This window comes from Lolium rigidum, chromosome 4, assembly GCF_022539505.1.
Source record: "Lolium rigidum isolate FL_2022 chromosome 4, APGP_CSIRO_Lrig_0.1, whole genome shotgun sequence".
Lineage (NCBI taxonomy): Eukaryota > Viridiplantae > Streptophyta > Magnoliopsida > Poales > Poaceae > Lolium > Lolium rigidum.
In genome coordinates, this window is record NC_061511.1 from 161,273,408 (window position 1) to 161,335,399 (window position 61,992).

Genomic DNA, 61,992 nt, shown 5'->3' on the forward strand with positions numbered 1-61,992 from the left:
ACCTTCGTACATTCCCATAAAACTTATGAGTTTATGTAGTCTCATTAGATTATATTCTATCATCTTGCAATAAGGTCTTAGATATCACATATATCTTGAAAACAAAATTTCCAGCTCCTTACTTTTCAAACGGATTTGAACTTCAAGTTTCACGGAGACAAGATGACTTTAGGTACTAATTGAAACCATTGCTCTTTGAATCAACAATGTGAGGTTTACTAAAAGTTTTCAATAGGACTTAATCATTTCTTGATTCTTTAATAATACGGTACCAGTCCGTAAAGTTACTTGTCAGACTTAACAATATTTATATCTCAATTACAAGACTAGCGCACGGGAGAAAACGGATGCCGATTCTACAAATTTAATTCAAAATACTATTCACACTATGTTCATGATAATTAGTTCATGTTTTAATCTAGTTACTAATGAACTCCCACTTAATACAACATCCCTCATAGTTGTTAAGTGGTACACGATCCATATCCACTACACCAAAACCGATCATCACGTGAGATGATGTAGCTTCAACGGTGAACATCAACATGTTGATCATATCATCCATATGACTCGTGTTCAACCTTTCGGTTTCTTGTGTTCCGAGGCCATGTCTGTACATGCTAGGCTCGTCAAGCAAACCCAAGTATTCCGCATGTGCAACATGGCTTACACCCGTTGTATGATCCGATCATCACGAGATGCTTCAAAACGACGAACTGTAGCAACGGTGCATATGAGGGGAGAACACTTTATTATCTTGATATTAATGTGAGGAGTCATCTTATAATGCTACCGTAGCGATCTAAGCAAAATAAGATGCATAAAGGATTAACATCACATGCAATTCATATGTGATATGATATGGTCCTTTAGTCTTTGCGCCTTTGATCTTCATCTCCAAAGCACGGACATAATCTTCATCATCAACGGGCATGATCTCCATCATCGTCGGCGTAGCGTCAAGGTCCATGGCGCCGTCTTCATGGTTGTTCACCACATGTAGCAACTATTACAACTACTTTTAAATAATACTATTACATGAAATATAAAGACAACCATAAGACTCCTGCCAGTTGCCACAATACAATATTGATCATCTCATACATATTCATCATCACATCATGGCCATATCACATCACCAAACCCTGCAAAAACAAGTTAGACGCCTCTAATTTGGTTTGCATATTTTACGTGGTTTAGGGTTTTCGAGCAAGATCCAATCTACCTACGAACATGAACCACAAGGGTGATACTAGTGTTGTCAATAGAAAGAGTAAATTGAATCTTCACTATGGTGGGAGAGACAGGCACCCGCAAAGCCACTTATGCAATACAAGTTGCATGTCGAGCGTGGAGCAAATCTCATGAACGTGGTCATGTAAAGTTAGCCCGAGCCGCTTCATCCCGCCATGCCGCAAGATGCAAAGTACACGAACTAAAGACAACAAAGAATCAACGCCCACAAAACCATTGTGTTCTAGTCGTGCAACCAATCTATGCATAGACACGGCTCTGATACCACTGATGGGATTCGTAGCATAGAAAACAAAAAATTTCCTACCGCAAGAACGAATAACAAGCCAAGATCTAAACTAGATGATGGTAGCAACAAGAAGATCATGAGACTAACCCTCGAAGATTTCCAAAGCCTAAGAGATTAGATCCCGTTGTTGCTGTAGTCGATCACTTGCCGCTTTCAAAACAACGTAGAAGATCTTGACGGTGCCACAGTCGGGCAGCACCTCCGTACTCGGTCACATGTTTGGTGTTGATGACGACGTCCTTCTCCCCGTTCCAGCGGGCAGCGGAAGTAGTAGATCCTCCTCGGAATCCCGCCAGCACGACGGCGTGGTGGCGGTGGTGGTGGAGAACTCCGGCAGGGCTTCGCCGTAAGCACTACGGGAGAGAGGTGTGAGGAGGGGCGGCTAGGGTTTGGGAGAGGGGAGCTGGGGTGCCGGCCTCAAGGGGCTTGGGTGGTGCGGCCAAGGTGTTAGCAGCCCCCTCCCTCTCCTCCTCATTATATAGGTGGAACACCCAAGGGTTTGCCCAAAGATCTGAATAAGACCCCAATTCAAAAACTGTCATATGGACGAAACCTAGAGGGACAAGGACTCTCCCCTTCCCCCTTGCTTGGCCGGCCAAGGAGGTGGAGTCCACCATGGACTCCACCCTCCCACTTGGTTGGCTGGTTAGGGTTGGTGGAGTCCAACCGGGACTCCACCTTCCATGGTGATTTCTTCCGGAAAGTTCTAGAACATTCTAGCACCTTCCATAAATGCACCGGATCATTTCCAAACTTGGAAAGTGACTTCCTATATATGAATCTTATTCTCCGGACCATTCCGGACCTCCTCGTGATGTCCTGGATCCCATCCGAGACTCCGAACAAAACTTCAAACTCCATTCCATATTCCATATCTACTTAAACGACATCAAACCTTAAGTGTGTCACCCTACGGTTCGTGAACTATGCAGACATGGTTGAGACCTCTCTCCGACCAATAACCAATAGTGGGATCTGGAGATCCATAATGTCTCCCACATATTCAACGATGACTTAGTGATCGATTGAACCAATTACATATGATACCGATTCCCTTTGTCACGCGATATTTTACTTGTCCGAGGTTTGATCATCGGTATCTCTATACCTTGTTCAACCTCGTCTCCGACAAGTACTCTTTACTCGTACCGTGGTATGTCATCTCTTATGAACCATTCATATGCTTGCAAGTTAATCAGACGACATTCCACCGAGAGGGCCCAGAGTATATCTATCCGTCATCGGGGTGGACAATATCCCACTCTTGATCCATATGCCTCAACTCATACTTTCCGAATACTTAATCCCACCTTTATAACCACCCATTTACGCAGTGGCATTTGATGTAATCAAAGTACCCTTCCGGTATAAGTGATTTACATGATCTCATGGTCGAAGGACTAGGTAACTATGTATCGAAAGCTTATAGCAAATTGAACTTAATGACTTGATCTTATGCTACGCTTAATTGGGTGTGTGTCCATTATATCATTCATCTACTGACATAATCTTGTTATTAATAATATCCAATGTTCATGATCACGAAACCATGATCATCTATTAATCAACAAGCTAGTTATACAAGAGGCTTACTAGGGACTCCTTGTTGTTTACATAACACACATGTATCAATGTTTCGGTTAATACAATTATAGCATGGTATGCAAACATTTATCATAAACACAAAGATATATTATAATAACCATTTTATTATTGCCTCTTGGGCATATCTCCAACAGGCGCGTGGCAGAGGAGAGGGTGGAGCGTGGCGGGAGGGAGTTTCCAGTGGCGGTGTCGTTTTATATCGCACGTGGAAGCGCACGCGCCAAATCTCCCGCGCGGTGCCGTTTATCCCGCGCGCGACAAACTTTTTAGCACGCACTATTTTCCCGCTTCAGCTGTAGCGCGCTTCACGAGGGGTTCTCGGCAATGCCCACCATGAGGGGCTTAGGGTTGACGGAATCCTGCAGGTTAGCACGAGATATCGTATATCAAACGTGCAAAGAGCGAGATTTACCCAGGTTCAGGGTCCTCGATGAGGTAAAATCCTTACTCCTGCTGTCTGATCTTGATTATGGGTGAAATCGATTACAATGGGGCAGCCGATAGTCTGTGTGGTGGTGATCTCGCCGGGAGGCAGGGTTTCTAGGGTTTGGTGTATGCGTGGTTATATGCGATTGTGAGGTTAGGATCCGGTAGGCCCTCTCCTGGCCTTTATATAGGAGTCGGAGTCCCGAGAATCCCTCACGGATTCGACTACGTTACAACAAGATCTAATCTATCCTTCCTTATTCGACATCTCCTTTCCGTGTCCATCAAGAATCCGTCTCCTGCTAGCTTTCCACTGCTGCAACCGACGTATTAGTCTATCTTGGACTGCGGTGATTCTCATGGGCCCCTTGTTGGGCCCGAGAAAGTAGACCAATGTCGGATACCCGAAGGGTAATGTCCACATCGGCGCTTTTTCACTACGCGCGCGTTAAATTAGCGGTTTTTACCGGCGTCGGTTAGTGCGTCTATTGGAGATGCTCTTAGCATGTTGCTCTTCTCTCCAGTCTGATTGTCATCTAAGTGCCGAATTGACATTACATATTGTTGCATGTTATTAATTATGTTACTTTCACTACTATATGATGTCACTATGTTGCATCATATTGCTCCATGGTGGTTGATCGTGCCACGGTTAGCGGATGTCACATTGTGGATCCCACCATATGAGCGTTGTTGCTCTCTTCCGCCCGAGGTGGTGAGATGCATGCGTAGTGCCGAAGGTCCAGTCTCACAAAACTATCACTTTATTGATTCAAATAATTCAAATATCAGGTATGATCATGTGAAAGAAAGAACATACACACATGCCAAATCGCCCGTATACAAGAAACAAGTAAAAGTAGGGAATAGAAGAAGCAAACGAAATCTCTGGATCGATAGATAGCACGTAGCAGTGTATGCACTGCTGCTTGTAGCTGATTTGCTAGTGGATGCACTGGAAGTCTTCCGGGCATATCTTTCCGCAGTTGTTGAGGATGAGACTAAGGTCGATGGGGAGATTGAGGTGGATTCCGAGAATGTTGGCCTTGATGGTGGTGCAGAGGCAGACGGCGGCGTCCAGGTCGACGAGCCCGTCGAGGAGCGAGCAGCAGGGCTCGGTGGGGGGCACGCCGATCTTGGCCTTCACCAGGCCCAGCACGTTGGCGCACACGTGCAGCTTGAGCGCCACTAGTGGAGAAGAGGCCTTTGGTCCCAAGCAAATGTCCCAGTGCTGAACCAAACCGGGTCCAATGGTGGCATTGGTCCCGGTTCGTTTCTACCCAGGACGACCCCACACGCTGGAGCTTGTCCGGTAGTGGCCTTTGGACCCGGTTTGTAATACAAACCGGGACTAAAGGGTCCACGGAAGGGCGCGGCAGGTGGTGTCAGGCGTGGGAAACCTTTAGTCCCGGTTTGTAATACAAACCGGGTCCAAAGGCCCCCCCCTCTGGACCCGGTTTGTGTTACAAACCGGGACAATGTCCCCAATCTGGCTATATTACCTTGCCCTGCCCAAGTGTGAGCCACACTTGGCCATTTTTTCACTTTCTTCACAAGAGGGGTGTATTGCTCTCCTCTCTTCTTCACATGCACAAGAGGTGTTTGATGAAATGCTTAAGAGGATTTGCCACTTGACTTTTTTCTTCTTCATCGAGGTTAACAACTTTATCATTTTCATCTGTAATTGATAAAATGCATGTGTATATATACATCGTGATGTTCTGTAATGATTTTGATCAGCTAAATTATATCATGCAGATGAATCGGCAATGGATGTACATTGAATGACGGTTTGACGAGTTCACTTCGGGCCTGGATAATTTTATGGCCGTGGCGGAGGCAAACAAACATGGTGGCTTCATGTATTGTCCATGTGTGAACTGCAAGAATACCGTAAATTACGCTCACTCGAGTCTCATTCACAGCCACCTTCTGCGATCCGGTTTCATGCCCGAGTTACTATTGTTGGACCAAGCACGGAGAAAGAGGGGTTATGATGGAAGACAATGAAGAAGAGGAAGAGGATGATGACGGTTATCCCAATTTCCCTGAATACGATGATACTGCAGAAGGCAATGAAGACAATGAAGTAGAAGATCAAGAGGCACCAGATGAGCCTGCTGATGATGATCTTGGTCGGGTCATTGCTGATGCAAGGAGAGAATGTGAAACTGAAAAGGAAAGGTTGGCCTTCGACAAGATGATAGAAGATCACAACAAATTATTATACCCAACTTGCGAAGATGGCCATAAAAAGCTAGGCAGCACGCTGGAATTGTTGCAATGGAAGGCGAGAGAACGGTGTCAACGACTCGGGATTTGGAAAGTTGCTTGACAATAATTAAGAGGAAGCTTCCAAGGGGTAACGAATTGCCCGCCGGTACGTACGAAGCGAAGAAGATTGTCCGCCCTCTAGGATTAGATGTGCAAAAGATACATGCATGCATTAATGACTGCATCCTCTACCGCGGTGAGTACGAGAATTTGGATGCATGCCCGGTGTGCACTGCATTGCGGTATAAGATCAGACGAGATGACCCTGGTGATGTTGAGGGCGAGCGCCCCAAGAAGAGGGTTCCTACCAAGGTTATGTGGTATGCTCCTATAATACCACGGCTGAAACGCTTGTTCAGGAATAAAGAGCACGCTAGGTTGTTGCGATGGCACAAAGAAGACCGTAAGAAAGACGTGATGTTGAGGCACCTGGCTGATGGATCCCAATGGAGAAAAATCGATAGAGAGTTCCCAAACTTTGCACAGGATGCAAGGAACTTAAGGTTTGGTCTAAGTACATATGGCATGAATCCTTTTGGAGAGCAGAGCTGCAGCCATAGCACCTGGCCTGTGACTCTTTGTATATATAACCTTCCTCCTTGGTTGTGCATGAAGCGGAAGTTTATTATGATGCCAGTGCTCATACAAGGCCCGAAGCAACCCGGGAACGACATTGATGTGTACCGAAGCCATTAGTCGAAGAACTTCTACAGCTGTGGTCCCTAGCAGGTGTACGTGTGTGGGACGAGCACAAGCGGGAGGAATTTGACCTAAGAGCGATGCTTTTCGTAACCATCAATGACTGGCCTGCTCTTGGTAACATTTCGGGACGAGTCAAACAAGGGATACAATGCATGCACACACTTGTTTACATGAGCTCGAAGGTGATTATTTGGAAAAAGGTCGGAAGGTCGTGTACACGGGGCATCGTCGATTTCTTAGGATTACCCATCCCGTAAGAAAGAAAGGCAAGCATTACGACGGTGAGGCTGATCACCGGAGGAAGCCTCCCCATCGTGATGGTGTTGATATATTTGGTATGGTCAAGGATCTAGATGTAATATTTGGAAAGGGTCCTGGCGGACGGTACTGTTCCGAATGACGCTGCCGGACACGCGCCCATGTGGAAGAAGAAATCTATTTTTTGGGAGCTAGAATATTGGAAAGTCTTAGAAGTCCGCTCTTCAATCGATGTGATGCACGTGACGAAGAATCTTTGCGTGAACCTCGCTAGGCTTTACGGGCGTGTACGGGAAGACAAAAGATACACCGGAAGCACGGGAGGACCGGCAACGTTGGAAAGACCCCAAAAATCTGCATGAGAGAGTTAAAGGACGTCATTTATCCAGCTACGCTCTTACAAAAGCGAGAGAAGGAAATATTTTTTGAATGTCTTAGCGAGTATCAAGGTCCCGTCGGCTTCTCCTCCAATATAAAGGGAATAATAAATATGGAGAAGAAAACATTCCAGAACACTGAAGTCTCATGACTCGTCACGTGATAATGACACGGTTGCTTCCGATTGCATTGAGGGGGCTTCTACCGGAAAATGTTCGACTGCCCATTGTGAAGCTATGTGCATTCCTCAATGCACTTTCTCAGAAGGTAATAAACCCAGAAATTCTACCGAGGTTGCAGAATGATGTGGTCCAATGTCTTGTTAGTTTTGAGCTGGTGTTCCCACCATCCTTCTTCAATATTATGACACATCTCCTCGTTCACCTGGTCGATGAGATTTCCATTCTCGGTCCTGTGTTTCTACACAATATGTTCCCCTTCGAGAGGTTCATGGGAGTCTTGAAGAAATATGTTCATAACCGTGCTAGGCCAGAAGGAAGCATCTCCAAGGGCTATGGAACGGAGGAGGTCATTGAATTCTGTGTTGACTTTATTCCTGACCTTAAGCCGATTGGTGTTCCTGAATCGCGGCATGAAGGGAGACTAAGTGGAAAAGGCACGCTAGGAAGGAAATCAATGATATGTAGGGACGGGATTTCTTTGACTCAAGCACACTACACGGTTCTACAAAGTTCCACCATGGTGGCTCCGTATATCGGTGAGCACAAGAACTTTCTACGCTCCCAGAACCCGGGGCAGTCGAACGATTGGATTAGACGTGAACACATGTCGACTTTCGGCGGTTGGTTGCAAAAACATCTCCTGAATAACGAAGATATTGAAGATCAGTTGTACTTGCTGGCCCAGACACCATCTTCGATTGTAGTGACTTTCCAAGGGTACGAGATAAATGGGAATACATTTTACACGATCGCCCAAGATAAAAAGAGCACCAACCAAAACAGTGGTGTCCGCTTTGATGCAATAATGAATGAAGGCCCAAATGACACATATTATGGTTACATAGAGGATATCCGGGAACTTGAGTATGGACCTTCTTTTAAGGTCCCTTTGTTTAGGTGCAAATGGATCAACAAAACAGGAGGCGGGGTTCGGGTAGACAAGTTGTATGGAATGACAACGAGTGGATCTCAACAATCTTGGGTATAGAGACGAACCATTCGTCCTAGCCAAGGATGTGGCCCAGGTTTTCTATGTGAAGGATATGTCTAGCAAACCAAGAAAAAGGAAACATAAGGAAACAAATACATCAAACGATGAGCCAAAGCGCCACATAGTTCTTTTCGGAAAAAGAAACATCGTGGGAGTGGAGGACAAGACAGACATGTCCAGAAGATTATAATAAGTTTGATGAAATTCCACCCTTCAGAGTGAACATTGATCCAAGCATCAAGTTAAATGATGAAGATGCTCCATGGTTAAGGCCGAAGAAGATTAAATGATGAAGATGCTCCATGGCGCAAATGAGTATCTCAACATGGAAATCAATTTCCCATTTATTTTTGTGTAATCATTTAACTGTATGTAAGATATGAAAAGTGGAGATGTGGTTGGCTTTTTGTACCATATATATAGAGGACATGTAGTCGTTCACGGGTTTGCAGGGGAAAAATTCCAGGCGCGAGTTTCCGAAGATGCCGTAGGGCATGTGCACCAACAACATCTTCGAGAAACTGCGCCACGGGAGATTTCCCAACCCTTTCCCCAACACTATCAGAGGAGATGTAGTCGTTCAGGGGCTTGCAGGAAAAAATTCCGAGGAGCAACTTCCGAAGATGCCGTAGGGCGTGTGCACCAACGACATCTTCGAGAAGTTGCGCCACGGGAGATTTCCCAACCCTTTCCCCAACAGCTGTTAGAGGAGATGTAGTCGTTCACGGGCTTGCGGGGAAAAAATTCCGAGCGCGGCTTCCGAAGATGCCGTAGGGCGTGTGCACCAACAACATCTTCGAGAAGCTGCGCCACGGGAGATTTTCCAATCCATGGGCATGAATCTCTGCTTGGCTTGTTGATGCGCTTGGCAAGCCGTATCGATGCTCCTTTTATAGGCACAGCACCGCTTCTACTCGACGAGGCGTCGTGCGCTACATGCTTTATCTCATCGAGCGGTGCGTCCACCCATGCGTTCTTATCCTGCCGACATCTTTAGTCCCGGTTGTACCCACCAGCCGGGACTAAAGGTTACCACACGTCCTTATCCCACCGACAGTTTTGTTAGATGACAAAAAAAGGATCTTTCGTCCCGGTTGTACCCACCAGCCGGGACTAAAGGTTACCCACACGTCTTTATCCCACCGACAGTTTTGTTAGATGACAAAAAAAAGGATCTTTCGTCCCGGTTGTACCCACCAGCCGGGACTAAAGGTTACCCACACGTCCTTATCCCACCGACACTTTTGTTAGATATGACAAAAAAATGATCTTTACTCCCGGTTGTACCCACCAGCCGGGACTAATGTTTCCCGCGTGCCCTTGCATTCCCGCCTATTTTTCTTCCCGCGCTTTCCACTGCGTTCCCGCCTATTTTTCTTCCCGCGCTTTCCACTGCTTCCCGCCTCTGTCCTCCCGCCATTTTTTCACTATATATATATGTAGGCTTGGCCTCCATTTACATATCACATCTAGACTCATATCTGCAAACCTCATCACTCTGTCCCATGGCTTCCATCGTATCTCTAACCATCCGGGAGGCGGAGGCGCTTTGCGCGTCGAACTACCCCTGCCCGCCGGGCTACCGTGTCCCAACCGGCTGGTTGCTGAGCGTCGGAGGCGTACCAGTCCCTCCTGTCCCTCTAGGTGTGGCGCGCGAGATGGCCCTCACGAACCACTACTACTTCGAGCTCACGCTAGAGCAGCGGAGGAATCCCCAGTGGCATCCCGACTACTTCCCGACTTGGGAAAGCTTCTTCATCAATCGGCGTGAGAGGGCGCTTGCCAGGCACGAGGAGGGCGGCCCGCCTCCTTCGGACTTCAACGAGGCCGGCCGTCGGCTGTGGTGGTGCGGCCGGACTCTCCAGGGCGTCATGGCCTACCGTGGCCCCCGCCTGCGCTACCCTCAGTCCCAGCCCACGCGTGCTCTCCCGTCGAGGTTTGACTACCGCGACCCCGATGCCAGCGACGATGATGACGGCGACTACGACGACTACAGTGGCGAGTACTATAGGGCTAGGCACGAGTACTATATATATGTTACAATAATATATGTTAGAAATAATATATGTTAGAAATAATATATGTTAGAAATAATATATGCTAATTACAACTCTATGTTAGTTACAATAATATATGTTAGAAATAATAATGCTAATTACAACTCTATGTTAGTTAGAACTCTATTTTTTTAGAAATAGTTGTTAATATGTCGGCGCCGTTGAGATGTTCTAGCTAGTAGTGATCGATGTATAGTTGGTAGTGCGGGCGCCCCTGCCGGTGCTGAGTCCGTGGCGGTGCCCCTACCGGCGCCCGTGGCTGTGCCGAGTCCGTGTCGGTGCCGGTACTGCCGGCGCCCCTGCCGACGCCCCCAAAACAGGGTCATTCAATTCCCGCTACCGCTCCCGCTGTCGTTCCTGACCCCCGATCCGGATCGATCGATCCGGGGTTGTGGAACGCGGCGTTAGTACAAAAGTAGTGAAGTTTTTTATTTAGCACAATATCATGTTTTTTATTTATATTAGTACATATATGATTTGTTTTCGTAGCTACGATGCGCGACAGCCGCCGCGCCGTGGTCGACTCTTCTAGAGGAGATGGAGCAGATGGGGAGGTCCGGGACTGGGCTCCGCCGGGGTGGCACTTGGGAGGTCTTAGCTTCCGGGTCGCGCACCTTGGTGCGGAATCCGGGTCCCGTTGTCGACCCGGATATTCTTTGGTGGAGGTCTTATGGGCCACGGTCGTTTCGGAGGGAGCCGGCCCCGCCGGAGGAGGTAGCTCAGCGCATTGAAGCGGAGGACCAGCACGTTCGCCGTTACATGTACGCGTTAGACAACATGTATAGGACCGGATGGAGCGTTATGCGGGGATCTCATGTTAGCTATGCTCCCGTTGTTGTTCCGTGGCTTTGGGGGCACACCCGGCGCGGCTCGGGACCCGGTCGGCGCCCTCTAGGACCCGGTGCTGCGCGGTTGAGTGGTTGTAGTAGTGATTGATATGTATTAGGGTTAAATAACATGAACCCGATCTATGTATGCATGTAATCGCACTATACTGCTTTCAGCACTATATTATCGATCCTTAGTTAAGAACTACATATGTAACTCCATTTTCAGTTTTACGCATTATCCATTTGATCATATGATGGTTCCTATATATGTATAGCTTGCAGGTCGTTGTAGAAAGCATGGACGAGAGATGAATTTGAAGAAAATTTCATGGAGGAACCTCATAGCAAACGGTACTCTGGATGATCGCGACGACGACGTTATTCCGGATGATGGCGGTGACGATGTCACCGCAACTTATTTGAATGACTCCGGTGAGGGAGCGGAGAATATTGAGGAAGAAGATCCTAGTGGCGCCGGTGAGGAACAAGATCATCATAATGGCTCCCGAACTGTAGTTATCACCGAGGTATATAAACTAATTAAGCCGCTGTTGATCGACTAGATGCATTAACTAATTAAATTGTACTGACTATGAATTATTTCTTTTTTAGCCCTCCGGATCGAGCACTTCTTATGTAAAGTCGAGGAAGCGAGGCCCGGCCAAAAAGTTGGATGACGGTGTTAGGCACGACATCACCCACATCGAAAAGGATGGTAAACCGATTGCTCCGGAGAAAGGTGCAAAGGAATTTATAGCTCAATGCGGAGTGCTTGTTAGGGACCACGTCCCGATCACCGTTCGAGAATGGCACAAGCCGAAGGGACTAGTGTTGTCTGCAGAGGAAGAAGGTCAAGGTCTTTATATCGATGATGTAGCCAAAAATAGCATTATGGACAAGCTCATGTCACATTTCAACATAGTACCCGAAGAGGGGGGTGACGCTGAAAAGGCCAAGATGGAGCAGGCCCTGCGCGAGTTTGGCAAGAAGAAGATGGCCGAACTATTCAAGAGCCACAAGAAAATATTGCGCCGCCTTATCAAGATAAAGAAGACTCTGGACAATGAGAAGGTAAAAACTCACTGGGAAGAATTCGTGAAGTACGACACGGAGTCGGAAGAATTTAAGAGAAGGTCGGAAATAAATAAGGAAAATGCTGCGTTGAAGCTATATCACCAAATTACGGGTCCAGGTGGATACGGGGCTAACCGTCCTAAGTGGCAAGCAGGCTGAGGCGGAGCCCGACCGATAAAGGGATCGAGATTAGGGACACACGGTTGGATCGAACGGTGCAAGGAGTGGTTCTACGGGATTGGGGGAACGTTGGATCCGGAAACGGGGAAGTGCATCTATAAGAAAGCTCATCCGAAGGTTCCCATTGATGCCCTGGAAAGAGCACATAGGGACGTGGAGGCGGGGTTGTTCCAGCCCGAAAGAGAGAACGATGAGCTGACACGCGCCCTTGGGAACAAAGAACACGGCGGACGAACACGAGGCACGAAGGCTCCGTTCCGTGGAAGTATGGCTTTCTGCGGAAAGGAAGAGATTTCTCGATAAAAGCCATGAGAGGAGGAAGGCAAGGGAAACGAGACCGCACGGCTAACTTAGAGAAGGGTATGAGCACCATGAAAGCCCAATTAACCATGGTAACCCAAGTACTTACATCTCGAGATGGCTCGGGGGCGGGCTGTAGATCCTGCATTGCTCAATGCCATCGCCCCGCTGCAATCTCAACCACCAGGAAAAGCAGCGTGGCTTCCTCTCAGCAGGTGGATAATGATGATGATGATGACCAGGTGGTCGAGCCTCCTCGTGGATGATCTCACTGAGAGCCGTCCTTGTGAGCTGCATGTTAAAGTTTTCAACCTATCCTTCAAGGCGGCGGTCGGCATTCTCTTACCTACAAGGTCTTACCATTGCCGTCCGGTCCAAGACGACTTTCTTGTTGTGATGGTGGATGAAGTGATGAGAGATTATGAGGGGTTGGTGCTTGAGCACCTGCGAGGTGAAGATGGGGAAATCAAAGAGCGGGAGAAGCCCGTAGAACCACCGTGCAATGGCGGAAGGAGAACATTGTGTTTCCGGGTGAGAAGCCAACAAGCATGCCACCTCCGCCTCCTCCGCCACATGCGAGTCTCCTCCGCGTGATGATTCTCACTGTGCGCGATGATGATTCCCCTATCCATGACCAGTCTGCTCCGCGTGAAAATACTCCGCCGCCTCCTCCTCCTCGTCGGGAGACTCGTCGCCTCCTCCTCCTCGTCGGGAGACTCCGCCGCCTCCACTTAAGCAAAGAGGAAGCTGTCCGCGGCACCTCCTACGGCTCCGAAGAGATCATCAACTCCAATGAGGGCATAGACTCCCGAGTTGTTACCACATGAAGCGGGCCGAAGAGCAAAGGCGTTTCTTGCGCCGAAGAAGATGTTTATTCGACCGCGAGACGGTGAAGCACTTTGCCGAGACGAGAATGAAGAGACCTGAGCTGAGAGCTGATTATGACCGCTCTCTTGGACAGTCCTCTAGAGCGAGCAAAGAAGCAAAAAAGTCGCCCGGCTTGGACGAGCGGGACATTCGAGGCCGCACCCCACTTCATCGTGGAGCCATATCATGATCCGGAGACGGCATCGATGATCGAACGGGCGGCTAGAGCTCGGGGAGCATCGGTTGAGTACGAAGATTACTATCCAACGGCTCAAGTGGTAAACACGTATAGATACGGAAAAGATCTCGTCAAACACGGCGAGCTCGCGCGTCTAGGGACTCGGATGCGAAGGTTGCATGAATGGTACCTGAAAGCCTGTCGAAGAAGTGAAAGCTACCTCACGGTGTATCTTAGAGATGAGCATTACTTCCGGGGAAGACGAGATAAACATTGAGTTAGATGAGCTGTTTCGGTTATTCAATCAAGACGCCCTCGACAAAGCTGTCATCGGTTGCTACTTTCTGTAAGTGATTTATTTGTGTAATTAAGTTTGTAGCTCATTCATTTGCACTAACAATTATCCTCATTATATTCTTTGTGTATGCTATACATTTAATTATGCAGAATGAAGAAGCTGGAATACAAAAGAGGCAAGCTCCTACCGCTGGGGTTCATAGACCCAAACACGAGTTCATGAAGTTACGGTTCAAGACTTCGCCAAGGACACGAGAGGACAACATCGTAATGTTTTTAGAGAAGCAAGCGAGACAAAGAGGATATATTCTTTCCCTACAACTTCAAGTGAGTGTTATATATAACATACATTATGCTTGTGCACCTTCCACTTTATTCTCGTAATCATTGAGCTATGCTTGTGCAGTTTCCACTATATTCTCCTAATCATTGATCTTCCCCTTGGAGTCGTAAAAGTCATGGACTCGAAACGTAAAGAATATGCGGAATGGGCGGACATGGATGCCATCCTCCAGAGGTAGTTTCAATCAATTTCGTATTGGCATCTTCATCTGTTCTAATTCGAAGATATCATCAACTAATCAATTACTCATTTACTCATTATTTTTTGCCGGGCAGGGGTTGGAAACGGTTCATCAATACTGTTCCGGGTAAATGGAAACCGGAGCTTACATTTGAGAGATTACCACTGTAAGTAGTACTATATATATAGCTATGTCCGTGAAACTTTATATATGATATTTACTTTCAATACGATGCTTGATTATTAGTTTGATCGAACTATTTTTTCGTAAAGTGTATGAGGCAGGAACAAGGGAATAACTTATGTGGATACTACGTACTGCACCTTCATGCGTGACATGGCCTGTCCCAAGGGTGGGGATGCCCGTATACACCACACTCGTGTACGATAACAAAATTTCACAATTAATCTTAATTAGTACCATCTATTGTATTGAGTTCCATTCATATATTGATCTCCCTTTTTAAATATAGATGACACGCCTGCGGAACACTCTCATAACGGAGGATCAAATAAAAGCAATTCAAGAGGAAATCGCGGGATTCTTTATTACCGAGGCCCTTACCCCAGGTGGAGAGCACTATCGGCGGATCGTGACGGGGGATGAAATCCGTCGAGGACATGTTGTATTGTAAATATGCATGCATTATGTGTACTGTTGATGATGTCGTGTACTGTTGATGATGTCTATATATATTCATGACGATTTTTTGTGGTTTCTTGAATGATATATATGCATTGCTGAAACTCTGCCGCGGCAGAGAAACGCCCTGTTTCTCTGCCGCGGCAGAGCATGCTGAGTACAGCCTAAACCTGTGCCGCGGCGGAGAAATAGCAATTCTCTGCCGCGGCGGAGAAGCTAGGCCCGGTTCGTACCACGAACCGGGACCAAAGCCCTTCCACCGCGAGCTCCCTGGCCGCACCACGTGTCGAGGCCTTTAGGCCCGGTTCAACTTTGAACCGGGACTAAAGGTACCCTTTAGTCCCGCCCAGTTGGTCCCGGTTTGGGAACCGGGTCTGAAGGCCCAAATGGACCGGGCCTACTGCCCCTTTTTCTACTAGTGCGCGTTCTGGGGGCACGAGCCATGGCGGGGCACCGGAACCGGCGCTGGTGGCGGAGGGCAGTAGGTGGCGCTGGCTACGGCCACCAAAGCAAGGAGGAGAAGGACTCTCGGTGCCATTGCCATTACGTGTGTTCTTGTGCTGGTGGTGTGTGCTTGAGTTTTCTGGTGCGCCAGTGTGTCTGCATGGAGAGTCGTATTTGTAGTGAGGCCTTGATTCTCGGCAGATGAAATTCTACAAGTCCGTGAAGGCAGCATGTGATTTTCCAAGCTGGCGTTTGTCTAGTCCTCTGGTTCATTTGCGCCATCGATTTGGATGTGCGTGCATCCATGAATGCATATGGTTTGTTAGTTTATAGTCTACTTGCATATATTCGATTTCTTAGCTTACTCATATATCAGGAGTAGTGTTTCATGCATATGACACTAGTTTATGTTAGAGTATCTTCAACAAGCGTGCTATAATAACCGTTGTATGCAGCGCGCGGAGATGAATTTGCTCCTCAGTAGGCGCGCTATCCGTGATGGCGCTGTAAAAAATTTGGTGCGTGCTGCGTTTTGCCCTATCCTGGGCGCCATATGTGACGCGTCGGCTGCAGCGCGCGGCATCTTTTCGCACGCGCGCGAAGCTCCAACTGCAGGAAAAGCCACCCCACGCCTGCACCCTCTATTTCCCCACCCGCGCCGCCGCGCGATTTTGCCGGCGCCGGTCGATTTCGCCGCCGCAACGTAGATCCGCCTCCCCCGCACCTACTCCCGGCAGTTTCGAGCGCTCCGCCGCTCTGTACTGAGCCACCGTCGCCACCGATGGGCACAAAGCTGGCGCTTCCGACGGCACCTTGTCTTCCTCCTCTTGCTAGCGGCGCGCTCGAGGAGCGTCCATGTCGTCGTCGAGCGTAGTTTCAACATGGCGCAGCCAAGATGCTCGCCGGTTTGCTCACAAGGTATGCGCCTCCACCGGCCGCCAACATTATTTTCTCGATTTTTTTTTGCTAAAAGCTAGTAGTAGTAAGTCATTTCATATGTATATTTGTAGAGTTCATCATACAATTCATCGGACGATGAGTACGACATAGAGGAAGAAGAGAATATATCCATACTATTAGCATACCGCGCCATTAAGAAGTCAAAAATAGGTGGATCGGTGTTCGGTAGACAGAAGTTGTGCAGAGAAACGATTGAAGGGCACGAGAAGTTGATGCGGTCGTATTTCAATGAAAAACATATATTTCCCGAAAGCTATTTTTGGCGGCGTTTTCGGATGAGCATCAACTTGTTCAAGCACATCACAACAGAGGTGACCAAGTATGATCGATTCTTTGAGCAACGAAGAAACGCTGTCGGGGAACTTGTGTTGGAGATATGCCCACGAGGCAATAATAAAGTGGTTATTATATATCTTTGTGTTTATGATAAATGTTTGCATACCATGCTATAATTGTATTAACCGAAACATTGATACATGTGTGTTATGTGAACAACAAGGAGTCCCTAGTAAGTGATACGTCTCAAACGTATCTATAATTTCTTATGTTCCATGCTAGTTTTATGACAATACTCACATGTTTTATATACACTTTATATCATTTTTATGCATTTTCCGGTACTAACCTATTAACAAGATGCCGAAGCGCCAGTTCCTGTTTTCTGCTGTTTTTGGTTTCAGAAATTCTACACAGGAAATATTCTCGGAATTGGATCCCACGAAGACAGAAGTCAATATTTTGCCGAGACGGACCCAGAGAGCCAGAGAGGGGCCAGAGGGGGGCCAAGGGGCCCCCACACCATACCTGGGTGCGGGCCCACCCCTGGCAGCGCCACCAGGTGGGGAGGGCACCCTGGTACCCCTCTGAGGCCGCTCTTTCGCCTATATAATCCTTCCGTCGCGAAAACCCTATTGCGGAGAGTCATATTCCACGAAGAATTCCGTAGCCGCCGCCATCGCGAAGATAATTTTCGGGGACAGAAGTCTTTGTTCCGGCACGCTGCCGGGACGGGGAATTGCCCCCGGAGTCATCTCCATCGACACCACCACCATCTTCATCGCCGTTGCTGTCTCCCATGATGAGGAGGGAGTAGTTCTCCCCCGAGGCTGAGGGCTCTACCGGTAGCTCTGTGGTTCATCTCTCTCTCCCATGGTGTGATCTTTATGTGATCATGAGCTTTGTAATCTAGTTGAATATGTAGATGTTACACTCTTGTCTATTATGCACTCTAGAGGTTAGTTTAATATGAACTCCGGAGTTACTCTCCACGGTGTGACGGTGACAGTGTGCGCATCGTGTGTGATTCCTTTATGACGTTGTGGAGCTTGTCTACTCCGGCTTGAGGTGTGCTCTTGTAGCCCTACACAATGAATGGTGTTTGTCATCCAACAAGAGAGTGTTTGAGAGTAGCATTTATTTATTCAATTATGTGATCATTGTTGAGAGTGTCCACTAGTGAAAGTATGATCCCTAGGCCTTGTTTCTAAGCATTGAAACACCGTTTCCAACAGGTTCTGCTACATGTTCGCTTGCTGCCATTTTTATTTCAGATTGCAATTATTACTTATAATCATCCATATTACTTGTATTTCACTATCTCTTCGCCGAACTAGTGCACCTATACATCTGACAAGTGTATTAGGTGTGTTGGGGACACAAGAGACTTCTTGTATCTTAATTGCAGGGTTGCTTGAGAGGGATATCTTTGACCTTTACCTCCCTGAGTTCGATAAAACTTGGGTGATCCACTTAAGGGAAACTTGCTGCTGTTCTACAAACCTCTGCTCTTGGAGGCCTAACACTGTCTACATGAATAGAAGCGTGCGTAGACATTAGTAAGCCTCTTGTATAACTAGCTTGTTGATTAAATAGATGATCATAGTTTCATGATCATGAACATTGGATGTTATTAATAACAAGGTTATGTCATTAGATGAATGATATAATGGACACACCCAATTAAGCGTAGCATAAGATCACATCATTAAGTTCAATTTGCTATAAGCTTTCGATACATAGTTACCTAGTCCTTCGACCATGAGATCATGTAAATCACTTATACCGTAAGGGTACTTTGATTACATCAAACACCACTGCATAGATGGGTGGTTATAAAGGTGGGATTAAGTATTCGAAAAGTATGAGTTGATGCATATGGATCAAGAGTGGGATTTGTCCATCCCGATGACGGATAGATATACTCTGGGCCCTCTCGGTGGAATGTCGTCTGATTAGCTTGCAAGCATGTTAATAGTTCACAAGAGATGATATACCACGGTACGAGTAAAGAGTACCGGGTCCCGAGAGTCCTGCACGGATTCGACTACGTTACAACAAGATCTAATCTATCCTTCCTTATTCGACATCTCCTTTCCGTGTCCATCAAGAATCTGTCTCCTGCTAGCTTTCCACTGCTGCAACCGACGTATTGGCCTATCTTGGACTGCGGTGATTCTCATGGGCCCTTTGTTGGGCCCGAGAAAGTAGACCAATGTCGGATACCCGAAGGGTAATGTCCACATCAGCGCTTTTTTACTACGCGCGCGTTAAATTAGCGGTTTTTACCGGGCGTCGGTTAGTGCGTCTATTGGAGATGCTCTTAGCATGTTGCTCTTCTCTCCACGTCTGATTGTCATCTAAGTGCCGAATTGACATTACATGTTGTTGCATGTTATTAATTATGTTACTTTCACTACTATGTGATGTCACTATGTTGCATCATATTGCTCCATGGTGGTTGATCGTGCCACGGTTAGCGGGTGTCACATTGTGGATCCCACCATATGAGCGTTGTTGCTCTCTTCCGCCCGAGGTGGTGAGATGCATGCGTAGTGCCGAAGGTCCAGTCTCACAAAATTATAACTTTATTGATTCAAATAATTCAAATATCAGGTATGATCATGTGAAAGAAAGAACATACACACATGCCAAATCACCCGTATACAAGAAACAAGTAAAAGTAGGGAATAGAAGAAGCAAACGAAATCTCTCGATTGATAGATAGCACGTAGCAGTGTATGCACTACTGCTTGTAGCTGATTTGCTAGTGGATGCACTGGAAGTCTTCCGGGCATATCTTTCCGCAGTTGTTGAGGATGAGGCTAAGGTCGATGGGGAGATTGAGGTGGATTCCGAGAACGTTGGCCTTGATGGCGGTGCAGAGGCAGACGGCGGCGTCCAGGTCGACGAGCCCGTCAAGGAGCGAGCAGCAGGGCTCGGTGGGGGGCACGCCGATCTTGGCCTTCACCAGGCCCAGCACGTTGGCGCACACGTGCAGCTTGAGCGCGTTCTGGGGGCACGAGCCATGGCGGGGCACCGGAACCGGCGCTGGTGGCGGAGGGCAGTAGGTGGCGCTGGCTACGGCCACCAAAGCAAGGAGGAGAAGGACTCTCGGTGCCATTGCCATTACGTGTGTTCTTGTGCTGGTGGTGTGTGCTTGAGTTTTCTGGTGCGCCAGTGTGTCTGCATGGAGAGTCGTATTTGTAGTGAGGCCTTGATTCTCGGCAGATGAAATTCTACAAGTCCGTGAAGGCAGCATGTGATTTTCCAAGCTGGCGTTTGTCTAGTCCTCTGGTTCATTTGCGCCATCGATTTGGATGTGCGTGCATCCATGAATGCATATGGTTTGTTAGTTTATAGTCTACTTGCATATATTCGATTTCTTAGCTTACTCATATATCAGGAGTAGTGTTTCATGCATATGACACTAGTTTATGTTAGAGTATCTTCAACAGGCGTGCTATAATAACCGTTGTATGCAGTGCGCGGAGACGAATTTGCTCCTCAGCAGGCGCGCTATCCGTGACGGCGCTGTAAAAAATTTGGTGCGTGCTGCGTTTTGCCCTATCCTGGGCGCCATATGTGACGCGTCAGCTGCAGCGCGCGGCATCTTTTCGCACACGCGCGAAGCTCCAACTGCAGGAAAAGTCACCCCACGCCTGCACCCTCTATTTCCCCACCCGTGCCGCCGCGCGATTTTGCCGGCGCCGGTCGATTTCGCCGCCTCAACGTAGATCCGCCTCCCCCGCACCTACTCCCAGCAGTTTCGAGCGCTCCGCCGCTCTGTACTGAGCCACCGTCGTCACCGATGGGCACAAAGCTGGCGCTTCCGACGGCACCTTGTCTTCCTCCTCTTGCTAGCGGCGCGCTCGAGGAGCGTCCATGTCGTCGTCGAGCGTAGTTTCAACCTGGCGCAGCCAAGATGCTCGCCGGTTTGCTCACAAGGTATGCGCCTCCACCGGGCCACCAACATTATTTTCTCGATTTTTTTCGCTAAAAGCTAGTAGTAGTAAGTCATTTCATATGTATATTTGTAGAGTTCATCATACAATTCATCGGACGATGAGTACGACATAGAGGAAGAAGAGAATATATCCATACTATTAGCATACCGCGCCATTAAGAAGTCAAAAATAGGTGGATCGGTGTTCGGTAGACAGAAGTTGTGCAGAGAAAGGATTGAAGGGCACGAGAAGTTGATGCGGTCGTATTTCAATGAAAAACATATATTTCCCGAAAGCTATTTTTGGCGGCGTTTTCGGATGAGCATCAACTTGTGGTGACCAAGTATGATCGATTCTTTGAGCAACGAAGAAACGCTGTCGGGGAACTTGTGTTGGAGATATGCCCACGAGGCAATAATAAAGTGGTTATTATATATCTTTGTGTTTATGATAAATGTTTGCATACCATGCTATAATTGTATTAACCGAAACATTGATACATGTGTGTTATGTGAACAACAAGGAGTCCCTAGTAAGTGATACGTCTCAAACGTATCTATAATTTCTTATGTTCCATGCTAGTTTTATGACAATACTCACATGTTTTATATACACTTTATATCATTTTTATGCATTTTCCGGTACTAACCTATTAACAAGATGCCGAAGCGCGAGTTCCTGTTTTCTGTTGTTTTTTGTTTCAGAAATTCTACACAGGAAATATTCTCGGAATTGGATCCCACGAAGACAGAAGTCAATATTTTGCCAAGACGGACCCAGGGAGCCAGAGAGGGGCCAAGGGGCCCCCACACCATACCTAGGCGTGGGCCCACCCCTGGCAGCGCCACCAGGTGGGGAGGGCACCCTGGTGCCCCTCCGAGGCCGCCTTTTCGCCTATATAATCCTTCCGTCGCGAAAACCCTATTACGGAGAGTCATATTCCAAGAAGAGTTCCGAAGCCGCCGCCATCACGAAGACAAGTTTCGGGAACAGAAGTCTCTGTTCCGGCACGCTGCCGGGACGGGGAATTGCCCCCGGAGTCATCTCCATCGACACCACCGCCATCTTCATCGTTGTTGCTGTCTCCCGTGATGAGGAGGGAGTAGTTCTCCCCCGAGGCTGAGGGCTCTACCGGTAGCTATGTGGTTCATCTCTCTCTCCCATGGTGTGATCTTTATGTGATCATGAGCTTTGTAATCTTGTTAAATATGTAGATGTTACACTCTTGTCTATTAGGCACTCTAGAGGTTAGTTTAATATGAACTCCGGAGTTACTCTCCACGGTGTGACGGTGACAGTGTGCGCATCGTGTGTGATTCCTTTATGACGTTGTGGAGCTTGTTTACTCCGGCTTGAGGTGTGCTCTTGTAGCCCTACACAATATTTTAACGGTCTTGATAACCCACAAGTATAGGGGATCGCAGCAGTCTTCGCGGGTAGTAAAACCCAATTTATTGATTCGACACAAGGGGAGACAAAGAATACTTGAAAGCCTTAACAGCAGAGTTGTCAATTCAGCTGCACCTGGAAACAGACTTGCTCGCAGGAGTTTATCAGTAGTAACAGTTTTATAGCAGTAGCAGTAGTAAAATAACAGCAGCAGAGTAACAGAGACAGCAGTAGTGATTATAGTAAATAGCAGAATTAAAATACTGTAGGCACGGGGACAGATAACGGGTGTTTCATGGATGAGAGAAACTCATGTAACAATCAAGCAGGGCATTTGCAGATAATAATAAAACGGTGTCTAAGTACAAAGCAATCAATAGGCATGTGTTCCAATTATAGTCGTACGTGCTCGCAATGAGAAACTTGCACAACATCTTTTGTCCTACCAGCCGGTGGCAGCCGGGCCTCAAGGGAATCTACTTGGATATTAAGGTACTCCTTTTAATAGAGCACCGGAGCAAAGCATTAACACTCCGTGAACACATGTGATCCTCACATCACTACCATCCCCTCCGGTTGTCCCGATTTCGTCACTTCGGGGCCATTGGTTCCGGACGAGCGACATGTGTATACAACTTGCGGGTAAGACCATAAACAATGAATATCATGATGAAATAATAACATGTTCAGATCTGAGATCATGTCACTCGGGCCCTAGTGACAAGCATTAAGCATAACAAGTTGCAACAATATCATCAAAGTACCAATTACGGACACTAGGCACTATGCCCTAACAATCTTACACTATTACATGACCAATCTCATCCAATCCCTACCATCCCCTTCAGCCTACAGCGGGGTAATTACTCACACATGGATGGGGGAAACATGGCTGGTCGATGGAGAGGCGTCGGTGGTGATGATGGCGATGATCTCCTCCAATTCCCCGTCCCGGCGGAGTGCCAGAACGGAGACTTCTGGCTCCCGAGACGGAGTTTCGCGATGTGGCGGCGTTCTGGAGGGTTTCTGGTGACTTCGACTTCTCCCCTTGCGTTTTTAGGTCGAGGGCGTTAAGTAGTCCGAAGGAGGGCGTCGGAGGCCTGCCGAGGGGGCCACACGCTAGGGCCGCGCGCCCCCTCTGGGCCGCGCCGCCTAGGGTGTGGGGCCCTCGGGCCTCCACCTGACTTGCCCTTCGGCTCCGTGAGTCTTCCGGAAAAATAGGACCTTTCGTATAAATTCCGAGGATTTTTCCGAAAGTTGGATTTCTGCACAAAAACGAGACACCGAACGGTTCTGCGCGATAACGGCGTTAGTCCATGTTAGTTGCATCCAAAATACACAAATTAGAGGCAAAACAATAGCAAAAGTGTTCGGGAAAGTAGATACGTTTTGGACGTATCAACTCCCCCAAGCTTAGCTTATTGCTTGTCCCCAAGCAATTCAGTTAACAACTGAGCGATAAAAGAACTTTCACGAACACATTTGTTCATATGATGTAAATATTCTCATGCTATGGCTAACACTTAGGCAGTTCATAATAAGACACATGCAAATAAGATTATCTAATAGCTATATCAATCATGGAAAGGTACCAACAATTAATAATAAGCATCATGAATCATGTATATAAGCAGGATTGCAATGTTCATAAAAGAGTATGATAGAGTGGTATCTCGCTTGCCCATATTTGATCAGCAAAACATAAATGCTCAGGCACCTCTGAAGTTCATAGAAAGACTAGAAATAGTGATTGTCAAAGATAAAAGCATCAAAGTTATACCACAATCAATCATATTTTGAGACAAGCATATTATACTAAGAATGATAGTTGTGCTCTCAAGAAAGTGCTCAAAGAAAGGATGGAGACACCACATAAAAGTAAAAGATTGACCCTTCGCAGAGGGAAGCAGGGATTAACATGCGCTAGAGCTTTTCATTTGTAAAACATGAGTAAAATTATTTTGAGAGGTGTTTGTTGTTGTCAACGAATGGTAATGGGTACACCAACTACCTCGCCAACCGGACTTTCAAGAGCGGCTCCCATGAAGGTCGTTATTTCTACCAGCAAGGTAGATCATCCCTCTTCTCTTTTGTTTACACACGTATTTTAGTTTTATTATGGGTGACACTCCCCCCAACCTTTGCTCACACAAGCCATGGCTAATCGAATCCTCGGGTGCCTTCCATCAATCACATACCATGGAGGAGTGTCTATTTGCAAAATTAAGTTGCTTACTGATGAATCAGAGCAAAACGTGTGAAGAGAATTATTAGTGAAAGTTGATTAATCGGGCCGGGAACCCCATTGCCAGCTCTTTTTGCAAAATTATTGGATAAGCGGATGTGCCACTAGTCCATATGAAAATCCGTCAAGAGTAAATGACAAGGTTGAAAGTTAAACACCACATACTTTCTCATGAGCTATGAAACATTAACACAAATTGAGAAGCATTTTGAAGGTTTAAAGGTAGCGCATGAGAATTTACTTGGAATGGTTTGAAATGCCATGCATAGGTATTTATGGTGGACACTCTGGAATAACTTGGTTTTCATGTGTTTGGAAGCATGAGCAGCGTTCCCGCTCAGTACAAGTGAAGGCTAGCAAAAGACTATGGAGCGACAAATCAAGAGAGCAAGATACTCGTCATAATCATGCTTGCGGCAAAATAAATTAAGCGAGGCATAAAAGTGATACAAGAACTACGAAGCAATGTAAATCATCGAGGCTTAATTGAATTTTGTTCAGTCATATGCATGCGTGAGCATGTGCCAAGTTAATTCAAACAAATTATTCGAGAGGAGGATACCACAATATCATACCTATCTATGAATAAAACAATGCAAGCAAACATCCATGACATGCTACTCATATTAATAAATTGGAGCTAAACATGAGAGATCATGAACTACTAGACTTTCTTAAATGACATATACCTCACATGAACCAACTAAGCATGCTCACATGGATGAGTATATGTACAAAAATGAAAACAAATAGAGTTCATACCAGCCTCTCACCACAATCCGATTGTCGAATATCGTCATTATTGCTTCTTCACTTGTGTAGCTTGGATAATATGAAATGAAAACCACGCTCCAGCCACCGAAGACCATTGAACTCATAAAGAACTTTACAAAACCAAAGAAGAACAGCAAATATTTTTTGTGTTTTAGAATTTGAGAACAAGAATAAAAAGAAGCAAGCAAACAAAGCAAAATCTTTTTGGGTTTTCTTATAGCAAACTAGCAATAGCAAATAAAGCGAAACAAATGCAAGAAACCAAAATAAACAAATGATGAAGAGAAACAACAGAAATATTTTTGGTCTTTTTGTGTTTTAGGAAAGAAACAAAGTAAGAATAAGAAAATGAAAACTAAAAGAAACACAGAAAAACAAGATGGCAGAAATCTGCCAAAACCTGACAGCAGTATAGAAATCGATTTTTACAAAAATCTTCCGTTGCTCAGCTCGAAAAGTGTTCAACTAATGAAAGTTAGATAACAACCTGGGGAACATGCAAAAAAATTGGCAGCTCGGAATAACGTTCTGGCTGTGCGCACGAATGTTTTTGGTAACAGTCCAGAATCTGTTTTCAGGCAGCACTTCCCCAAATATCATCTTCCTCTCATTAGAAAACCACTCAAAGAAACTAAACAAGTATGTACAAGTATCCAGCAACCATAATATGCAAAGAATGAGTGATGCCGGTATACCTCCCCCCAAGCTTAGGCTTTTGACTCTTCTTGATCACATTATATCACCCTTCTCTCTTGACCCTTGAAAACTTCTGCCACACCAAACTTCTCATAAACTTCATTAGAGGGGTTAGTACTCAAAAACTTTAATCCACTTTAGTCCTGTAGTGACACATTGCAAGAACTCAATAAAACATTAGCTATAGCTCTCCACATCTAGAAAGCCTCACTTAAAGTCCACAAGAGACAATGCAAAAAACAGAGACAGAATCTGTCAAAACAGAACAGCCAGTAAAGACGAATTTTTAAGAGGTACTTCCATTGCTCAAATCAGAAAAATCAAAACTAATGAAAGTTGCGTACATATCTGAGAATCACTCACGTAAATTGGCAGATTTTTCTGAGTTACCTACAGAGAACCCTACCCAAATTCGTGACAGCAAGAAATCTGTTTCTGTGCAGAAATCCAAATCTAGCATCAACCTTCTATTAGAGACTTTACTTGGCACACTAATGCAATAAAGTAAAGATACAAATGTATTGCTACAGTAAGTAAAACAAGTGGAGGAAGAAAGAGATGTTGTTTATGTAGGATAACGTTGCATAGAAAACAAAAAATTTCCTACCGCGAACACGCAATCCAAGCCAAGATGCAATCTAGAAGACGGTAGCAACGAGGGGGTATCGAGTCTCACCCTTGAAGAGATTCCAAAGCCTACAAGATGAGGCTCTTGTTGCTGCGGTAGACGTTCACTTGCCGCTTGCAAAAGCGCGTAGAAGATCTTGATCACGATCGGTTCCGGCGCCACGAACGGGCAGCACCTCCGTACTCGGTCACACGTTCGGTTGTTGATGAAGACGACGTCCACCTCCCCGTTCCGGCGGGCAGCGGAAGTAGTAGCTCCTCTTGAATCCGACAGCACGACGGCGTGGTGTCGGTGGTGGTGGAGAAGTCCGGCGGAGCTTCGCTAAGCGTGCGGGAAGTGGAGGAGCGGGGCGGCTAGGGTTTGGGGAGAGGGGGCGCCGGCCACTATGGGGTGCGGCCACCTTGGTGGTGTTTGAGGTGGCCGGCCCCCTCCCCCTTGGCCCTCATTATATAGGTGGAACCCCAAGAGTTGGTGTCCAAGTCTTCGAATAAGACCCGAACCAAAAACCTTCCAAAAGGAGGGGAAACCTAGCCAAGCTAGGACTCCCACCAAAGGTGGGAGTTCCACCTCCCATATGGGGGGGTGGCCGGCCCCCTAAGGGGGAGTCCACTTGGGACTCCTCCCCCACTAGGGTTGGCCGGCCATGGAGGTAGAGTCCCATGTGGACTCCACCTTCCTTGGTGGTTTCTTCCGGACTTTTCTAGAACCTTCTAGAACCTTCCATAGAACCTTCCGCGACATTTTAATTCACATAAAATGACATCCTATATATGAATCTTATTCTCCGGACCATTCCGGAACTCCTCGTGATGTCCGGGATCTCATCCGGGACTCCGAACAAATATTCGAACTCCATTCCATATTCAAGTACTACCATTTCAACATCCAACTTTAAGTGTGTCACCCTACGGTTCGTGAACTATGCGGACATGGTTGAGTACTCACTCCGACCAATAACCAATAGCGGGATCTGGAGATCCATAATGGCTCCCACATATTCAACGATGACTTTAGTGATCGAATGAACCATTCACATACAATACCAATTCCCTTTGTCTCGCGATATTTTACTTGTCCGAGGTTTGATCTTCGGTATCACTCTATACCTTGTTCAACCTCGTCTCCGACAAGTACTCTTTACTCGTACCGTGATATGTGGTCTCTTATGAACTTATTCATATGCTTGCAAGACATTAGACGACATTCCACCGAGAGGGCCCAGAGTATATCTATCCGTCATCGGGATGGACAAATCCCACTTGTTGATCCATATGCCTCAACTCATACTTTCCGGATACTTAATCCCACCTTTATAACCACCCATTTACGCAGTGGCGTTTGGTGTAATCAAAGTACCTTTCCGGTATAAGTGATTCACATGATCTCATGGTCATAAGGACTAGGTAACTATGTATCGAAAGCTTATAGCAAATAACTTAATGACGAGATCTTATGCTACGCTTAATATGGGTGTATCCATTACATCATTCATACAATGATATAACCTTGTTATTAATAAAATCCAATGTTCATGATTATGAAACTAATCATCCATTAATCAACAAGCTAGTTAAGAGGCATACTAGGGACTCTTTGTTGTTTACATATCACACATGTATCAATGTTTCGGTCAATACAATTATAGCATGGTATATAAACATTTATCATAAACATAAAGATATATAATAACCACTTTTATTATTGCCTCTTGGGCATATCTCCAACAGTTTACCTCCTCTATGCATATAAAAAGTATTTGTTAACAAGGTTGATCAAGTCTTGCCACCAAATAAATTTTACATAGCATAAGAAGAAATAAACCTCAAATCAATCATGTTACCTTGAATTGTATTGATATGGATCCAATCACAAGAGTTTGATATTCTTCTTTAGGCTCATATATAGGACAATCGATAGTTCCGATTTTGATAGTTCTCACATTAGAAATAGTATTAACTCCACATGCTTTTTCAATCCTCTTGGGGAAATAGACGGTGTTCTCCCTATCATCAACATTGAAAGTAACCTTTCCTTTATTGCAATCAATAACAGCCCCTGCGGTGTTAAGAAAAGGTCTCCCAAGAATAATAGACATATTATCATCTTCAGGCATTTCCAACACAACAAAATCAGTTAATATCAAGCGGTTATTAGTAACTTGAACAGGAACATCCTCACATATACCAACGGGAATAGCGAGTAGATTTATCAGCCATTTGCAAAGATATATCGGTAGGTATCAACTTATCTAAGTAAAGTCTCTTATAAAGAGAAAAAGGCATAACACTAACACCGGCTCCCAAGTCACATAGAGCAGTTTTAACATAATTATTCTTAATAGAACAAGGAATAGTAGGTATACCTGGGTCGCCCAACTTCTTTGGAACTTTGCCATTGAAAGAGTAATTAGCAAGCAATGGAAATTTCTTCATTGGGGATTTTCCTTTTGTTAGTAACAATATCTTTCATATACTTTGAATAAGGAGGCAATTTAATAGCATCAGTCAAAGGGATTTGCAAGAATAAAGGTTTCATCCAATCACAAAATTTATTATAGTGTTCTTCTTCCTTTGATTTTAGTTTCTTAGCAGAAAAAGGCATTTGCTTTTGCACCCATGGTTCCCTTTCATTACCATGTTTCTTAGCAATAAAATCTTCTTTAGTATACTTTTTATTTTTATCTTGCTTTTCAGGTTCATCTTCAACTTCTTCTTTATCAGAAACATCATTCTTATCATTACCATTATTATTATCATGTTCATTACCACTTTCAGTTTCAGCATTAGAAATAGAAATACTATTAGGATCATTAACCGGTTCAGAGGATTCTACAACATTTTTATGTTTCTTCTTCTTTTTCTTAGAAGGAGCACTAGGTTCAATGCGCTGAGAATCTTGTTCAATTCTTTTGGGATGCCCTTCAGGATATAGAGGATCCTGGGTAGAGACACCACCTCTAGTTGTTACTTCATAAGCATGTTTCTCTTTAGAATTATTTTTTAATAAGTCATTTTGCACTTTAGTGAGTTGATCAATTTGAGTTTGAACCATTTGAAAATGTTTAACAAGCATCTTAACATCATTGGAGGTTCTCTCCACAATATCATGCAAATTGCTAATATCTTGAGAATTTTCCATTAGATGATTCTCTACTCTCATATTAAAATTTTCTTGCTTAACAATATAATTATCAAACTCATCTAAGCATTGCGCGAGAGGTTTTGAATACGGAATATCTTCCCTAGTAAAGCGCTGAAGGGAGTTTACCTCAATCATGGATGAAGGGGGAATTATCTCACATATATCTTCTATGGGAGGTATATTCTTCACATCTTCAGATTTAATACCTTTCTCCTTGAGAGACTTCTTGGCTTCCCTCATATCTTCATCATTCAATTTAATTAAACCCCTCTTCTTCAATATTGGCGTTGGAGTTGGTTCAGGCGTAGTCCAATCATCATGATTCCGGCCTATTTTAGTCAATAATTCTTCAGCTTCGTTTGGAGTTCTTTTCATGAAAACACAACCAGCACAACTATCCAAATATGCCCTAGACTCAATGGTTAGTCCACTATAAAATATATCAAGTAGATCATTCTTTTCTAAATCATGTCCAGGTCGAGCTCTGATAAGAGAACAAAATCTTGCCCAAGCCTCAGGCAATTTGTCTTCATCTCCCTGGTCAAATCTATAAATTTTCTATAAAGCAACATGTTGAGCACTAGCAGGAAAGTATTTTCGAAAGAAAACATCACGCAAATCAGTTGGACTTTTAATAGAACCAGAAGGCAAATTATTATACCAAGTTTTAGCATCATCCTTTAATGAGAAAGGAAAAATTTTAGCGACAAAATAAGTACGCATCTTGATATCATCAGAAAACAAGCTACTCATAGAAGAAAGTTCAACCATGTGTTCTACAGCACTTTCTTTTCAGTACCACAAAAGGGTGCTTTCTCTACAATAGCTATATGAGATAGATCAAGAGAAAAATCATAATCTTTATCCTTAATGCATATAGGAGATGTGGCAAATTTAGGATCGGGAGATAACTTATGTCTAACAGTATATTGTGTGAGAAACTTTTTAATTTTACTTGCATCAGCAGTAGCATTGCATCTATTAATAAAATCATCATTAAGCTCCACATAATCTTCATCAGGATCATCACTAGAGTAATCAAGTTCAAGTGAATTAACAGGTGTAGTAGCATCGGGAGTTTCAGTATTTTCAATTTGTCTAGACCTAGCAATTGTAGCATCTAGAAAGGATCCCAATGAACCACTATCATCAAGCACAGCAGAAACATTATCAATATCATAAGAGTTTTCAGATTCAGCAGAAGTACCGGCAAGTGAAGCTTGTGGCGGTGAAACAAGTTTATCAATCACGAGATGGTGAATCAAGAGCAGCAGAGGTACTCAGAGTTGTACCTTTTCTTGTAGTGGATGGTAATATGGCGACTTTAGGATCGCGAGTTTTACCCATGATGGAGAATTTGCAGCAAACAATATCAATCCAAGTGAACTTCCAAATAAAGCTATGCTTCCCGGCAACGGCGCCAGAAAACGGTCTTGATAACCCACAAGTATAGGGGATCGCAGCAATCTTCGCGGGTAGTAAAACCCAATTTATTGATTCGACACAAGGGGAGACAAAGAATACTTGAAAGCCTTAACGACGGAGTTGTCAATTCAGCTGCACACGGAAACAGACTTGCTCGCAGGAGTTTATCGGTAGTAATAGTTTTATAGCGATAGCAGTAGTGAAATAACAGAAGCAGAGTAATAGAGACAGCGAGTAGTGATTATAGTAAACAGCGAGGATTAAAATACCGTAGGCACGGGGACGGACAACGGGTGTTGCATGGATGAGAGAAACTCATGTAACAATCAAGCGAGGCATTTGCGAGATAATAATAAAATGGTGTCTAAGTACAAAGCAATCAATAGGCATGTGTTCCAATTATAGTCGTACGTGCTCGCAATGAAAAACTTGCACAACATCTTTTGTCCTACCAGCCGGTGGCGGCCAGGGCCTCAAGGGAATCTACTGGATATTAAGGTACTCCTTTTAATAGAGCACCGGAGCAAAGCATTAACACTCCGTGAACACATGTGATCCTCACATCACTACCATCCCCTCCGGTTGTCCCGATTTCTGTCACTTCGGGGCCATTGGTTCCGGACAGCGACATGTGTATACAACTTGCGGGTAAGACCATAAACAATGAATATCATGATGAAATAATAACATGTTCAGATCTGAGATCATGGCACTCGGTCCCTAGTGACAAGCATTAAGCATAACAAGTTGCAACAATATCATCAAAGTACCAATTACGGACACTAGGCACTATGCCCTAACAATCTTACACTATTACATGACCAATCTCATCCAATCCCTACCATCCCCTTCAGCCTACAGCGGGGGAATTACTCACACATGGATGGGGGAAACATGGCTGGTCGATGGAGAGGCGTCGGTGGTGATGATGGCGATGATCTCCTCCAATTCCCCGTCCCGGTGGAGTGCCAGAACGGAGACTTCTGGCTCCCGAGATGGAGTTTCGCGATGTGGCGGCGTTCTGGAGGGTTTCTGGCGACTTCGACTTCTCCCCCTGCGTTTTTAGGTCGAGGGCGATAAGTAGTCCGAAGGAGGGCGTCGGAGGCCGGCCGAGGGGGGCACACGCTAGGGCCGCGCGCCCCCCTCCTGGGCCGCGCCGCCCTAGGGTGTGGGGCCCTCGGGCCTCTACCCGACTTGCCCTTCGGCTCCGTGAGTCTTCCGGAAAAATAGGACCTTTCGTATAAATTCCGAGGATTTTCCCTGAAAGTTGGATTTACGCACAAAAACGAGACACCGGAACAGTTCTGCTGAAAACAGCGTTAGTCCATGTTAGTTGCATCCAAAACACACAAATTAGAGGCAAAACAATAGCAAAAGTGTTCGGGAAAGTAGATACGTTTTGGACGTATCATTTGTCATCCAACAAGAGAGTGTTTGAGAGTAGCATTTATTTATTCAATTATGTGATCATTGTTGAGAGTGTCCACTAGTGAAAGTATGATCCCTAGGCCTTGTTTCTAAGCATTGAAACACCGTTTCCAACAAGTTCTCGCTACATGTTCGCTTGCTGCCATTTTTATTTCAGATTGCAATTACTACTTATAATCATCCATATTACTTGTATTTCACTATCTCTTCGCCGAACTAGTGCACCTATACATCCGACAAGTGTATTAGGTGTGTTGGGGACACAAGAGACTTCTTGTATCTTAATTGCGGGGTTGCTTGAGAGGGATATCTTTGACCTCTACCTCCCTGAGTTCGATAAACCTTGGGTGATCCACTTAAGGGAAACTTGCTACTATTCTACAAACCTCTGCTCTTGGAGGCCCAACACTGTCTACAGGAATAGAAGCGTGCGTAGACATCAGTAAGCCTCTTGTATAACTAGCTTGTTGATTAAATAGATGATCATAGTTTCATGATCATGAACATTGGATGTTATTAATAACAAGGTTATGTCATTAGATGAATGATATAATGGACACACCCAATTAAGCGTAGCATAAGATCACGTCATTAAGTTCAATTTGCTATAAGCTTTCGATACATAGTTACCTAGTCCTTCGACCATGAGATCATGTAAATCACTTATACGGGAAGGGTACTTTGATTACATCAAACGCCACTACATAAATGGGTGGTTATAAAGGTGGGATTAAGTATTCGGAAAGTATGAGTTGATGCATATGGATCAAGAGTGGGATTTGTCCATCCCGATGACGGATAGATATACTCTGGGCCCTCTCGGTGGAATGTCGTCTGATTAGCTTGCAAGCATGTGAATAGTTCACAAGAGATGATATACCACGGTACGAGTAAAGAGTACTTGTTGGTGACGAGGTTGAACGAGGTATGGAGATACCGATGATCAAACCTCGGACAAGTAAAATATCGTGTGACAAAGAGAATCGGTATCGTATGTAAATGGTTCAATCGATCACTAAGTTATCGTTGAATGTGTGGGAGCCATTATGGATCTCCAGATCCCTCTATTGGTTATCGGTCGGAGAGGAGTCTCGACCAAGTCTACATAGTTCACGAACCGTAGGGTGACACACTTAAGGTTTGATGTCGTTTTAAGTAGATATGGAATATGGAATGGAGTTCGAATGTTTGTTTGGAGTCTCGGATGGGATCCAGGACATCGCGAGGAGGTCCGGAATGGTCCGGAGAATAAGATTCATATATAGGAAGTCACTTTCCAAGTTTGGAAATGATCCGGTGCATTTATGGAAGGCGCTAGAATGTTCTAGAACTTTCCGGAAGAAATCACCATGGAAGGTGGAGTCCCGGTTGGACTCCACCAACCCTAACCAGCCAACCAAGTGGGAGGGTGGAGTCCATGCTGGACTCCACCTCCTTGGCCGGCCAACAAGGGGGGAAGGGGAGAGTCCCTGTCCTCTAGGTTTCGTCCATATGGCAGTTTTTGAATTGGGGTGTTATTCGAAGACTTTGGGCAAACCCTTGGGGTTCCACCTATATAATGAGGAGGAGAGGGAGGGGCAGCCATGTACTTGTCCGCACCACCATAGGGGGGCCCCTGGCCGGCGCCCCTACCCCCTCTCTCCCAAACCCTAGCACACCTTCCTCCTCATACACCTCCTGTAGCGCTTAGGCGAAGCCCTGCCGGAGTTCTCCACCACCACCGCCACCACGCCGTCGTGTTGTCGGGATTCCGAGGAGGATCTACTACTTCCGCTGCCCGCTGGAACGGGGAGAAGGACGTCGTCATCAACACCGAACGTGTGACCGAGTACGGAGGTGCTGCCCGACTGTGGCACCGTCAAGATCTTCTACGCGCTTTTGAAAGCGGCAAGTGATCACCTTCTGCAACAACGAGATCTAATCACGTAGGCTTTGGAAATCTTCGAGGGTTAGTCTCATGATCTTCTCGTTGCTACCGTATTTTAGATTGCATCTTGGCTTGTTATTCGTTCTTGCGGTAGGAATTTTTTTGTTTTATATGCTACGAATCCCATCAGTGGTATCAGAGCCGTGTCTATGCATAGATTGGTTGCACAAGTAGAACACAATGGTTTGTGGGCGTTGATGCTTTTGTTGTCTTTAGTTCATGTACTTTGCATCTTGCGGGATGGTGGGATGAAGCGGCTCGGGCTAACTTTACATGACCGCGTTCATGAGATTTGCTCCACGCTCGACATGCAACTTGTATTGCATAAGTGGCTTTGCGGGTGTCTGTCTCTCCCACCATAGTGAAGATTGGATCTACTCTTTCTATTGACAACATTAGTATCACCATTGTGGTTCATGTTCATAGGTAGATTGGATCTTACTCGAAAACCCTAAACCACGTAAAATATGCAAAACAAATTAGAGGCGTCTGACTTGTTTTTGCAGGGTTTGGTGGTGTGATATGGCCATGATTTGATGATGAATATGTATGAGATGATCATTATTGTATTGTGGCAACCGGCAGGAGCCTTATGGTTGTCTTTATATTTCATGTAGTAGTGTTATTTCAAAGTAGTTGTAATAGTTGCTACATGTGGTGAACAACCATGAAGACGGCGCCATGGACCTTGACGCTACGCCGATGATGATGGAGATCATGCCCGTTGATGATGGAGATCATGTCCGTGCTTTGGAGATGAAGATCAAAGGCGCAAAGACTAAAGGGCCATATCATATCACATATGAATTGCACGTGATGTTAATCCTTTATGCATCTTATTTTGCTTAGATCGCGACGGTAGCATTATAAGATGATCCCTCGCATTAATATCAAGATAATAAAGTGTTCTCCCCTCGTATGCACTGTCGCTACAGTTCGTCGTTTTGAAGCATCTCGTGATGATCGGATGTGATAGATTCTATGTTCACATACAACGGGTGTAAGCCATGTTTCACACGCGGAAATACTTGGGTTTGCTTGACGAGCCTAGCATGTACAGACATGGCCTCGGAACACAGGAAACCGAAAGGTTGAACACGAGTCATATGGATAATATGATCAACATGTTGATGTTCACCGTTAAAGCTACATCATCTCACGTGATGATCGGTTTTGGTGTAGTGGATATGGATCGTGTACCACTTAACAACTATGAGGGATGTTGTATTAAGTGGAAGTTCATTAGTAATTAGATTAAAACATGAACTAATTATCATAAACATAGTCTGAATAGTATTTTGAATTAATTTGTAGAATTGGCATCCGTTTTCTACCATGCGCTAGTCTTGTAATTGAGATAGAAATGCTGTTAAGTCTGACAAGTAACTTTACGGACTGGTACCGTATTGTCAAAGAATCAAGAAATGATTAAGTCCTATTGCAAACTTTTAGTAAACCTCACATTGTTGATTCAAAGAGCAATGGTTTCAATTAGTACCTAAAGTCATCTTGTCTCCGTGAAACTTGAAGTTCAAATCCGTTTGAAAAGTAAGGAGCTGGAAATTTTGTTTTCAGAAATAAGCAATGTATGAGATATATGTGATATCTAAGACCTTATTGCAAGATGATAGAATATAATTTAGTGAGACTACATGAACTCATAAGTTTTATGGGAATGTACGAAGGTTGAAGACGCCAGGCGTCCCAATCCTCCAACTAGTTGGGCACTAACGATATTCGCATATCCATGAAGTGATCGTCCTTAGTATGCACCGTTGCTAAGACTCGTCGTTTCGAAGCATCACGTGATGATCGGGTGTTATAGATTCTACGTGTGCATACAACGGGTGCAAGCCAGATTTGCACATGCGAATACTGAGGTTAAACTTTACGAGCCTAGCATGTACAGACATGGTCTCGGAAAGTCATCATGATATGATGGATAAAATTATGAGTGAAATTGGTCATCATATTACAAAGTTACTAATACTGAAATCTGGAACACTTGTCATATGATGATCAACTTCAAAGTAAGAACCTCAAGGTTATTGGTATTTGACCAATGGACCTAGAAGTTATTGAAGGTGAAGTGTTTTCTGAGAATGAGGAAAGCTAAAAGAGAAACTACAAAAGATATTTTGGCAGAAAGAAAGAAAAGACTAGAAAGTCTAGCTCAGGTGTATATAGATGTTATAAATGTTATGGATGTATTCCTTGTTTGGTCACATAATGAAATTCTTGGGTATAAGTACCATATTGGTTGGTATGTGATGTCATACAACACAACGCAATACAAGAATACAATGTCCTAGGTGACTGATAAGGAATATGGTAATAATGCACGTCTGGAACGTAATAAAGTGTTGTTATGTTTGTCGTTGGCATTCTACCTAGCCATTAGGATTTATAATAAAGAACTTAATAATTGTTATTTTGCTCTGGTCCAATGAAAACAATGAGTTGTTCAAATTATGACCTTACTCCATGTACGATGGATAAGTTATTATAAATCTTAATGGTGAAACACACATGCATAACACTGACGCTAAAATGCCACAAGGCAAATGATTTGAATTCTACTTATTTGTGGAACCTCCATTTAGGTCATGTTAGAAAAGGAACGCATGAAGAAACTCCATGCAAATGGATTTTTGGAGTCATTTTATTTTTGAATCATTTGGTGCTTGCAAATCTCTTCTAAAAGGAATGACTGAAATACCGTTCTTAGGCCAAGAGTTGAACGGGCAACTAACTTAGTGAAAACATACATGATGATGTATGTGGTTCACTGGGCATAGTTGTGTGCGGGAGATTCTTCTACTTCATGAAAACTTCCAACAATGAATTGAGTACATATATGTGGATATATTTATTTGATAAGGAAGAAGTTTGAAACATTTGAATAGATTCAAATAAATTTCATCATGAAGTGGAAATCATCGTAATAGAAAAGTCAAATATCTATGATTGGATCATGGTGGAAATATTTGAATTACGAGTTTTAGCGAACATCTAAGAGAGTTATGAAATTGTTCTACAACTCACGTTTCTTGGAGTATCATAGTAATGATGGAGTATCCGAGAGACGTATCCAAATCTTGTTGGATTAATGATGATATAAAATTAATTGACGCCATTATATTTTTGTGGATTATGCTTTAGAGACTACCGCTTTTACACTAAATAGAGCATCATCATAATCCGTTGAAATGACACCATACAAGTTATGGCATGGGTATAAACCCTAATGGTCCTTTCTTAAATTTTGGTATGCATAGCATAAGTAAATGAGTTTACAACCAAAATCGGATGAATGTCTTTGTTGGTTATCCCAGAGAATTGATTGGGAATTCTTTCCACTTTGAAGTCAAAGACAAAAGTGTTTGTCGATGTGTCTTATTTCCAAGAAATTGTTTCTAGCGAAGTATCTGAGTGGGAGGACAATGGAACTTGATAAGGTTTATGAACCTGAGCATGATCAGAGTAGCGCAGCATCGGAAATGGTTCCGGAAGCGGCCACGAAGATCATAGCTCCCATTTCTACAAAGTGTTATAGTCATGGAGATCAAAGTACCTATTGAACCTTGTAGGTATGGTTTACTTTGTGATCAAATAAATGATTTGTGAACAAAGGATTACATCATGAGATCATGTAAATCATGTAAATCACTTATACTGGAAGGGTACTTTGATTACATCAAATGCCACTGAGTAAATGGGTGGTTATAAAGGTGGGATTAAGTATTCGGAAAGTATGAGTTGAAGCATATGGATTAAGAGTGGGATTTGTCCATCCCGATGACGGATAGATATACTCTGGGCCCTCTCGGTGGAATGTCATCTGATTAGCTTGCAAGCATGTGAATAGTTCACAAGAGATGATATACCACGGTACGAGTAAAGAGTACTTGTCGGTGACGAGGTTGAACGAGGTATGGAGATACCGATGATCAAACCTCGGACAAGTAAAATATCACGTGACAAAGGGAATCGCTATCATATGTAAATGGATCAATCGATCACTAAGTTATCGTTGAATGTGTGGGAGCCATTATGGATCTCCAGATCCCGCTATTGGTTATTGGTTGGAGAGGAGTCTCGACCATGTCTACATAGTTCACGAACCGTAGGGTGACACACTTAAGGTTTGATGTCGTTTTAAGTAGATATGGAATATGGAATGGAGTTCGAATGTTTGTTCGGAGTCTCGGATGGGATCCAGGACATCGCGAGGAGGTCCGAAATGGTCCGGAGAATAAGATTCATATATAGGAAGTCACTTTCCAAGTTTGGAAATGATCCGGTGCATTTATGGAAGGCGCTAGAATGTTCTAGAACTTTCCGGAAGAAATCACCATGGAAGGTGGAGTCCCGGTTGGACTCCACCAACCCTAACCAGCCAACCAAGTGGGAGGGTGGAGTCCATGCTGGACTCCACCTCCTTGGCCGGCCAACAAGGGGGGAAGGGGAGAGTCTCTGTCCCTCTAGGTTTCGTCCATATGGCAGTTTTTTAATTGGGGTCTTATTCGAAGACTTTGGGCAAACCCTTGGGGTTCCACCTATATAATGAGGAGGAGAGGGAGGGGGCAGCCCTGTACTTGCCCGCACCACCATAGGGGGCCCCTGGCCGGCGCCCCTACCCCCTCTCTCCCAAACCCTAGCACACCTTCCTCCTCATACACCTCCTGTAGCGCTTAGGCGAAGCCCTGCCGGAGTTCTCTACCACCACCGCCACCACGCCGTCGTGCTTTCGGGATTCCGAGCAGGATCTACTACTTCTGCTGCCCGCTGGAACGGGGAGAAGGACGTCGTCATCAACACCGAACGTGTGACCGAGTACGGAGGTGCTGCCCGACTGTGGCACCATCAAGATCTTCTACGCGCTTTTGAAAGCGGCAAGTGATCATCTTCTGCAACAACGAGATCTAATCTCGTAGGCTTTGGAAATCTTCGAGGGTTAGTCTCATGATCATCTCGTTGCTACCGTCTTCTAGATTGCATCTTGGCTTGTTATTCGTTCTTGTGGTAGGAAAAATTTTGTTTTCTATGCTACGAATCCCCTCAACTTGGTCATAGCACATATCATAAGGTGACCGCCGCCTTACGTATGTTGGCATACGGTATACATGCGGATCTAGTTGATGACCACTTGGCCATGGGTGAGAGCACTTCTATCATGTGTGTCAAGCGCTTTGCCATGGCAATTGTGAATGTTTTCCGATCCACATACTTGAGATCCCACAATGCTCAAGACACGGCAAGACTTTGGAGTTCAACGCCAACCGGGGATTTCCAGGTATGCTTAGCTCAATTTATTGTATGCATTGGAGTTGGAAGAATTGTCCAGAGGCATGGCATGGACAATTCAAAGGGTACAAGAAGGATGCCATTATAGTCCTTGAAGCGGTCGCCGATCATGAGACTTGGATATGGCATGCATTTTTTGGAATGCCCGGGTCTTGCAATGACATCAATGTTCTTCAACGGTCACCACTAATGACAAGACTTGCAATGCGGGAAGGTAAATTGGTGGAGTTTGAAGCAAATGGATACAAGTACAACTATGGATACTTCCTCTCCGACGGCATCTATCCTAGGTGGCAAACATTTGTGAAGCCGGTTATTCAACCACAAGGTAAGAAACAAACCCAATTTCACAATGCACAAGCGGTGGCTAGGAAAGATGTAGAGAGATCATTTGGGATTTTGCAAGTCCAATGTGTCATTGTGAGGGGGGCGGCTAGATTTTGGGACCAAGAGTTTCTTTGGTATATCATGACTGCTTGTGTCATCATGCATAACATGATTATAGAGGATGATCGTGGGAAAAATGTGGATCATACCCACTACGAGTTGATGGGGGTTCACGTACAAGTGAGAAGCTCCGCACATAGGATTTCCCGGTTTATTGCCTCGTACCATTCTATTTATTCCAACGAAACGCATGATGAGCTCCAAAAAAATCTCATGGAGGAATGGTGGAATTGGCATAGACAACAATAGTTGCATATTTGTTGTATTGTTTGAAAACTATGTCGTATTGTTTGAAAACTATGTTGTATTGTTGATCCATAAACTTGTTGTATTTATTGTGAACAATTATGTACTTGTTGTATTCTTGTGTTGTAATAATAGATGGTAAATTTATCCGTGAATTTGTGAAGCTTGTTTGATCTTGTTGATGCATACTTGTGTGTGATTGTTGTTTCCGTCGGCGCTGCGCGCTGTATTTTGGAGCGTCCGTTGGAGGACCAACTTTTGCACCCGCGCTCGCGCTACAGTTTAGCACACCCGGTGGGGGGAAACACAGCGCAGCGCGTGGTATAACTATACAGCATGGTCGCAGCAACGTTTACAACGCCGAAATGTAGCGTTCCTGTTGGAGATGCTCTTAATATCTCTATAATGGATGTTATTATAGGGTAGCTCCATAAAGACTTAAATTACTTATAGTGGGTAAAATCAATTTGTACATATATAGTGCATGGTATTATATGGGTAATGTCATGAAGACTTCATTTATAATGTGTAGAGTCATTTTGCATCGATAAGTGCTATATCATGCTAAATCCGCATGCTGCTCTTCTCTCTTCATCTGATTGTCATCTAAGTGCCTATCCCCAAAATCTCCTCTTTCCGGTGTGACCTCCCACCTCATTGTAGCCGCCTCTCCCAGTTCTCCCCCCCCCCCCAAGATCTTGTCATGGTCCACTGTCTCTCAACTCCAATCTTTTCGCCGCCTCTCCCATCTTGCTACCAAAAGAGAGTTTGCATGTTTCGATCTGACATGGCAAGTCGTGCAAGCACTGGTGATATCGAGCCTAGAGCGAGCCGGAGCCTAGCAATAAACTTAGGGGAGGGTGTGGATCACCTACATTGTACTTGGGTTTTAGGGTGCTGCATGGTGAGATCGCAACATAAGTGGTGATTAGGAGGGTGGGGCAGTGAGACAGAGTGGGGGCGATGTCGGCCACGGGTGGTTCGGCGGTTCGGCCTGTGGTGGTTGGCGTGGTGGCGGCGAGGAGGGGAGATTGTGAAGAAGGAAATGAAAGATCAGGGTCGTGGTTTGGGCCTTAGCACATTGACTTCATGTCTGTCTACAACAACAAGTTCTAGTCCGGAAACCTTTGTACTTCTACGGTGAAGGAGGGGCGTAGACAGCGGCGCTTCTTCCGCTCAATCCAATGGTTGGAGTCGTCGTTGGGTTGTTCAAAGACCTATTTGTAACTTTCATTACTTTTGAGGTTCTTTGTACTAATATCAATGATTATTAATAGATCGATTAACCTTTTCTCCAAGAAAAGCATGCAATGATAGGTGTGTGATCTAATATGATCTCAACCCGGTGATATCAAGTGGCTTGAGAAGTCCACTTGGACATATAGGATTTCAAAGGATTTAAATTTTTCAAATGGGATATTGTAATTTAGTGGTAGTTTTCTCAATGGTTGTTGTAAGTTACTATTTTGTCGCACACGATCGAAATGTCCTCCAAATCTATTTTTTTCCCGAATGAGGTGCAAAGATCTCCAGATGTACAATATCACATAATAAATTAATAGTTTTTTCATATGAATGAGTAACACATCACGGAGGTTGTAAAAATAATTAATCAATTTGAACAACAAGAGGTGATATGAAACAAAAAAAAACAAGATGAAAAGCTTTAAAGCACAATTGACATCACACTATGAAACTTGGTAGAACGGTCGCTGGCTAGCCGTGGAACTTCTACTATTGGTGTGTGTTATATTGTGATCCAAATTCATATAAAAGGAAGACTAACTTCTGACAAGCGGAGCGAGGCCCGTCACCTTTAGGTTTGGGCCGAGAGGAGCGGAGCCACCGCCTATATATACATCTTGTAAGCCACAAGGCTAGGGTTTATCACATTATAAGATAACCCACAACATTTGTAAATACTCCCCATATAGTGAAGTTTCGTTGGATGGCGCCCGTGGTTTTTCTCTCTCTTTGTTGGAGAGGTTTTCAATGTTACAATCTTGCGTCTCCTGCGTGGTTTGCTATGCTCGTTCTTTTTTTATTTTTCTTGTCGTGTTTATAACAAGTGTTATCAGAACCCGTGTTTCAATCTAGGGTTTGTGACATGTCTTCATTGAAGTTCAATCTACCGCAAATGGACTACACCACAAGGTTTTTCCTGTGGCAATTGAAGATAAGGGTGATCCTCGCCCCAACTTGTGATCTGATGGAGTGCTTGAAGGATTTAGCAAGTCCGATGCAAAGACATGGACCGATGAAGAAAAGCGAAAAGGTAGTAAGTCTTTGTCTTTGATTCAACTTCATATGTCCAATAATATTTTGAGGGAAGTGTTGTTGGAGAAAAGTGCAGCACTGTGGCTGAAAATTGAATCGGTCTGCATATCAAAGCATCTGACCAGTAAGATGCACGTGAAGATAAAGTTGTTCTTGCATAAGCTGCAGTAAATTCCATCGGTGATGAATCACCTATTGATCTTTAGGAACTTTGTTTTTGACGTGGTGTCCCTGGAGTTAAACTATGAGGATAAAGATCTCAATCTTCTATTGTTAGTCTTATTGCCTAGTTCTTTTACAAATTTCCGAGACACCTTATTTTTAAGTCATGATGAACTAACCCTTGTGAACACTAGTAGGAAAAGTCTCATTAGTGACGCACCAAAATACATATTCTGTGGCGCATGGGTGGTGTGCCACCGAATTTTCGTCATAAAAATAAGAATTATGTGGCGCACCTGCCCATGCACCACGGAATTAAGGCATTCTGTGGCGCACCAGATGGTGCGCCACAGAAATAAGAGGTTTTGTGGCGCATGTGGCCCAGGTGCGCCACGGAAATAGGTGCGCCACTGAATTTAATTTTGGTGCGCCACTGAATAATGTACAGGTATACTCGATTTTGTACTGCCTGGTGTAGACATACAGGTTTTATATACAGTATAAAAATTATATATAGATATAATATAGCAACATTATACATCATCATCACATTACTTAGAGCCCGATCGAGTTATACATATAGCTCCATACAACTCATAATCCATGCAAATTAAGTTCATCATCTCGAGATACAAATGAAGTGACACCGGCCGCCGCCTACACTCGCGATGATGGTGAGGAAGAGTGAGAGCACAACGAAGGTCTTCATCTTGCTCTTGTTCGACCGGTGCTTCCTCCACTTGGCCAAAGTAAGTGCAATATGTACCAAAGCAAGTGAAAATTATGGCCAAAACGGGATGCGAGAGAAGGGGGACTAGCTAGATGGAGGAGGAAGAAGAATGGCTTGGGTAGTGTGGTAGGTGGGAGGTTGGCACTTTTCTAGGTCCGGTTCGCTAATTCTGTGGCGCACCAGGACCAGTGCGCCATAGATTGTCTTATTTCTATGGCGCACTAGTCCTGGTGCGCCACAAAAATAGCGAAACCAATGATTGAGGCTGGCAGGGTGTGGGCCCCACCGAATTTGTGTGGCGCATGCGCGCCTGGTGCGCCACAGAAATAGCTTATTTTTGTGGCGCACGCAAAGCCAGTGCGCCATAGAATAGCATCCCATCTATAAGCCTTTTCCTATTAGTGCAAAGTTACGAAGCCCTCCAGCAGAGGGATGTTGATGCGTCAACAATAACAGGAACAACAGGTTGAGGGGCAAAAACAACAAGTACCATTGTTCAAGGAAGGTATTGTAAGAAAACGCATAGCAATATTGATGATTGTTGGAAGTTGCAGAACAAGAAGAAAATAAATGGTATTTACCAACCGAAAAACAAATAGGATGGCCATTTTAAGGTTGTTGATGTTTCCAATGATTGCCTAGAAGTGTTTGCTGGTTGTGTTTCTGGTAATGATGACTGGATACTTGATTTTACATGTTTTTTAATATTTTTATAACAAAGATTGGTTCGGTTCTTATGTTATGAGTCTGTGTAGAATGGAGATTATGTGTGTATTGGAGATAACAACCCATGTGAGATCGTTGGCATTGGCTCCATTCGGATCGGGATGCACGATGGCTTGATACGCACATTGACTGAGGTGAGACATATACTAGACATGGAAGAAATCCTATCTCACTCAACACCCTTGATGCCGAGGGGTATAAACACTCCGGTTCTCTTATTCACATGTTACGTGATATGGATTCTGTAAAGTTATATGTTCTTAGAGGTAGCACTTTATTGGTATTGTTGTTGTTGTTGTTATTCCTGATGCACCTAGTAAAATTAATATGTGACATATACATCTTGGACATATGAGTGAACATGACATGACATAATTGCACAACAGAGATTTGAGTTAAATTCACTTATTCCATTCATACCACTAAAGGGGTTTTATATTATATGCATGTTGATGTGTGTGACCTTCCCGCAAGGCTTCTCTTGGTGGTTCAAATTATATGTTTACTACCATTGATAATTACTCTAGAAAAGTGTTACCTTTTTCTGAAACATAAGTCTGGTGTGTTTGATTCTTTTAGAAAGTGAAAAATTATGGTAGAGAAATAAACTGAAAAGAAGATTAAATTGTTTCGTCCTGAAAATGACATTGAATTTTGGTTTACTATTTTTAATGCTTACCGCAGCGATGAAAGCATTGTCAGGCACCAAACTCCCCAACTCAAACATGTGCAAAACAGTGTTTCCTTGTTCTACAACATTAAATCCCAACGAAAGGGTACTTCGTATCAAATCCATAAATATCGATGTAAACACATGTAGGAAACCTCACATATCATGCAAATATCATAAAATAAACACCAAAATTCATTGATGCATTTCCAATGTATCAGGTTGTCGAGGTGCGGAATCATAGCATCATGGACATAGCCAGGAGCATGCCCAAGGCGAAAAATGGGCCGGTAATCTTCTGGGTGAGGCGGTCAGCACATAAGTGTTCTTGTTAAATCTCTCATATACTCAGAGCCTCGACTGCCACACAACAATTTGAGGCATGGTATGGACGAAAACCAGATGTGGATTTTCTATGCGCTGTTGGTTGTAGTCCTCACGAGAAGATAACACACCCAAATCTGAAGAAACTCGATTATCGAAGTGTACATGTGGTCTTCCTCAACTACGATCCCGGCGACAAGGCTTACTGGTGCTACGAATCCACTTCCAAGCATGTGATCATGTCACGCGACGTGGTGATGCATCTAAAATATATCTATGTTCATTGTAGTTTATTGTGCTATATTCCATCATTACTCGGTGGTGTTATAATCATGATTTAGAATGATTTTGTGGATTTTCCTATAAGATCCCTTTTGCTTATATTATAACCATACATGGCACAAATCCACTGATTTCGTATTTTTGACTTAAGGACCTAGGATTTATTATACAACATTATTTTATCAAGAATGAAGTCACGGAACACTTGAATCTCAGCTGGACTGGCCAGAGGGCCGAGATACGCCCAGTGACGTGGCCTAATATCTCTGCCGTGCCACTAGGGCCTGTCTCGCCCTCATGGATCCTTCGTAATCCATCTTCGCATTGATATCTTTGTCTTGACCTAATACCTTTTACAAAAAAGGGGCCTGATTGTAATCTCAGAGTACGGCAAACCACAAAACAGAATCACCGAAACGGAAGTTGCACCAACGAAGATTGGGGGAAAGCCACCGGCTCGCATATCCAACCTCTCCAACAACATCTCCTTCGTATCCATGATGTAGAGGAAGTATTCCACCCTTGGACTACGAGTATGTGGCAGTAGCTTTATCTATCTCTCTCTTGTTCATCAATGATTCTAGAGTCACATGAGCTGCCCTCGTGATTGTGACCATCTATATGTAACCCCTTTGTGGTGGATCTTTGGTTTATATTGAGATTGGTATTTGAGATTGAAATTTCCAGTTTGTGGTTGATGTATGAGTAGATGTATACTATGGGCCCCATTATCGAGTACAAGTTATGATCCAACTAGTATGATAGGGCATGTGAGGGGGAACGTGTGCATCAGTTGGAGTAACATGGTAGTATGAAATTAGTCAGTCGCCATAAAGTTTGGATCCGACTATGGTTTTGACCTTTCCGACAAGGCAATACTATTTTATTTTGTAGGTTGCTATAAGAGGAAATAGAAGTATAACTGCAGTTTCTCCGAGAGTTCAATATAAACCCTCGAGTCACCCTTGTAGAAAAGAAGCCCTTGCTACATCACTTTGCGCTTGGAGTCCCAATGATTTGGTATGCTAGTGAATCTTGTGTCATCACGTGGTCTTCGAGGAGGGCGTACCCTGGCGACGAGCCCATCGTCAGTGACTTCACCGTGGTGTACACAGTGTGGGGAAGCTACAACACAGCCCATCGCAGTAACAAAATAAGTCGCCGAGGAGGTGTACATGGCGCAAACTCCAGCTTCACAAAGGAGGGAGAAGAACACGAGGTTATGTGCCTGCACAAGGCGCTCTACGGGCTGCAATAGGACCCTCATGTGTGGAACACGAATCTCGACACCACTTTGTGCTCTCTCAGATTCACAAGCATTGCCCCAGAGCACTCTCACGCGCCGCCTATTGGGCATCTACATCGACGACCTGATCATGATGGGAGCTTACGCCGACAAGGCGCATCGATTTCAAGATGAAGATGACTGAGTGCTTCAAAATGAGAGATATTGGCCTTCTTAGCCTCTATCTAGGCATAGAGGTAAAGCAAAACAATGTAGGAACTTTCATCTGCTAGTTGGTTTATGCAAATAAGTTGTTGGCCAGGGCAGGCATGGGGGACTGCAATCCCACGGCCATGTCAATGTGGAGACATGCATGGTCCAAGCTCAGCAAGTTGAGCATGCAGTCGCCCACTAATGCCATGTTCTATCGTAGTGTGGTGGGAGGCATGCGCTATATCGTTCACACCGGGCCCGACGTCACGTTCACCGTTGGTTATGTCAGCAGATACATGGAGTTACCGACCACGGAGCACCTCGCATTGGTGAAGAATCTTATGTGCTACCTCGCATGTACATGCTTCTATGGGTGCATATACAGTAGCACCGGTGATGCACAGTTGAAGGGTTCAGTGATTCTGACTTCGGCGGCAACATCGACGATCACAAGAGCACCATTGGGTCCTATTTACACTTGGTGGTGTCCTGTCACCTGGCAGTCACAGAGGCAGAAGATGGTGGCCTCTCTTACTATGAAGAGGGGTACATCGCTGCCACGATGGCAGCGTACCAAGGCGTATGGCTCGACAGGTTACGGTCCGAGATGTTGGAGAAGAACAATGGTTTTCCGTCTACTATCTTTGTGGGTAACAAATCCACAATTCAGTTGAGCAAGAATCATGTCTTCCAAGACCAGAGCAATCACATTGAAGTGTGTTTCCATTTCATCAACGAGAGCATGGAGCAAGGGAAGATCCGCATCGAGCACATCAGGACTAAAGATCAGCGCACGGATATTCTCACAAGACCACTTAGGGCACGTTTGATTTGAAAGATTCTCATAGGAAAAGTACAGGATTCTGGTTCCTATAGGAAATGACATTGTAGCTTAACCCATACTACTACCTTGGTTCTTAAATATGTGCCTTTTTGAAAAGATTTATATTTTAAAACAGAGGTAGTAGTATTTATGGAGACTCTAAGGGTATCAATAATGTGTAAAAAAACACACCATAAGTCTACGTGGCAACCTTTAAGGTTTATCTTATGCATATTGGTTATTCACAAACTTCAAATTAAACTTAAGGTCTAACATAAGCTTGTAGGTTGTCCATAAGAATTTTACAAAAATTCTATATCCTTCTCTTTCTTGCATGGTGTGTATTTTAATGACATATGGGTCCCGTCCTATAGCAGTGTACACCTTATACAATGTAGATGTTTTCATAAGCTATATGGGTCCCGGCTTATGGCTAAAGTTAAGCTTAGGGCATCTCCAGCGGCGCAACCCAAAATAGCAACCCAAGTCGTTAGTTTTGGTCCGTTTGGGTTGCCCGTTGACAGAATTTAGGTCGCCATCCGTCCTGCCATGCAAGTGCGTCTAGCGGGGCGATCCATTCGTTTCGCGCAGTCAACATTTTGGCCATTTTAGTCAAAATGAGACCAATAAATAAAATAAATATTATTTATAAATATAAATAGTTCACAACCACGTACATAGTTTCACAAACAAGAGAATTTGACTAGCCAAATTGGTTTCCCACACGAGCCCACATATGCTTAATCAAATTAGCTTAGCTTGAAGGCGGTCATGTGTGGTCCGATCATGCAACGTATGATGCACATGCAAGAAATGTTCCCAAGACGCTGGCCGAGCTGTGGCTCAATGAAATCACCCTAAAATTCCCAACCTTGGTCGCAGATGTTGGCCCGGGCTAAGCCCACTCTAGACGATGGTCGGGGACCGCCACAACCAACAAGCTCTTCTGGCGATGGAGCAAGACGGAGGCAAGAGAACGTGATTCCTAGGGAGTAGGTCCCGGTGGGAAGTGGCGCCGGCAACGGCGACTAAGAGCGCGCAGACGGCGGCACTGCCTAGGGTGGTGGTGGAGATGGCAGGGCAAGGGTTTGGGCAGGGAATGGTTGTGTTTGTGCCTTGTGTGCCACTGGCGGGAGGGTCCGGGGTGGCCAAGCGAATGACACGGGAGGACACGTGCACTGTCTCGACGCATCCGCGGCCCAAATTTGGTAGACTTGTGGGTCGATCCGCGCGAGTAAGTCCGTTTGGATCACCCCGCTGAACCGTTTCAGACGGACCAGAATCATTTAGGTCATGCTGCTGAAGATACTCATATACATAAGTGATGCCCTAACGCGGAGGCGGAGGGCGAAGGCGATGAGATCGCATGTGGTCCCAAGCTGGCGCGTCAAGATCATTGATAATATGATATCTCATGCTGTTTGGACTAGCATACATCCGTGATAGGTTCAAGTGTGTTTATGTATATTCCTCTGTGCATGTTCCTTCCAGTTCACATATTTGTTTGCTTACTAGAATAACATGTGACATGGGTCGGCACTAGTTTCCAAGCTCTGAGTTTGCCCGCTCTTTGCTGCTCCAAGTTTACTCTGCGTTGAAATATTCCTGCGGAGGACGAATTTCCACTTGAAGCATGACAAAATAACGATTGGATTACATGTTATCTATGAGTTGCAAGTTCCAATTGAAATTTCACTACTTGTACATGAGTTGCAGCCGAGCAAAAATAAACAGGACCACTAACCGTTCAGTAATTGTTGCTAGTCATGAATTGCAACATTGAATTGCTTTGTCATTCGTGTTACTCATAAGTTACAACATCGACTATAACTGAATCTCAATGATGTCATCTGATTAATTTTCAATCGATAATTAGTAACTCCCCATAACTAAACCTAACGATGTGAATAAAGTTGAGCCCCTAGTTGCACATGAAGAACAAAAATACTAATCGCTAGCTGTTACGGTGAGTTCATCTCAGGACGTGCCGCTGGTGGGTTGCATGAGGAAGAAGGCATTAATACCTCCATGGTTATTGAATATCCCCATGGTATTGAATGTTATTTTCATTGCTCCATTTAATATATATGTGTGGCCGTTCACCTTTTCGATAGTGTTTACCTATATATTAGTAGATGTAAAGAACACATGAATCATTTTTTTGGACAAAGATTTCGAGAAAGTGGCAACTTCAACAGAGATTTGCATATATCTGACTGTCAACGCAATTGCAATTCATGTCTACACGAACCACCACATATCACTAGAACAGAAGAGGTTATGACCACATGCTTAATCCAGTAAGCAAACAAATAGACATGAACTTGACGGAACATGCACAAAGGAATATACATAAACAAACTTGAACTTGAATACTTGGAACCTTATCACGGGCGTATGCGAGTCCAAATCGGATGAGATGTCATCACAGCATACTCTAATATTCCAAGCAACACATATGTGTGATTGTTTTGCAAAAAATAGTTAAAATTAATCAAGACTTGATGATTGATGATATGTGTAAATGCGTGACATGGATCAGTGGCGGGAGCTTCGTCAGCTTCTACTCCAGTGTATATGCATGCTGAGTTAGACCTCCGTTAATTCAGAGTAACGTGAGCGACAATTATAGCCTTGTATGTATATATATGCTGGTAAGGCGCCGAGTGAGGATGTCATTTCGCCATCTCTGGAACCGGCTCGTTCCAATCGGTGCTGAAAGCGAAATGACGTCCACAGTGGCCATCTATAAATAAGTGTCTAAATCTGGATGTATCTACACACTAAATAGCATCTAGATATATCCAGATTTAGACAAATCTCGACAGACATAGTAAAATATATCTCTAGCCCTTGACTGACACAACAGTTCAGGAGGAAAAGGCTACATCAAGTCATCAAGATATTACCACACAAGCAGACGACCATTCTTTTTGCACTATGCTGCAGGGGCTTCCTCCCCGAGTCAAATAGTAAAACTGATAGATGCTAATTTATAACATTAGGTAAGAAAGAAAAAGCACGAGTTCCTCTTGGCGATCGAGTTCTCCAACACGCCGAGGGGTTGTTGGTGTATGGTACATGAATAGGTTGCCCATCCCACATCCCATCCTAGTTTGCTTATGTGCTGCCAACAACAATGGGCTCAAAAATCTATTGCATCTCAAACAACACCCCATCCCTGGAACCATCTTCGACTATACGAATGCCTCTCGCAGTTCTGTAGGCAGCTTCAGCTCAGCGTCAAATTCACCCAGAGGTGCAAAGTAAGAATCAACCATGTCCTCCGAAACAAACTCAAGGGCAGGAGGATCCCACTGCATGAACAAAACTCTAAGAAAAGGTACAAGAGCATTCCACTGCAGGAATAAAATATAGCAGACAATAGAAGAATACAGTGCAATTGTGCAGCCAGCAAAATAATTTACCTTTGGAGCCAAATCCTTTTCCACTAGTCGTGCTCTGACACCCTGCACATACAAAACATTACTTAGAACTGCATAATCGTCACCTGGTAACTCTATGTATAGTATTTCCCCGTCTAAAAAAGTTATGCCAGATGAAACGTACCTCACTGAATTCATGGGAAAGTGGCTTCGAGATCCCATTGACAGACATGCGGTATTCGCGTACAAGGCATTCATCAAGTGTCTGATATCTACCTTCGCGTATCTACAGTATGAGCAGATACAACCTCAACAACAGCATAATAAACACAAAAAAGCAAGTTCTTAACCTCCTTACATACCGATCGTAGCGATACTTTCAAAGCAAGTGGAGAGGCCTCTTTCAATCTTTTCAGTGCCAACGTACACCATTCTTCATTCAACCTAGCTGCTTCACTTTCCTGTTTACAAGAGAAGTGGAAAGCATAAGCATGGAAACAAACTTCCTGTCATACAGGAACAAACCACATGTGGTGCTATTAACCCATACAGTAAAATTATCAAACAAACAAATTCACAAATGTATAGTAAGTCCCTAAAAAAGGTTGAGAAATCCAAAACCATCGCAAAAGTTCAAACAAGTGCTGAACAAGGTCATAGGAACCAATAGTATTTTGTGGCTGCTCACATTAAGATGAATCGAGCAATAAGACTTTTCATAAGATTTGGAAGCAAAATGTTGAACCATCACTCACCAATGCGTCAACGATCTCTTCAACTGTTTCATGGCTGAAGCATTTGTCTATAACCTCCAGCCTAAAGTAACAGAAGGCACAAATGAGCTCAGTGTCCAAAAGTAAGACAAGAACATGACTTCTATTAAGAGGTGACAAAGCATGCACAAGAACTCCATCCTAATCAGTAACCACATATGAAAATAAATCCACTGAATCAATAATTTCTATACAACTACACCTTACTATCATTGGTTTGTCTTGTTACTAAATATAAGTATTTTTACCATTTTCTGCTGACGCCTTCCAGGGTGCATTCTCGAAAAAAAATTGAGCTGACGCCATGAGCCCATGACCTTGTTTACATGTGCATTCACTTCACTAAGAAAAGTACTTTGGTCATCCATATAATAAGAGATGGGGTTTTGGAAGGAAAATAGGGTCACAGAAGTCTTTTTGAATTTTACTCAAAAACATTGTGTCTCTAAGGGGTCGTAGGGAATTGGTTTTAGGAAGGCAATGTTTTAATTTACACTCAAACTAAGAAACCAATTGACCAAGAACAGAAGTTGGCAATTGGTGTCAATAAATTGGATATTTGGTTTATAGTCTAGAAATTTCTACCTGCTATAAGAGAGTAATAGAGTATAGCAAAACCTTGCTCACACCCTAGAAATAAATAATATATGAACCAAGCCACCTAGAGGACAATTTCATGAACACTACAAACAGTATTTGCAGAGACTGTAACTGATCCATGGGTGGAGCGACCAATGGCATGGTAAAATATTCAAGTACACAAATGTTCAGTCAAGAATTCTGTTGATGTTTGTATGGTCATTCAACCATTTACCTATGCACAATGCTTGTCTTATCTGGATAAACAAGGTCTCCGTATTGTGCGAGGGAAGTATCAATAACTGATGGATCATCAGTTACCAATCTAGCAAGCCGTTCGTCGACCAGTTCCAGGTGCTGTCAAAAGAAATGGAACTTAGAAAGTTAGCCGCATTTACTTGCTAAAAGAGAGTAACAGGGCAGAACTACACAAAATAAAAATAAACACGGTTTGATGATCAAAATCTTACATCAGCCATGGAATAGTGTGTGGCAAGGCCAAGCGCAACCATATCCACTCCATTGATTTTTTCACCAGTCAAGGCCAAGTATTCCCCTGGAAATAATTAGGGCAGAAATCAAAAGGATGATTATATGCTACTATTCTGCAATATACCAAAACGATAACTGGGGAGTGGGGACAACATTAAACTAGTAAAAAATGAAGGGAGCAAATAAGAACAGTAAGCACCGACCAACATGACCAGTTAGGTGTGACAAATAAAAGGAGGCAGCAGCATCCGGGTGGAAGCCAATATGTACTTCTGGAGTGGCAAACACCTGTAAACAGTAGGCATCCACAGATTAATATCTTGCAATAGCTAACTTCACACGTTCTAAGCACATAATTACATGGATCATGTAGACAGAAAGGCTACTGCACAATAACTATCAGCTCCTTATCAGCAATTTGATAAAAACCTCAAGCAAAATAGTTGACGTACTGTTCTATCAGTAGCAACACGAAATGTTCCAGGAATGGAAACACCTCCTCCACCACCCATCGTAACACCATCAAGAATGGCAACCTATATTCAATAATTGTGATATCAGCTCTCAATACACAAAACTTCAAATGAAATGCATAATTTCAAACAAAAATGATGTACTCACATGTGGCTTCAAGTACGTCCCAAGAACATAGATGAAACTGTACAAAGTCCTGAAAAAATCCTTACACTCGTCCAACTTGCCTAATCCAATAGAAGACAAAGATTAAGACTGAAGAAACCTTGGGGCATAATACTAAAACAAGTAATGCTGCACATATTTTTCCAATAAAACTATCTGACTGAAGGAATTTAATATATACATAAATACTCAATTTGCGCAAATAAAAAAAAATTGGCATGCAAACTTTTCACAAAGTAATTAAGGGTGGCGTGAATAATAGAACACTCATTACTATAATGGAATAATCATTTCCTACTCTTCCAGTGATCAAATATATCTAATGTAAACATACTAGGGAGTTTACTCTACTGCAGAGGTCAATGTTCCCTATATAATTAAAGCAATTATCAACGAACAAAGAAATGTAAATTTTATGTTGCACATGACCTAAGCACTTACCCTCATTCATAAGTTTGTGCAATTGAACAATATCCCCACCAGCACAGAATGCTCGGCCGCTGCCCTTCATACAATACACGCCTCAGTTTAGAATTTTCTAAGTCAAACGACACTAGTAACGTAGAAATGATGAGGCATCATACCTTCATCATGACGAAACCAATGTCTGGGCTGTCCTCCCATGACGCATAGAACTTATTGAGCCTAGCCCCCTATCAAAACAGCCATTTCACCCCAAAAAAAATCAGATCCATGTACAAGGAAAACATAACCGTTGGACCTAATACATGCCGTCAGCATAACATCAGGTTAACATCACCATTACATAAATAAACATGGCTTAAACAAATTTACAGGAAATCGAAATGCTGTGAAGGCATTAAATCAAGGAGGTGGACATCAGTACTTATGACAGGGCAGATATTACATCAAGCAGCACATTCACACATCCAAATACACATGCCATCAAACACCCTGCACACCCGTAATCAGTATGGCACTTCCAGTTATTATGTATCTACATGCATCAGAGGGGAATTGTCTACATTAGTGCATTCACAAAGTCACCCATGAGTTCAATCAAGTACCAGGAAGCAAAGCATGACAGGGGAGAGAATTCATGGAGCAGCACAGCAGACGATCACTCGTCACAGTTACATTTCAAATAACTAGATCAAAGAGCAACGGTTTGTGACCTCTAAAGGCATTTCAACAGTTGGCTGAGCTGCTCTAACACAGGAACTATGCACAAAACAAAACAAAAAGTTGCAATCGAATACGCAGGCATTCCACTGACACCGAAACACGCGTGATCCAAAGGCACGGAACCGTACTAGACGAGACGAGGAGCAGAAGGCACACGAACCATGGTGGTGGTGAGGGCGTTGAGATGGCCGGGGCGGTTGAGCACGGCGGCGCGGGCGCTGGCCTTGCCTTCCACCAGAACCTGGGAAGGCCCGTCAAACACAGCACAATGTCAGAGAAGGAAGATCTCGGCTCCGACCTCGGCGAGGTGGGGACGCCACGAAAACGAGCAGCAGTTACCTCGTCGCTGTCGGATGCGGCGGCGGTCGCGGGCGACGGGCGGAGGGAGGAGAGATACCGCGCACCGCCCGTCGCGCCGCGGCGCAGGGCCTCCCCGGCGCGGCGAGCGGCAGCGGCGGCGGCGAGGCTCGGCATGGTGGGGCACGGCGTAGGGTTTTGGAGGCGGAGAAGAATGGTGAAGGAGATTGCCAGCTATGTGGCCTGTCTGGAATGCCGAAATGGGACGAAACAGCAGATTGGGCTGGACTGAACCGGAGAGTAAAATTTGTTTTGGGCTTCTGGTAGGTAGCCCAGCTAGCGTTTTATCATCGGGAAGAGGAGTCATGGGCTACAAACTGTGCCAAAAATGACTGCGCTGTTGGCCTGGCCCATTTCGATACCCTTTTGTTTTCCTCGAGATTCTTTATTTTAATAATATATTCTTATTATCACTTTTCCGCAAGATTCTGCCACTCTACATTCGCTGCGGCAAATCCAATAGTTCAAAGAACTAATTTTGCATATTTTATAGGAAAATGCTAGGAATCAGCCAGGTTTAACTTCACATGCATGGGCGGTCTCATCATTGCAATAAAAATATGGTTATTGCTGCAAGAATCTAGGCATTGCTAAAAAAAACTGAATACACTATTTTTCTATATATGTAGCATTTTTAGAAATGCAATAAAAAACTTGCGACATGTAGCCAAAAAAATGAGCACTCGTGTGCGCTGTTTTCTCGCATGTGTGTCACGGCACATGGTTAAGTCTGTTGTTGATTGGCTTTTTCTATTTATTTTATTTTAGAATGATCATATAAATGCAACCTCATTATTTTATTATTTAAAAAATTGGACACGGCTTAAGAAAAACCTATGCATGCATAGGTGATTTTACACCTCATGGTGACATCACGATGTTAAATCTAGAATAATTTATTTTCTAAATCATTAACTCGATTAGTAGTCTAACTCCACCCTTATAAGTTGGGTTTATCATTCATGCCACTATAACCGACCTTAATCTCAGTTTTGCCATTTAAACGATCAAAATTTCAATCTTGCCACTGCTTCCATAGAGTACTTCTTAGTTTTGCCATTCCGTCACTCTTCCGTTAGTTTGTAATCACTATTGCCATTTGGACAATGGGGACCGTCAGAAATACATTTAATATTCATTTGATGAAGGTTCAGTGTTTGGAATTACTAACTAATAGGGTACTATTTACTTATGATTATGATCAGTGCCTTAGAGAATACTCCACATATCCGATTATGTAGTAATTTTATTAATATATTGGTAACCGGTAAGGATCTAATTGATTGATATAATACCTATGTACATATATAAAAAGAGTAAGATCCTAAGGGTTGATCACGAAAAATCATTATCTCAAACTCGAACAAAGTGTTTGACAATGTTATTTCTATAGAGCCGCATCTCCCCAAATGTTCATTATTTTAAGCTAAATTAGTTCGCTACTCTAACAGTTTGTAATTCGAAACTTTGAATTATCAAAACCTTTGACATACTAAATGTAGGGTTTCTTACTGCCCACGCACTCTAAATGGTAATATTGATTACATACTAATAGTGGAGAGTTGATGGAATGGCTAAACTGGCGAGTGCTCAAAACGGAGTAGTGGCAAGACTAAGATTTTGATCGGTTAAATGGCAAAACTGAGATTAGGGTCGGTCATAGTGGCAGAAATGATAAAAACCCTAATAAGTTTGTCTCCGTGCTTCGAAAAAATAGCTCAATCTATTTTGATCTATTTTGTATGCATGGTTGAGAGACAAAGTCAGCTTTAAACCAAAATAAATGTTAACTTAAATATTCAGTTCAAGAGATAAATCATTTTAAAATTTAAAGCCAAAGGAAATATTCATTTCATTGGGGTGGTGCATGCCATTTAGTCGCAGGCCATAGATGTACAAGGGGCGAGCAATATAATATTTTAACATGTTGAAACGGGCAAACTTCCGACGTCAGCAGCATACATTATACATCCTTCCAAATGCAATAAACTTAAAACTAAATAAACGTACAACACAGTTTCATAAACTGTTGAAACATACACCAGCAGGACAAATTGCAGCTTGTATTGATATGTACTAAAGGAACTAAAACAATAAAAGAATAAAATGGATCGGGGATCCCATTAACAAAATACAAAAGTGGAGCCAAAAATTGTGGCAACCTCTTTCACAAAATGCCAAATCAAAAAAGCTTTGGCCTAACTCCTTATCAGCCAACGTATGGGTTAGCTTGTATTTATAGTTGGGTACTTCTCCAGGTCAGCAAAACCGGTGTTTTTCCCTTCTGCTCAGCTTGATTCTTCCTTCCATGCTGCCAATGTCCTCAGAAATTCCATTACCTATATAGCAAAACATTTTATTCTAAGGTTATGACACTTGACCACATAATTTCCGTATCATGGATGCATGGTAAAAAAAAACTGTAGAATCTAGAGCAGTGGCATTATTTCTTCTTTATTCTGATGATACAGAAATATATGTACCTCGGCTGGATCTCTCAGGGAGTAGAATGCATCACTCTCCTTGGGCATAGATGACACTAGAATTCCAAAGCCACGGTTGTTTGCCTTCAAAACCTAATTGCGGCAAGAGGAACCTTAATACACAACGACATTGAAATAACTTGTCTTAAGGGTTTGCATGTTAAGGAAGCAGACATGGACTAACCTTGAATGCATCTTCATCCGTCTTGTCATCTCCAACATAGATAGGAAGAACATCTTCACTCTCGCTTAGTCCAAGCGATTCAAGCAAAAATTCTACAGCTTTCCCCTTGTTCCAGTCAATCACAGGGCGGACTTCAAGAACCTGGAATCAACAGCGGAATAAGATAAAACAATATTGTAGTTAACAAATAGTTTGACATAGATCCTGGTAGTTGTAGAAAGTCTTCACCTTCCTCCCATGGGTAAGCCTAAGAAAAGGGTAATCCTTCAGAACGGCAGTTACACGTTGATGAACTTTTTCGTAGTCCTAAGAAATGGCAAACAACGAGAAGGTAAGTGTTGAGCAAATATTCTATTCGACAAAATATTCATATGCAAAAATGAAGGGATCTCTTAGATGTAGAATTACATGTGGTGCAACATTTCGGTAATGCACAGACACACAAAACTTGTTATCTTCCATCCTTGCACCGTCGATGTCCTTGATGCTCTCACTGAGATTTTCAAATACCTAGGAAGACGTCAAGGTGAGCAAGCTGAACTATATTGCATAACATTGTACCCTAATCTTTAGACTTTGATACATACATACCTCAGCTATCATAGGTAAAAACTCACTTGCAGGTTGGAAGAGATTGACCTCTTTACCCTGGTTGAAAAACAAGTGAAAAGTTAAAAATTATGAAACAGGGGAACAAATTGTGCTGGAACAAAATCAATGAAGCTGCTTCACCTCTGAATCAGTGGATGTAACACATTCGACATGGTGACCACTGGACTCAGACATCCTAACAGGCCCCATGATGTCCATTCCATGACTTCCAGCGTAGTACAGCTCGGTTAGTTTCACAAAGTCAAAGACCTACAGGCAGAGAAAAACATTAGCAGGAGAAAAAAAATTCAACAAATGAGGTGAAATGCAGATACTGGTATGAAGAGTAGTTTCAAGGATGAGCATGAACATCATACCTTGTCACGGGATCTTCCGCTAATGATTGCAGTGGGAAAAAGTGATGCCACATGCCTCACAGCATCACGCATCTGTGGAAAAAAATCTTTACAAAGCAGCATGGAAAAAAAACAGTAATACAGTAGTACATATGCATGGCAGTTTAAATTGTACATGGAGCAAGGATTTGAAACAAACCTCATCAGACATTACTGCATTTGCAGGATTGTCCACAATAGGCGAAAGAGTTCCATCATAGTCAAGAAACAATGCCACTCTTTTGCCATTGGCGAGCTCAGTAATTCCCTCAAATGAGGTTAGAGCAGAAGGATACTTCACCTACAAAACGAAACAATGGAAACCATTTATGGGTTTTGCTGTTTCCTTTTATAACTCTTATCAAACGCTATAGATTCAAATACATACCATCCAGTTACGATATCGCAGATCAAGATCGTCAGCTTGAACATCAGTGGGGAAGAGGTCCTTGCTCTGCCTCTTGCGAGGAGGCGATGAGGCCATCATGAGATCGAGCCATCCAGCAGCACGAACTTCTTCGAGTTGTTTGGGAAGAGCATTCTTCTTTGGGGTGTTCAGGTACAGCCCCGAAGAGGGGAAGCTAGTTGGTGTTGTGTAGGACATCACGGCAGATGGCAAGGCTAATGACGAGAGGGGATCAACGAAAAGAGGAGACTTGTGGCTTGTCTTCAAATCCATCAACAGAACAAGACTTCTTCCCAGTGTTGTGGTTGAACTACAAACAGGACAAGGAGAGTATGCCGGGATTGGGGAATGAAACAGAGAGACGCTTGAACAACCTTCTTGTGAAATGAAAAACCAAGGTTTCAATGTATTTCTTTTTCACCGATCAAGCGAGAAGCCCCTGCATTCTGCGTGAATAAACAAACAAATTTAGCTCGCGAAAACAGGAGATGTCTGAAAAAAACTTAAGAGAATGACCGTACGCATAGTGGTTCATCGCTGAACCTCACCAAGAACAATAATTGAATACAGTAACCAACCAACACTGCAGTAAGAAGAAACACGGCCACCTTTGTTTATTCAATGGAACACCAAACCTAAAGCAAGAACAGGTGACAAAACTGGTCTGGTTGCTTTACAAGACAGCTACTATTTTTGTCTTGCGAGTTAAACTAGGAAATGTAGCCGTACAGCTTTGAGTCTAAGATTCCTGGGCGACAAGGGTAAACGATAAGTGCTGAAGGTCTGATTCCTTTTATGTACCACCACCACCACCAAATATTAGTTGGAGAATGACATATCATCCATCCATGATTCTTTACCCCCCAACATCCATGTAGCAACTGAAAATGAAACTTGGAACAAATGATTGGGATAGAACCGCATAACCCAAATTTGACACAAACCCCTATTCAAGTCGTAACAGAATAAAGACAGATGCAAAGGGAAACAAATAAGAAAGATATGCAAAATTAGCAGAGATTCAAATCGAGAATGCATACATGGGAAAAGTCCAGGACATATTCGCTAATGGCAGCAACGAAAACGTCCTACAGTAAGTCAACAAGCAACAATGAATTAGCTGAGCTTGCCCCTTATGCATAGTTGCATGACCCCCGGTGTGTGCTAATCTGAACCAACTTCGCAATCGGATAGCACAGTGCAAGCAACTAATCAATCTGGCTTCGCGTGATAATGGAGCCCGGGCGACGCAACATGCCCCCATCAACCCCAACCGCAACCAAACCCCAAACAGGACAAGAGCTGCACTCGACGACAAGGCTACTGCGGCAATCATCGAACAAGACGCGCCGATATTTTTTGTACTGTAAATTTAATTTAATTTCCCCCTCTCTGCTGCTAATGCATCCAAAAAGCACCGGGGACGAAAGGGAAAGAGAGAAAAAGGGTACGGCCGTGGGGATGGGATGGGACCCGTCTCGAAGAAGAATCCCACACCGCCAACCACCGCCAGGATCCACGGCCACGCCGTTTATCAATCTTCCCTCCCGCCGATTAATGGCCAAAAGGCCGAATCTTCCTTCCGGGGAGGAGTCCGATACAGTCCCACGGATGGAACAGGACGGAGACGGCCTTTATTGCTGTCTGGCTCCCCGTCGGGCGGCCGTGGCCGGCGGCCGCACGGAGGGACGGATAGCGAGTACCCAGCCAAGAGGCGGCAACGAGCACGGCGAGGAAACCGCACGCGCAAGCGGGAAGCAATTCGGCGCGAGATCTACTAGAAGCAACGAGGTCCGCAAGCAAACAAATAAAGAAATATAAATAAACCGCACGAAGCACCATATCCCGGGAGGAGGAAGCTTACCGGAGGAAGGAAGGCTGTCGGGGACTATCCCAATGCCGGCGCAGTGCGAGCAGCCGGGGAAGGCGCCAACTGCAGGGCGACGGCGGGGGGCAAGGGGGGGAATTGGTTCCGGAGGCGGAAAAGAGAGGAGGGAGGTCGCAGGATGCCCGCGTATTAATAGGCGGCGACTCTCCCGCTGGGCTGTGGGAGTAGAGTATTGTCTCTCTCTGGGATCGTGGAAAAAGTAGTTACCCACCGTTCCCGTCAAGGCCGTTACGGCTCGCTTTCGCCGTCACGGGGCTGCCAACCGCAACCACGTCCCATGTCCAGCGTGCGCGGCTCTTTTTTGCTGCCGTGTCATCTTCCCGGGCTTGCCACGTCGGACGATGCAAGGCGTGGAGAAGGGGTTGGGCCGGACGGGGCCCACACGTGGCCGGGTTAAATTAAATTAAAGGTTTAGGAGGTGGGTGGGAACGGGATCTGCGTGGATTGGCCCACGGAATCCGGGGCACCGACGCGTGGTGCTGCGCTGCGTGGGAGCCTGCCTGCGTCTACACGTGGGCGGCCGTAGACCGCAGCTGGCGCCACGCGAGACTGCCAGTACTCTTTGCGGTTGGGTTTTGGGCTGGAACGGAGAATGTGCAGCTGTGGCTCTTTCGGGTGGGCCGGACCGAACCCGAGCTGGCGACGACGTGGAA

The 61,992-nt window shown here is 44.2% G+C and overlaps 4 protein-coding genes across 4 annotated transcripts; all 4 read right to left on the bottom strand.

Moving 5' to 3' along the window:
• Positions 1–4,517: 4,517 nt before the first annotated feature.
• On the bottom strand, positions 4,518–15,852 carry LOC124706312 (cortical cell-delineating protein-like). Its single transcript, XM_047237967.1, has 2 exons — positions 15,733–15,852; positions 4,518–4,760 (listed from the first exon to the last, which is right to left on the bottom strand). The coding sequence occupies exons 1-2, from the start codon at positions 15,850–15,852 to the stop codon at positions 4,518–4,520; spliced, it is 363 nt and encodes a 120-aa protein (XP_047093923.1).
• A 3,903-nt stretch (positions 15,853–19,755) lies between these two features.
• Positions 19,756–20,118, bottom strand: LOC124649230 (cortical cell-delineating protein-like). The gene has a single exon (XM_047188883.1). The coding sequence runs from the start codon at positions 20,116–20,118 to the stop codon at positions 19,756–19,758; it is 363 nt and encodes a 120-aa protein (XP_047044839.1).
• Positions 20,119–50,854: 30,736 nt separating this feature from the next.
• LOC124708751 (3-hydroxyisobutyryl-CoA hydrolase-like protein 2, mitochondrial) lies at positions 50,855–55,534 on the bottom strand. Its single transcript, XM_047240419.1, has 14 exons — positions 55,375–55,534; positions 55,196–55,276; positions 54,474–54,542; positions 54,331–54,394; positions 53,872–53,951; positions 53,703–53,786; positions 53,454–53,538; positions 53,229–53,314; positions 52,994–53,115; positions 52,162–52,222; positions 51,769–51,867; positions 51,591–51,692; positions 51,449–51,490; positions 50,855–51,337 (listed from the first exon to the last, which is right to left on the bottom strand). The coding sequence occupies exons 1-14, from the start codon at positions 55,507–55,509 to the stop codon at positions 51,218–51,220; spliced, it is 1,230 nt and encodes a 409-aa protein (XP_047096375.1). The 5' UTR covers positions 55,510–55,534; the 3' UTR covers positions 50,855–51,217.
• Positions 55,535–57,395: 1,861 nt separating this feature from the next.
• Positions 57,396–60,046, bottom strand: LOC124708753 (probable trehalose-phosphate phosphatase 2). The gene is made up of 11 exons (XM_047240420.1): positions 59,973–60,046; positions 59,434–59,897; positions 59,206–59,346; positions 59,028–59,099; positions 58,792–58,920; positions 58,651–58,707; positions 58,468–58,569; positions 58,288–58,365; positions 58,060–58,200; positions 57,876–57,968; positions 57,396–57,731 (listed from the first exon to the last, which is right to left on the bottom strand). Exons 2-11 carry the CDS (start codon positions 59,722–59,724, stop codon positions 57,681–57,683), a joined length of 1,155 nt encoding a protein of 384 aa, XP_047096376.1. The 5' UTR covers positions 59,725–59,897; positions 59,973–60,046; the 3' UTR covers positions 57,396–57,680.
• Positions 60,047–61,992: the final 1,946 nt, after the last annotated feature.

What these genes read in the sequence shown, in the direction of transcription:
- LOC124706312 (XM_047237967.1), bottom strand. Translation starts at nt 15,852, where the DNA reads ATGGCAATGGCACCGAGAGTCCTTCTCCTCCTTGCTTTGGTGGCCGTA. An exon ending in ATGGCTCGTGCCCCCAGAAC is followed by an intron (nt 4,761 to 15,732) that starts GCGCACTAGTAG and finishes TCTCCACTAGTG; the next exon opens with GCGCTCAAGCTGCACGTGTG.
- LOC124649230 (XM_047188883.1), bottom strand. Translation starts at nt 20,118, where the DNA reads ATGGCAATGGCACCGAGAGTCCTTCTCCTCCTTGCTTTGGTGGCCGTA.
- LOC124708751 (XM_047240419.1), bottom strand. Translation starts at nt 55,509, where the DNA reads ATGCCGAGCCTCGCCGCCGCCGCTGCCGCTCGCCGCGCCGGGGAGGCC. An exon ending in TTGGTTTCGTCATGATGAAG is followed by an intron (nt 54,395 to 54,473) that starts GTATGATGCCTC and finishes TATTGTATGAAG; the next exon opens with GGCAGCGGCCGAGCATTCTG. An exon ending in TGAAAGTATCGCTACGATCG is followed by an intron (nt 51,693 to 51,768) that starts GTATGTAAGGAG and finishes CTCATACTGTAG; the next exon opens with ATACGCGAAGGTAGATATCA.
- LOC124708753 (XM_047240420.1), bottom strand. Translation starts at nt 59,724, where the DNA reads ATGGATTTGAAGACAAGCCACAAGTCTCCTCTTTTCGTTGATCCCCTC. An exon ending in ATGCAGTAATGTCTGATGAG is followed by an intron (nt 59,100 to 59,205) that starts GTTTGTTTCAAA and finishes TTTTTTCCACAG; the next exon opens with ATGCGTGATGCTGTGAGGCA. An exon ending in CGGATGAAGATGCATTCAAG is followed by an intron (nt 57,969 to 58,059) that starts GTTAGTCCATGT and finishes TGCCGCAATTAG; the next exon opens with GTTTTGAAGGCAAACAACCG.